The sequence below is a fragment of the Miscanthus floridulus genome, chromosome 16 (genome assembly GCF_019320115.1).
Source record: "Miscanthus floridulus cultivar M001 chromosome 16, ASM1932011v1, whole genome shotgun sequence".
NCBI classification, from domain to species: domain Eukaryota; kingdom Viridiplantae; phylum Streptophyta; class Magnoliopsida; order Poales; family Poaceae; genus Miscanthus; species Miscanthus floridulus.
In genome coordinates this window covers 36,139,351-36,211,439 of record NC_089595.1, presented here as the reverse complement: position 1 = coordinate 36,211,439, position 72,089 = coordinate 36,139,351, and the positions used below count along the sequence as shown (strand labels likewise).

The 72,089-nt window shown below is 45.2% G+C and overlaps 2 protein-coding genes across 2 annotated transcripts; one reads left to right on the top strand and one right to left on the bottom strand.

Annotated features, from left to right (window-relative positions):
• Window positions 1-28,166: 28,166 nt before the first annotated feature.
• LOC136510580 (uncharacterized) lies at window positions 28,167-30,361 on the bottom strand. The gene is made up of 4 exons (XM_066504983.1): window positions 30,348-30,361; window positions 29,308-29,583; window positions 29,136-29,223; window positions 28,167-29,039 (listed from the first exon to the last, which is right to left on the bottom strand). The coding sequence occupies exons 1-4, from the start codon at window positions 30,359-30,361 to the stop codon at window positions 28,278-28,280; spliced, it is 1,140 nt and encodes a 379-aa protein (XP_066361080.1). The 3' UTR covers window positions 28,167-28,277.
• Window positions 30,362-53,903: 23,542 nt separating this feature from the next.
• On the top strand, window positions 53,904-54,644 carry LOC136510579 (uncharacterized). The gene is made up of 2 exons (XM_066504982.1): window positions 53,904-53,997; window positions 54,103-54,644. Exons 1-2 carry the CDS (start codon window positions 53,904-53,906, stop codon window positions 54,642-54,644), a joined length of 636 nt encoding a protein of 211 aa, XP_066361079.1.
• The last annotated feature ends 17,445 nt before the right edge of the window (window positions 54,645-72,089 follow it).

The window sequence follows — 72,089 nt, the reverse complement described above, 5'->3', positions numbered from 1 at the left end:
GCATATTGGGGTAATCGACTCCTAGAACTAAGTGTTGAGGCGTGCGAAATATGGAACAAAGTAATTTTATGGTGGCACCCACACACTAGCACCCTCTCCAGCTATAGTTACAACTGGTGGTGGAGGAACCTCAGCCGGAGGTGAGTCCTCTTGTTCCAAGGCCTCCCTCTTGTTCTTGAATGGACAGAAAGCCTTGTGCACCACATCATCAACATCTAAGACAGTCATCTTGTGGTTGACCAATGCCATGATGTACGGTTGGAAGACCAAGGCACCTCTCCTATCCAGTCTGCACTCTATCATCCTAGCAGCCATCCACTCAACCATGTTCAGTTTGCCCCTGGACAGAATAGCTCGGATCGCCTCATAGTAGGGAAAGCGAAAAGCATCAGAGTTTCCCACCTTAGGCATGATGGTATGCCTCAGCATACTGAAGATCAAGGAAGGATACCTCTTCAAATGCTTGTTAGCACCATGCTGATGTTTCCTAGTTAGATAAAAGACATAGGTCTCCTACTCTTGCATTGCTGTCACTCACAGATTTCCTAGTTTTCATTTCTGCATAATCAAGACCAATGAGAGAAGCAAAGTCCTAGAACGAAGCAACAAAGCTTTTCTTGCTAGTCATCCACATCAAACACTCATCCTCCATGTCAACTTCAAGAGTGGCGTAGAACTGATGAACAACAGACTCATTCCAATTGTGCTTGAACTCCATCACCTTGCGTAGACCCATGCCCTAGAAATGTTGGACCAAGTCCTTGATGCGTGGGAATTCTTCCAGATAGGCCTAGTTGATCCATCGGCTCTTTTGCATAGACCTGTTGATGAATTCACCCCAAAAGAATTTGTACTGCACGGACGAATGGAAGTAGGCAGAAAAGGTGTCGCTCTCCCCATGGTAGCACTTCTTGCTACAATCCTCCCAGCACTTGATGGTGCTCTTCTAGGAATAGTCAATCTTGGGTCAATTTCCCAAATGAACGGGATGAACCCCATCTTCCTCGTGCTCGTCATCACTGAAGTCGACCTCAACCTCATCAAAAGGAGAAGCCTCTTGCTCAGATCTTTTTGCTGGACCCTTGCCATGCCTGAGAGTTTGCTCATCCTCCTCCTGCTCGAGCATGGCCCACTCCTCATCATTAATGACACCAGGCAAAGTGGCCCTTTTGGATCTCCTCATGTGCGGTGTCTTTCTCTTCTTAGGTGGCACCACGCACTCATGAGATGCCTAACGGTTGCTTTGCTCCTTGACACGTGGTTTCTTTTGGCTAGAACCCCCACTGGATAGGCGATGACTAGAAATGGACCTGTGGATGCAAACACAGAGTGAGATCACAATTCAACTGGCTCAAAAAAGGAAAGGTTTAAAGAGGGAAAACAAAAACAGAAGGCAATAGCATGTTTGCTAGCTCGAAATATTAATGGTACAACACTACAGTCATGTACAATGTTCCCTACGAACCTAAGCATAAGATGGACAACGAGAATGTCATTTAGAAATGGATTGGTAATTGACTAGGGAGCAGCGGAGTATCCATGAAGATGGTGGACTATCCGTTGAAGCTATTATCCTAGTACTTGAACCTAGATGGTACCTACTGAAGTCTCCAATGTAAGTTATGGAGCATCCGTTAGTCGTTCGGCAACATGCAGAAAGGAATTTAACTTACAAACTAAACATGATAGAGAGTCCATAGTGACCTTGGACCGTCCACCAGGGTCAACATGGAAACGACCAACTGATCTAGAGTTTTTCTTAACCTCCTAAGGTTTTGATGGAACATTCCGCCAGGACCAACGGAGAGTCCGTGAAACTTCGATCCAGCGTAGTTTGAGCAACCATAATACCTAGCAACCCCCAAGATCTACTACATCGAGCAATTTCCAACAACCCAAGAGCCATCAACTAAACAAATTAAGTATGCTCTACCTTTTCACCAAGTGGGATTTCAACAAAACCAACCCTATCCATAGATCAAGCAAATTCTAGCTGGTTTACCATGGAAGAAATAGAGGAGAACGACCAAACAAAGAAGGATGCTTATCTTCCCATCTCGAGAAGATTGGAACCATGGAGGGCAACCCGAATCAACATAAAAGACGACCTAAGCGCAAGCGGTGGCTGGCTTAGAGGAAAGGACTAGTGGAAAAATGAGGGTGAAACCCTAACCGTTTGGTTGTAACCCCTTATATAGCCATGAGACACCAGATCATCCATCAGCAGCAACGGAGTATCTGATAAGTTGAGAATCTGATAGTTAAGTTTCAAGGCAGTTACAAAACCAATAGAGCATTCGACGGATCTATTGGACCATCCGATAATAAGTAAGAGAATGTTCTCTATCTCTTTGGTGACCCTCGAGAGAGAGAGAAATTGTGAAGGAAAAGAAAAAGGCAATAGATAGACCAAAGGGAGAACTTTCAGAACCTGCCTAGCTGCAAAATTTTCCCAATGGAACCTCAGGAAAGCTCGAGGATGCGCTTTTTCTAAGGCGGGGAGAGTTGTAACAATCCAAATTTGCTACAACCACCCAGGCTCTCAATTTTGGATAATTGGAGAAGTTTCTGCATAAATCCCTACGGGCATTTGGATACCATGGAACTCATGGATATACTGCTTTTCTATTTCACCAGATGACCCGCAAGTCAGAAGCACATAAAGTTAACAATACTCAACACAATCACTAAGGAGCACATCATCTCAACCTAGGATGTCACTAGTCAGGTTATTTACCCTTGGAACAAGTGAGTTGGCCCCACTGCCAAATCTCAAGTGTTTGGATGATCCGCTAGTAACTGAACTACATGCAGTGAGTGGGGAATGAGCTATCCTCCACTCAAACCTTGGCCCCACTTGTCATATGATCAAAATGGATACACCAAACCTCAGCAGAAGCAGCACCAACCCATTTCACTCACCCATTTCTCACCCTCTCCCTCTCTCTCTAAAGGAACAAGAGTTAGGAAGAACTAGAGAGAGAAGATGACGGTTAGAAATGGAGATGAAGGTGGAAGATGAAGTGAAGGGATGCAATCCAGGATCATCATCTCATCAAGGTCAAGCCATCCATATCTCATGATCATGGTTAGCTCATGAGCCCTCATCTCTTTAGTTGAAGATTTCTCTCAAACCCTAATCTCAACCTCTCATGCATGTATGGATCATGGAGTGTGGTGACCTCTCATTCATCACAAAGGCAAGGTTTGTTCAATCTCTCATCATGAAGTCTAGCATCTCATGATCCCTAGTCTTGGAGTTGAGCCCTCTTGCTCAATCTCATGTATTTATCACAAGTAGTTCATGGGAAGAGACTTAGCCAAATCACTAGATGCACTAGATAGCCAAAGCCAAAGACTCAGCTAACCTTACCCTAGCATATCCCCAAGATCATCCTAGAAGTCTAGTACACATGCATGGATGTTCACCACTCCAAAGTAGCAACTAACCAACCCTAAGAACATAGACCATAGGTTCTGTCGCCCGGTTGGCAGAGTGTCCGCCGATGCGGCGGAGTGTCCAATAAACCTCCTTAATTTAGTAAACCTCCCAGCAGAGGCACCTAGACCTTTATGAGTGTGAACAATGGAGTGCCCGACTATCGATCAGAGTATCCACTGAATTATAAAGAGTCACATCCAGAAGAACCCGAGAGCACTTAGTTCCTACCAGATCGCCCGTCACTCACTTTAGAGCATCTGATAAATTATATATAGAGTAACCCAGTCACTCGAGAGTGCCCAAAACCTATTGGGGCATCCGTGAATACCATGGAGCATCCGCTAGAGCCTAAACAGAGTCAACCAGAGACGAGTCACCCTAGCACCCAGCACAATAGAGTGTCCATCAGTTTAACAGAGTGTCCGTCAGTCATAGAGAGTGTGCATTTAATTAACAAGCTTACCCGGACATGTCAATAATACTAGTTAGTATCCCATGCCAGCAACATAATGGTAGACCAACCATTAGATGTCACTTCCTAGGAACCAACTGTGATCTATCCACATTCCTTATCATCATTCCAAATCATCGGTGAATCTCTCTAATCGGATCTCTCTCGCTCATTTCAGGAATCGTCACGATTAGAAGTGCATATAGGATGTCGTTGTCAGCTTCTAGATGTCTAAATGACAACACCATCAGGTAGGCACACCAATATTATGAACCCTACTTTGGATACCTATCAAGTCACATTATGAGTTATGCATTGCATGTAGAGTTGGATAATGATCTCTCTTACATAACACTTATAGTTATTCTTTAATTTGTTAGAACCCTCTCATCTTAACAATGGGAATGGGAACACTTAATGCTTATTGCTTAGTTGCTTGGGCAATGGTGGAAGTCGAGCATGAGAAGGGAACTCATACTCGCTCGTGTAGGATGCTACACCTGGATAATTAACTACTAAAACCAATAAGGGTACATCTTGACCTATCTAACCAACCTAGTTAAGGAATGTTATCCCTAATGTGATAATCTTGATGATAACATGGATATCTTGCTCATGCAAGGGGTAGGTCATCATGAGTGTGTGATCTCAGACGACATAGCTCATGGAGTAGTAAGGACCATGTATTGGGATACGTAAGTCCAAGTAACCACCCGTACAGACCACATGTTGTGGATGGGGTCGACAGCCAAGTAACTAGTTATGACCTGTTTATCCATAAAACTGGCAAGGGGGGTGGCATTGGTCGGAAATGTCTAGGACATTGATCGGGAACCCAGTCGAACCTTTCATGTCACACTCAGGCCGGATTAGGGAAAGGTTGAATAACGTGAGGCAACCCTTACTACCGGACCCGGTGCATGGTGGTTAGTCCCGTTTTCCATGTGGGTATAGTTGTACAACTCTATAGAGTCTTGGAAGCCTAGAGTCCTTCGAGATAGAACTATTCGGTTGTTCTTTCATTTTATACCCATGGTAGAATGAATGATGGACTATGAGCATTTTTGCTATAATGATAAATACTGTAATTCTATTGTTGAGCATAGCATGTTATACTCTTAACGAATATCATTGCTTTCTATAACCATACAAATGCCTGATAATTACCCTATGCATCCACCAAATCTTATATGTTGGAATTAAGTCCTGCGAGTACGCAATGTACTTACGGTGCAGCTGTTAAGTTGTTTTGCAGGTAATCAGGGCATCTCGCTAAGACTAGCTCCAGTGAATGCAAAGGTTAGCAGACATTGGAGCAGGCATTCTCCAAGATGAGCTGTGTGTAACTCAACAAGTAGATGAATGACAAGTGTGGCAACCCAGTGCAGGGATAGAGTTGATTAGAGCATTAGACTTAGTAGTAACCCTACTCTCTTAAATCCTATTTTGTTATCAATAATGTATTAGGAACAAGCGTGAGACTAGAGCATGTATGTGATTGAGTTGCCTGGTATGCATTGTATTGGGTATGTGTGTGTAACTCAGGGCAAAGATCCTGAAGAGGAGTTGCTATGTGCGCTACTAGGGGCCTCGTGATGTTATGTTGCTTAAATTGAGCTGGTCAAGAGGATGGCACTCAATTTAGGTGAATTAACATGATGGGTGCCCCCACACTACTACTACATTGGCAATGATAAGATTATTTGTTACATAGCTTTGATCATCTTATGTCACTATCATGAACTTGTCGCACAGGGCCTATGAGAAGTTGAAGTCAAAGTCCAAGAAACATCGTGAGCTTGGTAGATCTAGGTTTCAAGTAGTATCGACCAGTTCGATCCCAATGCAACATGTGGGCAATGATCTCTATGGGTTCTATGTCATGCATTACATGCGCAGCCTCATCAATGCTCTCTCCGGCTCATAGGTTTGGCCCCTTGGCCCCTTGAGTAAATTTGGATGACCTCACAACATACTTAGAGTGTGTAGCAAAGCTTTTCTTAATTGTGTTTCACCCTTTTCTTGTGTTCTAGACTAAAGTGTCATCTACACCAGAGCTGACCAATTTGGATATATCTAGGTTCCAAGAAGATCTTTTCGGTTTCATTATGGACCAAGTCGTGAACACCAAGGGAGTCCATCAATTTCTCTAATAAAGGTACTAGTGTTCTGAAAACTATATATTCGCTGTTGTTGGATGCCAAACGTTATGCCATTGTGGTTGAAAACTATGTTTGTCGCTATCATTTTGTATGGACATTTGTGTCTCGGTGGTGATGTATGTTTGGATACAATACATTGTATCTGTCTATATATGTTGCTGGCGATGTGTAAGCCATGAAATTTATGTATTATTGTTGGTGTTATAATGTATTATGAACAATAATGATGCACAGTAGTAACACCGGCGGTAATGGACAAAACAATACAGCCGGAACAAACACAACGGCGGTGGTGACGCTGCCCCTCATTACCGCTGGAGGGAACACCGACCGCGTGCCCTGACACCTACATCACCGCCGAATATTATGCTGGTCCGGCGTTGATGTTCTCATCATCACAGCCGGATGGTATGCTGGTCCGGCGTTGATGCTCCCATCATCACAGCCGGATGGTACGCTGATCTGGCATTGATGCTCCCGTCATCGCAGCCGGATGGTATGCCGGACCGGTGTTGATGTTCTCATCATCATAGACGGATGGTACGCTAGTCTAGATAGGTCCATCATCAGTGCCGGTAGGTACACTAGCCTAGCGATGATAGGTACACCATCACCGCCGGATGGTACACCGGTCTAGCATCAATGGAGGCATCATCACCGCTAGATAGTACGCCGAGTCGGTGTCGTTTAATGCATCACCACCGCCAGATGGAATGCTAGGCTGGTGTCAATGAATGCATCATCACCCCCAGACAGTACGCTGGGCCGGCGTTGATGTATGCATCATCACCGCCGGACGGTACGCTGGGCCGCCCTCGATGTACGCATCATCACCGCCGGATGGTACGTTGGACTAGCATTGATGTAGGCATCATCACTGCCGCATGGTACGCTTGACTGGTGTCAAAAGACACATTATCACTACCGGATGGTATGGTAGGCCGGCTGTGGTAAGATGTTGTCACTGCCGTATGGTACACTGGACCGACGGCGGTAAAATACTTTCACCACCGATGCACAACCAGCGGAGATAAAGGTCACCGATCACCACCGACTACACCAACGGGGCCCAAAACCATCGGTAATGGGTTCTAGAGCAGGCGGTGATTAGCTTTCTGTAGTAGTGCAAAGTGCATAATGGACTCCTCCATCATATTTCTATCAAGACGGCCAGAAAGTATACTTGTGTCAGGGACCAATACTAGGGTACCTGAAGAGGAGGAGCTAATGACCATCAACATCGATTCATCCGAGCAGTCAAGACCACGACTATAGCTCTAACCTACCGCTAGGTACACGGGATCCGCCTCGCCTGACCTCTAGGGGCGGGCTCCACCTCGCTCGACCCCGAGGCCGCGGGCTTCGCCTTGCCCAACCTCTGGGGGCAGGCTCTGCCTTGCTTGACCCTGAGGCCATAGGCTCTGCCTCGCTCGACCTCTAGGGATGGGCTCTACCTCACCCATCCCCGAGGCCATGCGCTCCGCTTCACCCGACCTTTGGGGGAGGGCTCTGCCTCGCCTGACCCTGAGGCCGCGGGATCTGTCTAGCCCGACGGGGTCCCATACCACCACCAACCACTCTAGGTCTAGGCGTATGGGCCTAGGTCAAAACTCTGACACCAAGGAAGAGATCGGCACACCCCAATGTAATCCATGGCTATGATGGGCCATACCTGAGGGTTCACATGAAGAACAGCATCAGGCGTGCCAATGCTGTTCTGCCTAACCATCATACGAATGCTGATCGGTGAGTCAGTTCATCACGACGTCTACTGGATGGAATGGAACGCCATGACTAGCAGATGATGCATGCATGTGGCACCAGTGATAGATAGGGCCATGATGTGGAGCTACCCTTGTTGACATCTATAGGGTCGGCAGGACCTACATGAAGGAGAAGGACCCAGCGATCCTAAAGGACTTCTTCTCCCTCTCATTCTTCTCTTTTCCTCCGCTATAACATGTGCTTTCCCTTGGCCTATAAAAGGGAAAGCAAGATGTCCCATGGAGGGGATCGACCCATCGAGGACCGATTGAATCACCCTGAACTGATCAGAACACGAGATAAACACATAAGAACACGACATGAACACATGGCTGAGCAGCGATCGAGCTCTTAGCACCCGTTCACTCTTTCCACCAGAGACTTGGAATCCTTTCCCTCTCTCGCCTGTTTGTACCCCCTACTACAAACTTGTGGTGCTAGTGACATGAGCAGCAGCAACGAATTGGACGTAGGGACTTTCTGCCCAAACCAGTATCAACCTCGTGTCCACTAAGCTCACTATCCAAGCCAGACATGCAATATAAGAAATTTACTCGTCAGTGGTAACTCGAAACACTGACAGTTGGAGCACCAGGTAGGGGTCTTTTGCATGTATCGACGTCCACTTCAGGTCTCAGATGGCCAGTCATGGCATCAGCAGGTTCCCGAGCGCGCACATGCGCTTTGGGTACCTAGACTTCATCATCACAATGGAGGGAGAGTTGACGCAGGTTCCCACTGCCGTCCAACCTCTCCACTCCACTGGCCTCAATGCGATCACCGAGGCACATGAGGAGTTGCAGTTGCACGCACCGGAGGCCCGCACACCTAGGAGCGACTAGCTCCTTAGCTTCGACTATGGGAGGTTAGAGCGGCAGCTCGGTGCCTTCCTAGGACCCCGACCGTCTTGGGAGGACCTGTGCCACCTCACCTTCTCATTTGCCAACATCATGGCGCAGCTTGCCGGAGGAGAGCTGTAACACCCTAGGTGTTTGCCTTCCACATTTGCACTTGCATTTCATGAACATGAGCATCATTCATCCATTCATAAGCTTGTGTTGCCTGAAACATGTTTTTGAAACATTGCAACGTATCATTATATTTCATGTGTGTTGTTTCCATTATGAAATGAAAAGTGTGCAACACTTAAGTGCAACATGTGCAACTCACTTTAGTGAAACAAAGTTAGTTAATACTATGCAACAAGATCATGAAACATGTGAAACATGACTATGAAACATTTGTAACATTTCATGTGTTTTTCATTGTTTCAATACATACAATGCTTGATTCTTGTGTGACCAAGGTGTGGTGTGGCTAATAATTCTTTTAAACAACTTAGTGACACCTAAAATGTCATTTGGAACATTGTTCATATTGATCATGTTGCCTAAATAGGATTTCAAAAAGTGGTTTGACTTGTTTTGACCCCTAAACCCTTTTGTTTGACTGTTTAAAAAGTGTAGCTTAGGATGTTTGTATGTCTGAGCAACCTAAAACAAAGTTGTAGCAAATTTGATAAGGAACAAACTTTGTTTAGAAGCCAAGTCATGAAAATGTGCACAACATGTTCAAAAAGGACCCACCAGTCAGAAGTGAAAGCTGATTCAACACTTGAAAATATTTCTAAGTCCTAAATGCCATTTCAGTTTGATTGGGCCAACTTTGGCTTGATACAACTCTTGATCCTCTATGATTTAGCTGTTGATTTCTAAAGCAAAGTTGTAGACCTAGCTTAACTCTACAACTTTCATGTACATTGCTTCCACTAATTCGTCTCGGTTTAAGAGATCAAACACTGTCAACTTCGCCTATCAGTCGGTACTGTTGAAATCTGAAACGCAAAGTTTAGACCAGCATAGGGCCGACCGGCAATAGAGACTGGCCGCCACGTGGCCGCCACATGCCGTGGCTGGCCTACCATCGCTGCCCGGTGTCCTCTGCCTTGAAGCCGCGTCCGCCTGCCTGTCTACTCACTCTTCCTCATCCTCCTTCACTTCTTCCACTCACCAGAAGCGCCAAAGCGGAGCCACCGCCCCGCCATTGTCCCACCGAGCTTGTGCACGCTCGCCATCGCCTTCTACCTCGCTCCAGCTAGCCGAAAGCTTCGTCTTGCCTAGCTTCACCATCTCCGCTAGCTTGCTGCATCGAATCATCCTTAGGTGAGGGCCTCCGGCCATTTCCACCACCGCCCGCCATGACAGAGCTTCGTCGGAGTTGGCGCTCACCATGGCCAGCGCATCACCGCATCGCTCCTCCATCCCTAGCCTTCGTCTCGTCTTCTCCATCTTATGTAGTTGCTCTTGTGAAGACGCTACCGACCACGCCGGTCCGGCCATGCCGGAACACGGCCGCGCACCGCCGTGCGCCATGGCCGAGCCGCCGTGCGCCATGGCCGACGTGCTTAGGGGCCGCTAGGGTCTAGGCTTAGGGGGTCAATCGACGCGGGAGACTTTGGGGAACATGCTGGTACCACTGCCGTCGCCGGAGGCGTCACCATCGGCGAGCTTCGCCGTGATCAGCGCCGTCGAAGCCGCCTCCCCTATTCTAACTCACTGACAAGCGGGTCCGGCTGACAACCGGGTCCCACACGTCAGTGACTGCTTGTTCCATAGGATAGTTCAAATTTCAGTTTTGAATGCTGTTTTGTAAATTTGGTAACTCCAAATATGTAGATCCAAATGGTGTGATTCAAATTTTGTTAGACTCACAGTGAGGTCTAGTATTTAAGAAAAATATGTCTTGAGCACATGATGTAGAAATTTTGGATGAATTAAATAGGAACTTGAAAGGTGTTTTTGAATGCATGCAAATTTGTTTAAATCATATCTTGAGTTTCTTTAATCCAAAAATTATGAAATTTTGTGGGTAAGCTAGTCTTGCTTAGTAGAAGCTCTGGTTAAAATTTGAGAGTCATTGCATGTATAGTTTTTGAGTTATAGATTTTCCTTTTATCATTGATGGATACTTGTATGATTTTTTGTAAATTATCTAGGAATCCTATGACCATGAAAATTGGTGGATAGTATCTTAGTACCTTAAAGATGAAAGGAAAAATATGAAATCTGTTGCTTGACACTTTTCACTAAGGTTTCCTAATTATGCCATTTTAAGCCATTATGCCTTATCATTTTTGTGTAGGCTGTTATACTTACTCAAATGGTGTGAAAGTTTTATGGTAGTGTACTTAGAGCATGTAGTATCTACTGTAATTTTTGTAGATTTAATGGTGTAGTTTTCATATATGTTTACCATTTCCTCTAATTAATTAAATAAATTAAGAAAGGTATTAAAAGAAATGTTTTGGTGATGAACACCCTACTTTCTGGTGTTCTTGTGATATGAGTGATATGTGAGTAGAGTTAGTTTTGTCCAATTATGTGTTTACATCATAAGTTATTAATTATTTCGTTTGCATTATGTCCCTCTGGACAGATCTGGGAACTTTAGAAAGTTCTCCATGATATTTTGGTTTTCTGTGAATGTGATGAATACAAGAGTTGTAAATAATTTATGTATCTAGCTCCTGTCAAAATTTGAGGGCCTTTGGCCCAGTAGTTTAGAAACTACAGCTGTTTAAAGTTAGGTTCCAGTTTTGCTTACTCTCTGCCTTGTGAGGACAGAGTTCTGTTGATCAAAGAATTCGACTTGGTAAAGTGTTGAATCATGCTTTGAGGTCTGAAAATGGATTGTAGACAATTTCATAAGCTTTCCAGATTGTCTTGTTGCATGTCATTTGGAATTATAAATATCCAGTTATTGCTAGTTTGCTGTACCGCTACATAGTCTTCATTTTTCTGAAATACAAATGCTTGAGTGTATGCTTGATGCAATGTTCTCGTTGATTGTTTAGGGGTTAGCCTAACTTGAGAATATGCTTAGGTGCAGGTGCTAGGTCATTAACTGAAGATGAGCAATTACACATTAGGTTGTATAAACTTGGTAAGTGAAAGTGATTTGAATAGGGCTTAAGTTGAAATATGCAAACTACAGCGAACATGTGCATTCCCCGAGCATCCCGGACATTCATTCATGTGCATCAATGATATTTATCTTGCGCATTCATGCAATAGGTGTGCCGGAGGGAGTGACGTTGCTGGAGTTCGAGGGAGCCAACTAGGAGGAGGAGCCCGAGGTGCAGGAAGCCGACGAAGCAGCCGCCGCGGAGGAGTTGCCCGAGTGCCCTGACCACCAGCCTTCCTCGTTCCTAAAGGCAAGCCCCAGAGAATATTAAGCCTCCCATGTTTTCACAAATACATTGAGTATCTTTTATTCGTTGATGATGCATTAAGTATAGGAATTGGTTGGAACCAATTGCTGCATTATATATCCTTCCTTGTCCAGATATCGCACTGGAATCCTATTTAAGTTCAGGATGGGTTAAATGCTTAGCCATGCTTAGTGCGGTAGAAGTCAGGTGATTTTCTGTCACCTGCGAGCTTTAGGATGAGGTGGATCACGGTTGGCTATATTTGCTATCGTGGAAAAGAACCATGTTAATAATGAATTAAGACCGGGCGGAGTCTTGTGTAGGTTTGGACATAGTGACTCCGTCTGAGTCATCTAAGGACCGATACGATGTACGTCCTTATCTCATGTTGAACGCAGCCTAACACTTAGCTGGCCAGATAAGTCATTCCGACCGTGAAGCCTAGTAGCTCGATTCAGGCCGGGGACGCGAGCAGTGGCGTGCATTCTGGAGGTAGTAAGGATGTGCGGAGAGCCATTGGCATAAGTCCAAGGCGGGTTAGAGTCCCGAACAACCTTGGCAGAGTGGTTCTCTGAGAATGTCGATCTGTTCGAACTCGCGACTCCTGAATCGTACCAAAGGTGACTCGTTTGCGACCCTAACGGGGGAAGCAGGATTTGTGTTTAGGAATACCCCTCCAGCTGGATAGGAATCGATTCGAATCGCTGTCTCTCCCGGATAGTGAGAACTTGACTGAGCAGCGGCAATGTAGATTCAATTAATTTAACGATATGGTTAAATGGATGATGATGATAAGGTTGCCACAATGAATACCTGATATGGTTATTAATGTTTGCACCCTAATAAAATGATTGCTTAGTACAGGTGCTAATATAGTTGATAGGTTAATGGCTAAAAGTCACTGCTAGTTCAGGTTAAGAGTTGATCATTATTACTTATGTTTTTCTGCAAAAAGAAAGTGTCAGCCAGATCCACTACATTAAGCTATGCATAATCCTTGGTGTCATTTGTTTTGGTTTTCAACGGGTAAGTCTAGCTGAGTACATTCCCATACTCAGGGTTTATTCCCTCTTGTTGCAGATGACCTTCTATATTAGGGATTCTGTAAGTATTATCTCCACCCGGCGGGTGATGAAGACTAGATCATGGGCATGATCTCTGTTCTCTTATCTGAATGCTTTTGCGGGTTGTGATCAGCGAACCAGTATGTGTATTTGAACTCGGGTGTGTAAGTTAAACTATTTGCTTCCGCATGTTTTACAAGACTTGTTTTGTAATAACGATGACTCTGTGATGATGTAATCTATTTGTGAATGTCTGTGAAATGTTGTAACGTACGATATGTTATGTTGAATTACTGTGATCTTGGTTGTATGCAAGTTGGTTTGAAATCCTTCGAGATTTTGGTTGACTACAGGGTTTATATGGGCTCAAGTTCAAGAATTTGATCGTTTCGGCGATTGTTTTTGTACTTGTGCTCTTATAAATTGGTCGGTTCTGTGACAGCTGGCATCAGAGCTAGATTCAACATTAAACATGTCTTATGGCTATTTGTTGTAAAAATGGTTTTCCAACTTATAGTTATATATAAGTGCGTTCAAAAATCAAATTTTTTATGGTATACTGGTGATCACATCCCTTATAGCCCACTTAAGGACTTCTAGGTGGCTTATATATAATGACTAACTTGGGGGAATTGATTGTTTCTATTTCATCATCCATGCGGCATGATATTGCATGGGTGCCATTCGTTTGAATGGTAATGTATGGATCAATTGCCTCTACACTAAGGTAAGTGTGAGTTGCAAGAGCATGACCATCCAATCGGCGGTCTAGGGGAGAGCTAGTTGTGGTTACTGGAGTATTTACATGTTGCATACATGTATATATGAAGGTACTTAATTGTGGGTACAATTGTCGGGTAGTTTGGATATCGAAGCATATATATCGGGGGATGTATATATGGAGAGTATCTTAGTTACTACTTGTGTAATTAGCATTATATCTTATTGGGTTGGGCTGCAATGAAGTTTTCTGCAGGCACGCTAACAACGCACCGTGTAGATCGACTAGTTACCGCTAATTGAGAGAACGTATGTATGCCACCGTATATCCCGCTAAAGCTTAAATTTTCATAGGTTTGTGAGGACGTACGGAACGCGCATGCATCATATTCACTCATGTCATTCATATTGCATTACTCCCTCCCTTATAATTGCTTATCCCAAATGTAAAGTGCAATCTCTCAGCAAAATGACCCTCTCACGTGAATTGCATCCCTTTTTGATACAGATGGCCACGCCCGTGTTTCCTACTGGTAGCAACACCTTTTTGGATCAGTTCGGTACTCCCACCTTGCTCTAGAGGGTGCTCAGTTCAGTTGGGTATCCGGAGGCACCCAGCTACACGTGGAGGCAGGCGATACCATTGGGAGATGTACCATGGTACGTCGTGACCTTTATTGTGCCACAAAACCCCACAAGACCGTTGTGGCATGGGTGGAGCATTGAGACTGATGGACATAGTCCATGGGAAGCCGCTCAGGTTGCTGCCCTTGATGTGCTGATGGATATAGCACAAAGCTTCGGGGATGAGTTAGTGGGTGGACCAGCTTCCTCCATTCCCTGAGTGTCTCCTACTGAGGCGGAGTGGACTCAAAACGTTGGTCAGGCCTTGGTTTGAGGCCGTGGCGAACGTGTGCAGAGTGACAACGCTGGAATGAGTGCTATGATGGTAGTCTTGAAGCTTTGTCGAGTCAGGCAAAACACCCTCTCTAGTGCGCTAGATGAAGCTGGCAAGGCAATGGCAGCCCAGCACAAGTTCAGGTTGCGTGCCCGCACGTATCGCCGTAGGGCGGATGCATGTGGGAGAGCTCAGCAAGAAGTTGAGATTCGTGGTATTGCAAATTATCGTCTGCAACAGTGGAGTCAAACAGCACACGAGAGAGACGAGCTTCATAACCAGCTGATGAACCTCACTATTGAGAGAGATGAGGCTGCATAATAATTGGATCGTGTGACCCATCACAGGGATGCAGCTTTAGAGTTAGCAGAAGAAAGACGTCGGGGTTGGATTTTGGCTAACCACAATGCCTTTCAAAGGGAGCAAGCACTACAAGAATAGCTTGAAGAGCTTCAGGTTGAGCACCATCAACTGCACAACCGTCTGTTTCCTATTCCTCGCCCCACACCAAGGTATCCAAATGTGGGTGGACCTCAAGTGATTGAGGCCGATGACGAAGAAGAGGACGTGCAGATGGATGACAATGCAGCTGAGCCTGCAGATGATGAAGAAGAGGAAGACCCAGAAGAAGTCCAAGGTGTCTCCGATGTGGACAGCAATCACTTCGATGAGTAGTTAGTTAGCAAGTCTCACTAGTTAAGCTTTTGCAGTCATTGATGTAATGAACTTAAGTACGAAGACTGATGTTGGATGTACCCAGTTAAATTCGAACTCGGCATGTAATGTACTTTAATTCGCTCCCTTCGGGATGCGTATCGTAATAGTTAAATTTAAAACTTGTCATGTTGGAATGCACTGCGTATGGCGCTAGTAATCTACTTGATGATATGGTGATTGGAGAATGAATTATTGCCTCTGGTTATTGTATTAGGGCTGCCAGTGGTATTATCCCAACCAAGCTGGTAGTTGGGGACGTACAATTTGAGATAGAGGGGCAAAGTTATCAGGTTGATCTGATAGTTTTACCGGGGCTAGGTATCGATGTGATATTGGGAATGAACTGGATGAGCCAACATGGAGTGCTTATTGATACATCAACTAGGGTAGTCATGCTCAGAGATCCTGGTAATCAGGAGGGTTTTCTAGTATAGTTACCCCGAGACATCAATCTTTCTTGCATGACCAATGCGGTGCAAGCAAAGTCTCTGGCAGATATCCCTGTTGTGTGTGACTTTCTGGATGTTTTTCCCGATGATTTGCCTGGATTGCCCCCGGATCGGGAAGAGGAGTTCAAGATAGAGTTGCTTCCTGGCACAGCTCCCATCTCTAGAAGGCCATATAGAATGCCTCCCAATGAACTAGCCAAACTTAAGACCCAGTTGAATGAACTTCTAAAGAAAGGCCTTATCCATCCTAGTTCATCTCCGTGGGGGTGCCCAGCTATCTTTGTGAAGAAGAAGGATCAATCTCTACGCATGTGTGTAGATTATAGACCCTTGAATGCAGTTACAATCAAGAATAAGTACCCTCTGCCACGCATAGATATCTTATTTGATCAGTTGTCTAAAGCAAAAGTCTTTTCCAAGATTGATTTGAGATCTGGGTATCATCAAATCAAAATTCGGTCTGAGGATGTCCCAAAAACCACATTCTCTACAAGATATGGTCTATATGAGTACCTGGTTATGTCTTTTGGATTGACCAATGCCCCCGCACATTTTATGTATCTGATGAATTCAGTGTTTATGCCCGAGTTGGACAAATTTGTGGTGGTATTTATAGATGATATCCTGGTCTATTCTGAGAATGAAGAAGATCATGCTGAACATTTGCGGGTGGTTCTCACTAGATTGCGGGAACACCAGTTGTATGCAAAGTTCAGCAAATGTGAATTTTGGCTTCGTGAGGTACCTTTTCTTGGACACGTGTTGTCTAATGGTGGAATTATGGTTGATCCCACCAAGGTGCAAGAAGTGTTGAACTAGAAGGCTCCAATCTTGGTGCACGAGGTCTGGAGTTTTCTAGGGTTGGCTGGCTATTATCGTTGCTTCATCCTGGATTTCTCTAAAATAGCCAAGCCTATGACTCGGTTGTTGCAAAAAGACATGAAGTTTGTCTGGACTTCTGAGTGTGATGCGGCTTTCCACACCCTATGAACTCTTCTAACGTCGGCTCCGGTTTTGGCACAACCGGATATCGAGAAACCTTTTGATGTGTTCTATGATGCATCAGGTATTGGGTTAGGAGGTGTTCTTATGCAAGAGGGTAGAGTCATTGCTTATACCTCTCGCCAACTTTGGAAGCATGAAGTGAATTATCCCACTCATGACTTGGAACTCGCTGCTATTGTTCATGCTTTGAAGGCCTGGAGACATTATTTACTTGGCAATGTGTGCAACATCTACACTGATCATAAAAGTCTCAAGTACATCTTCACTCAACCAGAGTTGAATATGCATCAGAGAAGATGGCTCGAGTTGATCAAGGATTATAACCTCCAAGTGCACTATCGCCCGGGCAAGGCAAACATCATAGCCGATGCCTTAAGCAGGAAGTCTCATTACCACTCATTGATTGAGAGTGATGTCCATTTGTCAAAGCTCCTTCATCCTGCAGTCCTTCACAACATCACTGTCAGTTGTACTCTACAGAGTCAAATTATCGAGCTACAGAAGACAGATGCCGGTGTGTTTCACATCAAGCGCAAGATGAAAGAGCAAGAAACCAAACATTTTCGAGTAGATGAGGAAGGCGTGTTATGGTTCAAGGATAGGTTGGTAGTTTCGAAGGATAGAGAAATCATATCCGAAGCCCATTCCTCTAAATTATCTATTCATCCTAGTAGTAGCAAAATGTATCATGATTTGAAGCCTTGATTTTGGTGGACCAAAATGAAGAAAGAGATAGCCGCTTATGTGGCTAGGTGTGACACTTGTTGTCGGGTTAAGGCTGTGCACATGAAAGTTGGATTACTTCAGCCACTGTCTATTCCAGGTTGGAAATGGGAGGAGATAAGTATGGATTTTATTGTTGGACTCCCTACTACGTAAAGGAATTTTAACTCAATTTGGGTGATTGTAGACCGTCTGACCAAGTCTGCACACTTCATTCCTGTCCGCATAGACTTTCGTCCAACCGACTACGCGGAGTTGTACTTTAATCAGATAGTTCGACTTCATGGGATCCCTCGTACTATTGTCTCGGATAGAGGACCACAGTTCACTGCTCACTTTTGGGAGCACTTACACAGATTGTTAGGAACTAAGCTAGTAAGAAGTTCTGCCTATCATCCGCAAACCAATGGGCAAACTGAATGAGTGAATCAAATCTTAGAAGATATGTTGAGAGCATGTGTCATCTCGGCTAAGGGCTCATGGGAAAAATGGTTGCCCCTAGCTGAATTCTCGTACAATAATAGTTATCAAGAGAGTATCAAGATGGCACTGTTTGAAGCTTTGTATGGCCAAAAGTGTAGAACCCCGTTGAACTGGGTAGAAGCCAGGGAAAGGAGATATTATGGAATTGATTTTGTTCAAGAAGCCAAAGAACAAGTCCATACTATCCAAACCCACATGGCCGCAGCTCAAGCTAGGCAGAAAAGTTATGCTGATCGACGTAGAAAACCTATTGAGTTCGAAGTTGGAGACTTCGTTTATCTGAAAGTCTCACCTATGAAGAGTGTCCAACGTTTTGGTGTAAAGCGAAAGCTTGCGCCGAGGTATGTTGGTCCATTTGAAATCATTGGACAAAGTGGTAAGGTGGCGTACAAGATTCAATTACCTCCTGAGATGAGTGCTATCTTCAATGTCTTTCATGTATCCCAATTGAAGAAATGTCTTCGCATCCCTGAAGAGAGAGTTCCATTGGGGGATATCGAGTTAAAATCGGATTTGACCTTTGAAGAAAAGCCGGTCCGAGTGATTGACACTCATGAGCGAGTGACTCGGAGTCAGGTGGTCAAGTTTTACAAAGTCATGTGGAGTAATCAGGGTAGTGAACGCGATGCAACGTGGGAAAGGGAAGATTATTTGAGGGATGGTTATAAGGAATTCTATCAACAATGGTATGCTTTTCAAATCTTGGGATGAGATTTTTATATGGGGGGAGGGCTGTAACACCCCAGGTGTTTGCCTTCCACATTTGCACTTGCATTTCATGAACATGAGCATCATTCATCCATTCATAAGCTTGTGTTGCCTGAAACATGTTTTTGAAACATTGCAACGTATCGTTATATTTCATGTCTGTTGTTTCCATTATGAAATGTAAAGTGTGCAACACTTAAGTGCAACATGTGCAACTCACTTTAGTGAAACAAAGTTAGTTAATACTATGCAACAAGATCATAAAACATGTGAAACATGACTATGAAACATTTGTAACATTTCATGTGTTTTTCATTGTTTCAATACATACAATGCTTGATTCTTGTGTGACCAAGGTGTGGTGTGGCTAATAATTCTTTTAAACAACTTAGTGACACCTAGAATGTCATTTGGAACATTGTTCATATTGATCATGTTACCTAAATAGGATTTCAAAAAGTGGTTTGACTTGTTTTGACCCCTAAACCCTTTTGTTTGACTATTTAAAAAGTGTAGATTAGGATGTTTGCATGTCTAAGCAACCTAAACCAAAGTTGTACAACTTTGATAAGGAACAAACTTTGTTTAGAAGCCAAGTCATGAAAATGTGCACAACATGTTCAAAAAGGACCCACCAGTCAGAAGTGAAAGCTGATTCAACACTTGAAAATATTTCTAAGTCCTAAATGCCATTTTAGTTTGATTGGGCCAAATTTGGCTTGATACAACTCTTGACCCTCTATGATTTAGCTATTGATTTCTAAAGCAAAGTTGTAGACCTTGCTTAACTCTACAACTTTCATGTACATTGCTTCCACTAATTTGTCTCGGCTTAAGAGATCAAACGCTATCAACTTTGCCTGTCAGTCGATACTATTGAAATCTGAAACGCAAACTTCAGACCGGCATAGGGCCGACCGGCAATAGAGACCAGCCGCCGCGTGGCCACCACGTGCCGTGGCTAGCCTGCCGTCGCTGCCCGATGTCCTTCGCCTTGAAGCCGTGTCCGCCTGCCTGTCTGCTCACTTTTCCTCATCCTCCTTCACTTCTTCCACTCACCAGAAGCGCCGAAGCGGAGCCACCGCCCCACCATTGTCCCGCCGAGCTTGCGCGTGCTCGCCATCGCCTTCTACCTTGCTCTAGCTAGCCAGAAGCTTCGTCTTGCCTAGCTTCACCATCTCCGCTAGCTTGCTGCATCGAATCGTCCTTAGGTGAGGGCCTCCGGCCATTTCCACCACCGCCCACCATGACAGAGCTTCGTCGGAGTTGGCGCTCACCGTGGCCAGCGCATCACTGCATCGCTCCTCCATCCCTAGCCTTCGTCTCTTCTTCTCCATCTTGTGTAGTTGCTCTTGTGAAGACGCTACCGACCACGCCGGTCCGGCCATGCCGGAACACGGCCATGCACCGCCGTGCGCCATGGCCGAGCCGCCGTGCGCCATGGCCGACGTGCTTAGGGGCCACTAGGGTCTAGGCTTAGGGGGTCAATCGATGCGGGAGACTTTGGGGAACACGCTGGTACCACTGCCGTCGCCGGAGGCATCGCCGTCGGCGAGCTTCGCCGTGATCAGCGCCGTCGAAGCCACCTCCCCTGTTCTGTCTCACTAACAAGCGGGTCCGGCTAACAACCGGGTCCCACACGTCAGTGACTGCTTGTTCCATAGGATAGTTCAAATTTCAGTTTTGAATGCTATTTTGTAAATTTGGTAACTCCAAATATGTAGATCCAAATGGTGTGATTCAAATTTTGTTAGACTCACAGTGAGGTCTAGTATTTAAGAAAATATGTCTTGAGCACATGATGTAGAAATTTTGGATAAATTAAATAGGAACTTGAAAGGTGTTTTTGAATGCATGCAAATTTGTTTAAATCATATCTTGTGTTTCTTTAATCCAAAAATTATGAAATTTTGTGGGTAAGCTAGTCTTGCTTAGTAGAAGCTCTGGTTAAAATTTGAGAGTCATTGCATGTATAGTTTTTGAGTTATAGATTTTCCTTTTATCATTGATGGATACTTGTATGAATTTTTGTAAATTATCTAGGAATCCTATGACCATGAAACTTGGTGGATAGTATCTTAGTACCTTAAAGATGAAAGGAAAAATATGAAATTTGTTGCTTGACACTTTTCACTAAGGTTTCCTAATTATGCCATTTTAAGCCATTATGCCTTATCATTTTTGTGTAGGCTGTTATACTTACTCAAATGGTGTGAAAGTTTTATGGTAGTGTACTTAGACCATGTAGTATCTACTATAATTTTTGTAGATTTAATGGTGTAGTTTTCATATATGTTTACCATTTCCTCTAATTAATTAAATAAATTAAGAAAGGTATTAAAAGAAATGTTTTGGTGATGAACACCCTACTTTCTGGTGTTCTTGTGATATGAGTGATATGTGAGTAGAGTTAGTTTTGTCCAATTATGTGTTTACATCATAAGTTATTAATTATTTCGTTTGCATTATGTCCCTCTGGACAGATCTGGGAACTTTAGAAAGTTCTCCATGATATTTTGGTTTTCTGTGAATGTGATGAATACAAGAGTTGTAAATAATTTATGTATCTAGCTCCTGTCAAAATTTGAGGGCATTTGGCCCAGTAGTTTAGAAACTACAGCTGTTTAAAGTTAGGTTCCAGTTTTGCTTACTCTCTGCCTTGTGAGGACAGAGTTCTGTTGATCAAATAATTCGACTTGGTAAAGTGTTGAATCATGCTTTGAGGTCTGAAAATGGATTGTAGACAATTTCATAAGCTTTCCAGATTGTCTTGTTGCATGTCATTTGGATTTATAAATCTCCAGTTATTGCTAGTTTGCTGTACCGCTACATAGTCTTCATTTTTCTGAAATACAAATGCTTGAGTGTATGCTTGATGCAATGTTCTCGTTGATTGTTTAGGGGTTAGCCTAACTTGAGAATATGCTTAGGTGCAGGTGCTAGGTCATTAACTGAAGATGAGCAATTACACATTAGGTTGTATAAACTTGGTAAGTGAAAGTGATTTGAATAGGGCTTAAGTTGAAATATGCAAACTACAGCGAACATGTGCATTCCCCGAGCATCCCGGACATTCATTCATGTGCATAAATGATATTTATCTTGCGCATTCATGCAATAGGTGTGCCAAAGGGAGTGACGTTGCTGGAGTTTGAGGGAGCCAACCAGGAGGAGGAGCCCGAGGTGCAGGAAGCCGATGAAGCAGCCGCTGCGGAGGAGTTGCCCGAGTGCCCTGACCACCAGCCTTCCTCGTTCCTGAAAGGCAAGCCCCGGAGCATATTAAGCCTCCCATGTTTTCACAAATACATTGAGTATCTTTTATTCGTTGATGATGCATTAAGTATAGGAATTGGTTGGAACCAATTGTTGCATTATATATCCTTCCTTGTCTAGATATCGCACTGGAATCCTATTTAAGTTCAGGACGGGTTAAATGCTTAGCCATGCTTAGTGCGGTAGAAGTCAGTTGATTTCCTGTCAGCTGCGAGCTTTAGGATGAGGTGGATCACAGTTGGCTATATTTCCTATCGTGGAAAAGAACCATGTTAATAATGAATTAAGACCGGGCGGAGTCTTGTGTAGGTTTGGACATAGTGACTCCGTCTGAGTCGTTTAAGGACCGATACACTGTATGTCCTTATGTCATGTTGAACGCAGCCTAACACTTAGCTGGCCGGATAAATCGTTCCGACCGCGAAGCCTAGTAGCTCGACTCAGGCCGGGGACGCGAGCAGTGGCGTGCATTCTGGAGGTAGTAAGGATGTGCGGAGAGCCATTGGCATAAGTCCAAGGCGGGTTAGAGTCCCGAACAACCTTGGCAGAGTGGTTCTCTGAGAATGTCGATCTATTCGGACTCGTGACTCCTGAATCATACCAAAGGTGACTCATTTGCAACCCTGACGGGGGAAGCAGGGTTTGTGTTTAGGAATACCCCTCCAGCTAGATAGGAATCGATTCGAATCACCGTCTCTCCCTGATAGTGAGAACTTGACTGAGCAGCGGCAATGTAGATTCAATTAATTTAACGACATGGTTAAATGGATGATGATGATAAGGTTGCCACAATGAATACCTGATATGGTTATTAATGTTTGCACCCTAATAAAATGATTGCTTAGTACAGGTGCTAATATAGTTGACAGGTTAATGGCTAAAAGTCCCTGCTAGTTCAGGTTAAGAGTTGATCATTATTACTTATGTTTTTCTGCAAAAAGAAAGTATCGGCCAGATCCACTATATTAAGCTATGCATAATCCTTGGTGTCATTTGTTTTGGTTTTCGACGGGTAAGTCTAGCTGAGTACATTCCGTACTCAAGGTTTATTCCCTCTTGTTGCAGATGACCTTCTATATCAGGGATTCTGTAAGTATTGTCTCCACCCAGCGGGTGATGAAGACTATATCATGGGCATGATCTCTGTTCTCTTATCTGAATGCTTTTGCGGGTTGTGATCAGCGAACCAGTATGTGTATTTGAACTCGGGTGTGTAAGTTAAACTATTTGCTTCCGCATGTTTTACAAGACTTGTTTTGTAATAACGATGACTCTGTGATGATGTAATCTATTTGCGAACATCTACAAAATGTTGTAACATACGATATGTTATGTTGAATTACTGTGATCTTGGTTGTATACAAGTTGGTTTGAAATCCTTTGAGATTTCGGTTGACTACCGGGTTTATATGGGCTCAAGTTCGAGAATTTGATCATTTCGGCGATGGTTTTTGTACTTGTGCTCTTATAAATTGGTCGGTTCTGTGACAAGAGCCACTCTCTCTGGAATACCTGATCTAGAGCTGTCGCACCCAATTTTGCATAGCAAAATCAAGTACTCATATATGTGCGCACAGGATGTCCAAACACACATATACCATCAAATTGTAGTAATATCAAAGTAAAGTACTTTATTACAACACATATCTCATCATAATGTTATCACAAAGTTTTGCTCATTGGCAATATTATTACACAAAGCAAAAAACTAGCCCCAACTGCCACAGGGACTCCAACTGGTGAACATCATCCAAGTAGTCCTGGACATCCTCCGGAAACTCTTCATATGTATTATCTGTGACCCATCCGGGATTTTCATTGAATGTAAAGCAAGTGTAAGCTCACCATGCTTAGCAAGTATATCAAAGGGATCTATGAGGCTCAAAGGCTTGACACAGTTTGACCGTGGTTCGCAATTTTAGTTGTTCAAGTTTTAGCATCCCGAATCACTACTTTAGTGAATAATCCCAACCCAAGTGGTAATGGTGAATAATCAAGATTATATCAATTTTCCAACCATCCATAGTAACCACTAATCATGAAGGATCTAGATTGCTTGTATCCATGAGCATGGTTGTTATAACAGGTCAAATATTTCTACAGAAATTGTACAACTTTACCCACCGAGCCGTGATTCCCAATGTCAGGGTTTGCAAAGCCCACAACCCCTCTACCTAGGAAGTGTGGTAGGGTTTCACTACGTAACCCTTTGCTAGTTGCACTAACAAGTCGTAGCTGCTAACATTTCAGTCATCTAGCTGTATGTGGCCCTCCTCTAGGAGTGGCACGCGTGGTCGCGGCATGGTACACACCCTAGTAGGAAAGGAAACATACCAACTAGTGCCCCCCTATTGCCCTTATGGAAAGCTACAGATGATCTAGTATAATCTAGTTAACTGGTTAAAGTTAGAGCCATGTGACACTCGGGGGTGTACGAAACCTCCTGGGTGGCCACTTCAGGATTAAGTCCTTATGGAGAGGCACTAGAGCACTCAACCCCGTACTCTAGCCCCCTAATTGTTGCTAAAAACTCTATTTTAACATATTGCATAATACCTTTAATCATGTTTAACAATTATTTATGTTGAGCGCTGTAGCATCTATCCAAAATGCATCCCGAACCATACGTAACAAGGATATGTGGTACAAGTAATAATCTAGGTAAAGTCCTTAAAGGTAATTCAAATTTAGACACATGCATGAATATGAATTGTAAAATTCATAGGTACAAGGGGCCTTTGCTACACTTGCCTTCCTCAAAGTTATCCTCTAGGTACTGCTAGTCACCCTGCTGAGCCTCAGTCACCTCGAGTTGATCACCCTCTAAACGTGTTCCAATTCACCAATCAAGCATCCAATCCAATCATTACATACATACAAATAGACTTCTATTAGAACAGTACACCAAACAGTAAAAACATAGATTGAAAAGCTTATAAATCTATTCTATGTACTACTACGAACACGTGAGTGAAAGAATCACTCAAATCAGACTTAAAACGCAAAAGTTATGCTTGAAATAAGGTTCCAATGGCATTTCTGTAAATAAACCAAACTTATTTTTGAATTAAAACAATTAAAATCTGAATTTAAATGTATTATGGATGGCGCGCACTATTTTTGAAAACTACAGGTGCTAAAATGAATAAAAACAGGACTAAAAAGTAACTCTTTTGAACTGAACTGGACCGTAGGTTGATTCGCTGAAAACCGAGGGGCTAATCTACAAAATAACCCGGCGGGTCTCAGTTGACTGCATCGCCAGCTGACTGGGTGGCCATGTGGCTGTGCGTGCGTGGTGCGGTGCACCACGTGTGCGTGGGCGCGCGCTGACGTAGCGCTGTGGGCCGAGTCCATAGCCCAACGGTGGACCGGTTACACATTTAGAACCGGTATGTGATCTTGGCCGCTGATCAAAGAATGGATGGCGAGGAATGAACGGGAGATTCCCCCACCACTGCATTGTGTCTCTAGCGAGCCCGCCATGGTTAGCGGTGAGTTGAGCGCCATGGTGAATGCCGATACGGCATTCTGGACCACCCTAGATCAAACCAAACACACGGGAATGAAGTACATGCTCTCGCGATCTCGCTCGGGTACCGAAATAGGGACGGGGAGCTCATTGAGGCGATGGTCCCCATGGCAGCGCCATGACCAGCATGACTGGAGCTCACCGATACGACGCTCTAGGGCATCATTCAAAGGAATAGGGGCATGGGAAGATGGAGCAGCTCACCGCGAGTCCGATGGAGGTGGTCGCGGCGTCCGGGAGAGCTCCAAAGGGCTGGGTCGACGACAGCGGTGAACTAGAGAGAGAAGATGGGCGTGGGTGAGGGTGAATCCAAGTGAAGGGTTACCAAAATGAAGAGGTGAGGGTACCTACGGCTCCGGTGGAGTACGGCGGAGCTCACGGGCACGTCAGCATCGTCGATTGGGGCGCTGGAATGGTGGATTGCGGGGCGGCGGTGAGAACTTGAACACAGATGGGAAAAGGAGAGAAGGAGGGGTTTCGCTCAGTGTTTTGTAGGTGGGCGGCGTGCGGTAGATGGATGGGAGCATGATGAGGGTGAATTTGTACGCCTTCCAATCCTGGCCCGGTGGCCCGGCAGATGCGGCTACCTCCGATGGCAAGCACGCCATCACCAGCGAGGCGGGGAAGGAAAGGAGGGAGGCATTTCTAATAGGTGGGTCCCGCATGTAGTGAAGGGAAGAGAAGAAGCGGCGTGCGGGCGTGGGTGCTGCGGCGCTGAGCTGGGCCACGCGGTCAGCCAGTAGGCGCACGCGCGGAGGAAGGGCGCGGAGCGACGGCGCTGAGCGGGTCACCGAGCAGGCCGAAGGAGGGAAGGAGGGGAGGCGCGAGCTGGTCCGCCAGCAGGCCAAGCGCAAAAAGGGAAAGGAAGAAAGGGCTGGGCCGGCCTAGGGTTGGGCTGGAAAAGAGGTAGAAGAGATTTTTTTCAAAAATAAATCCTTTTCCATTTCTAGTTTTCAAATCCAAGCCAAATTCAAATGAAATTTGAATTCAACTTCAAACAACCTAGCCCTAGACTCAACCAAAAATAGTATACTTTGGCATGAATGCAACAAACATGTTTTTAATCCTTATAGTTAATTTTAGTTAACCAAAAATTATTATTTGGCCAAGGTTAAAATGCATAGAAAATCAAATAAATGCTCAAATTTAATTACTAATTTGCAAATAAAATTTTAGGGTGTTACAAACCTACCCCCTTAAGATGAATCTCGTCCTCGAGATTTGGGTGATTCAAAAAGATTAGGATAGTTAGATTTTAGATCATTTTCTCTTTCCCAGGTTGCCTCATCCATAGAGTGAACCTTACACATTCTTATAATCCTGCTCCTTGTGATTCTCTCTGTTGTTTTCAAAATTCTCACTAGATATTCTTTGTATGATAGATCCTCTTGGATATCCAGTTCTTCTAAAGGTAATTGTTCCTCAAGTACTCTCAAACATTTCTTAAGCTGCGATACATGGAAGACATCATGAACACCCACTACAAGATTTTTGGTCTACTGCAACGCCGAAGAATTGCAACGTAGAAAAATTGGTTGCCAGAGATTGTTGTATTACAACCATTCTAAAAAATGGTAGCGATACATGCCTTTAATACAACGGTTTTCAAGATGTTGCAAAGCTCTGTTGCATTTGGTGGACGATATTGCAATGGTGAAAAATGGTTGCAATAGACTTGATTTTGGTTGCAATTGTGTGGTAGTACTGCAACTACATTTACGTTAGTTGCATTTGGTTTTGACTATTGCTACGGTTTTTTTGTGTTGCATAAAATTTGACAAGCGTTGCAAATGCTAGATACTTAATGCAACGAGAACTCTTGGAGGCGAAGCAAAAGTGGGGGTCAATTGCAACCTTTTTTGGCAGTTGCAATATACTTTGATATTGTTGCAAGTGCTAAATTTTATTGCAACGAAATCTATGGGGTCGAAGCGAAAATTGTGTTCAAGTGCAACGCTTATTTTTGGTTGCAATATACTTTGATAATTGCAACGAATTTAAAACTTAAAAAAAGTATGGAAAGAAAAGAATTGGGGACGCATATATTAAAATTAAAAAGTGCTCCCCACAGGATTCGAACCATGGAGCTCTGGTTCAGATAAAACCTTCTACACCACTGCGCTATGTAGGTGTGTTCGTTGTAACTCAGGTTTTAATTTATTTGATATGATTGAAGACCTTATGAGTTATAAAACGCCCCAACCCTGGCCCCATCTCGGCATCTCCGTCCTTATGCCTGGTGTCTGAAACTTTCTGTTAAGTAGTAGTTGCTGTTAAGTACTTGATGTTAAGTATGCGTGGATGTTAATTAGTACTTGAAGTTGTACCGGGGTGGTTGGTCACTTTGTTAGCGATAGTAAATGCCTGACCGTGCACCATCAGTCACATGGTGACCACACTAATGAACCTTTCCTTGTCCAAACATTTGCCGACCGGTGATTACTCTTGGGCAATCGTGATTTTTATTTCAAAACTTTCCACTTACCTCTTTATTTCAAATACTTAAAACATTTATCTCAAGAGGTATTCATTAGCATAACGAACATTAAGGTTCCATGCAACGGTTCAAACTTAACCATGTCATCAGTTCAAAAGAAAAAAATAATAAAGTGCGACATATGCATATGAAGGACAATTGACCCTTCCCACCAAACAGTGCAACAAAAAAAATTGTCTTCAAGCAAAGAAATCATCTTCTATATTTTCTTCCATGACTGGTGCAATAACCCCATCATCAATGTAGGTGTCATCGTCGTCAGAATCATCATCACCAATATAGTCATCAACAGGTTCGGGAATTGCTTCGCTACGCACTTGATTAATAATGGCGGCAGAACCAGTTGTGCCTGCCCTATCTTGTCTTGACCAGTTTAAGAATTCCTGACCTTGGCCTGATTCATTCATTTCTTGGATTCCCACATCAAGTGCATCGGCGTCATTTCCTGTGTCTGGCATGGAAAACAAATTTCTTGGTCTCACCAAAACAACAGTAGACCATCTCGGCTTGTTCACGATAGGGACATAAAACACCGGTTCAGCGTTTGAAGCAAGAATGTAAGGTTCATCTGAATATCTAAACATGGAAGTAGCAATGTCGATAATACCAAATTTGTCCCTAGTGTACCCTCTGCTTCTGCTGGTACTGGTAGCCGGCACATCATACCAATCACACTGAAATAATATAACTTCTTTTTCTTGTGGGAATTCCAGTGAGATTATATTTCTAATGACTCCATACCAGGTCATGTTGCCTATACTATCGTCACCCTTCACAAGGACACCAGAATTTTGTGTCACGAGACTTTTCTCTATGGCAGCTGTCCGAAATAGCCAATTATTGATGTGCACTCTATTCAACACACGAGCTCGAGGGTCAGGTCCTTGAGAAAGGGCATGCATCAGTTTACTTGCTTCCCCTTTGTCATATAGTTTTGCTATCTGTAATTTAAAAATCAAGTTAGACATCTACCGGTTAATTACTACGTTGGTCTGACCATAAAGTTGAATTTAAAAATATAAATTAATACTACATACCTCGATTTCAAACCATCTTACAAAATGCTCCTTGTGTCGTTTTTTAATGTTAATTGAACTATCCCTTGTTAGTTGTGTCTTATGCTCCCTACATCAGAGTGCACCAAATTATTAGTTGATGCCACAAACAAGCAGATAAAAGATAAATTTAGTGGTAAAAATTGCGACTTACTCTACCCATTTCCTGGCTTCATCACAATTAGTAATTATGTAGTGCCTCATCTTTTGAAGTTCAACTTTCTCCAAATTCTTAAGCTTATTTCCTCTCCTCTTGTAATCAATTTCACTAAATATGCTTAGACCACTTGGAGGCTCATTCACAACTGTATTTTCATGACGATGAGCTCGACTCAGCTTGGTGTCGACGTCGAAGAATCGAGAGCAAAATGTAAGACACTCCTCAGCTATGTATGCCTCGGCTATTGATCCTTCTGGTTGTGCCTTGTTCCTGACATATCCAATTTAGCCAGCGTATTTACATACATAATTGAACTATATATGTGCAGCCCATAGTGATCTCGTACCTTTCGCCGCGAGGACGGCTTGTCTGATTGATCGATCGACGTGGAAATTAGGGCAGAAATCAGCTATACTCTACCTAAATTAATCACATTACAGCACAATTAGCGAGCTATATGGTAATACAAATTAGACATCGGAGGCTAGGAGCTTTTGATTCTCATACCTTCAAAACTGATTCTGTGATCCACGGGTTGCACCTCTATGGAGGTCCGAAGGGCAGTGGAGCGGAGGTCGGAGGAGTCCAGATGCCGAGCAGTGGCGGCGGTCGCCCTCACCCCCGTGTGCAGCGCCCCCTGAGGATCGCGACTCCACCCTCGTTCGCAGCGCCCCCTGAATCACCCTCGTGCGCAGCGCCCCCTGAGGATCCCCTGAAGAAGCGAGTCAGGCAGGGACGGACGGGGTGGGCTGTGGGCAAGCGGCCATGCCCTGCGTCCGAGCCGCACGTATACCTGAAGTATTCTCCTATGTACTGCGGACCGTCCGTGGAGTTCAGAGGACCGTCCGCTACAAGTGGTGGACCGTCCAGATCATTTGGCGGACCATCCGGTGGGTTGGTAGGCAGCGCATCAGAAAATTTTGGCTAAGTCCACCACACGCATCACGATTCATGAGATCGGAGAAGCATGCATGCAGCTCGATCGGCATAAGATGGATATATATATAAAATTTTGGCTAAGTCCCTAAATTTACCATGAGATGGACATGCTGAAATTTTTACCATGACTTGGACATTGTCAAATTTGATTTTTACCGTGGGACAGACATATGCAAAAATGGCTAAGTCTGAATTTTTGCTATGACTTAGAGACTAGAATTTTACCATGACTTGGGCATTGACAAATTTAAAATTTTACCATGACTTGGATATTGAGAAATGTGGCTAACTCTAGAGTTTTACACTGACTTGATATGTGTTTGGGCTTGACCAACTCCTATGAGGTCTCTTAAAAGTAAATAAACTAGTGGGATAAGATGGATAAGTACTCTGAAAGTTGGCCCTAGTAAAAAAAACTAGTAGTATTAGAGGAGAAAGTACTCTGTACTCTACATGTAACTCTTAGATGACTAGGAAAAACTACACATGATGGGTTATGGTGGCCTGGTGGGACATGTCTAAGAGTTAGATGTAGAGTACAGAGTACTTTCTCCTCTAATACTACTAGTTTTTTTTACTAGGGCCAACTTTCAGAGTACTTATCCAACTTATCCCACTAGTTTATTTACTTTTAAGAGACCTCATAGGGGTTGGTCAAGCCCAAACCTATGAAAAGATAGCAACAACCAACTAGCACCCACTCAGACATGTCCCACCAGGCCACCATAACCCATCATGTGTAGTTTTTCCTAGTCATCTAAGAGTTACATGTAGAGTACAGAGTACTTTCTCCTCTAATACTACTAGTTTTTTTTACTAGGGCCAACTTTCAGAGTACTTATCCATCTTATCCCACTAGTTTATTTACTTTTAAGAGACCTCATAGGAGTTGGTCAAGCCCAAACACATATCAAGTCAGTGTAAAACTCTAGAGTTAGCCACATTTCTCAATATCCAAGTCATGGTAAAATTTTAAATTTGTCAATGCCCAAGTCATGGTAAAATTCTAGTCTCTAAGTCATAGCAAAAATTCAGACTTAGCCATTTTTGCATATGTCTGTCCCACGGTAAAAATCAAATTTGACAATGTCCAAGTCATGGTAAAAATTTCAGCATGTCCATCTCATGGTAAATTTAGGGACTTAGCCAAAATTTTATATATATATCCATCTCACGGTAAATTTTTATATATGCTATCACTTATTTGTAATGAAGTCAAATGTGGGTGCAACTTAACTTCATCATGCCACTCAATATGCTACACTTTATGGGTTTATCTACCAATTTATCAATGCATATCGTTTATACTCAATTCCATGCCCTACATATATACCATTCACGTGGTTCACTTATGCAGAAATCCTTCCCACACTTGGCATGAGTGAGAATTAGGGAGAACAAAAGAAACTTATATTACTTTGGAAGTTTGAGTCATCTGGGACTGAGTGGCACCAAGAAAGCAATGTTGGCTTCATCGAAATATGTATCCAGATGCAAAAGCAAAATTTGATTGAGTCCAGCAGTGTTTCATAGAAGTTTGGGTGTCTACTCTTGGCGGACGGTCCGTGACGAAAAACTCTCGCGCCCTTTTATTTCGCGACTTCCTCATCTACCACGTCGCCGCCTTTTATTTCGCGACTTCCCGTTTCCTCCCCCCACGCCGCCCCCTTTTATTTCGTGACTTCCTCATCTACCACGTCGCCGCCTCCACACGGTTAGGGTTTTTGGATTCCACCAAAGAGAAGTCGAACATGACGACAACTCCAACGAGTGGAACACCTCCGTCCTCGACGTCGATGCGCACACCTGCAGGAGCGGGGATGCCAACAACTCCAGCGGCGGCGGCGGCGGCGGCGACGCCGACAAGTTCATCCAGACCCAACGCCACCATGTCCCTTTTTGGGGCAACACGTTCGTCCGGGATGCCAACAACTCCGGCAGCGGCGCCGGCAAGTTCATACAGACCCAACGCCACCATGTCCCTTTTTGGGGCAACACGTTCATCCAGGTCGATAGCAGCACTTGGTGATCAACAAGAGAGCTCCCTACCAATCAATGAGACCAATGATAGGTAACACATATTTTTGGATTCAACATCTCGGGTTTAGAGTTTTAGATATATAATCTTGAAAATGTTCTGGGAAAAATGTAGCCTAAGAGCATCGACGCTGCAGGGACATGCAGGAAGCAGTGCGCCATGGGGATAATGTAGATCGAATGCCTGGGATTAATGATATGTAGGGATTAATGAGTTTGGTCTCTGTCCATACACATAGTATACATATTTCTAATTTAGAATGGGACTGTAGGCATTTCCTATCAATTAAGCTAAGAAGAACAAGTGTGCAATATTTAGTGTTTCCTAGTATAAATATTTTTTTGGTTTACTTTAATTTCAGTCATGGGGGTGCACATATAGTTCAAATAAGTGGCACTAAGTTTTAATTACTTTCTCTGTCTGTACACATACTATATGTACACTGGTTTCCTTTTAAGTATATTGTTGTATCATCACTAGTGCTTAAGTTTGATACTATTGTAATATTTGGCAGCTCGGATCAAACATGGACTCTCTATTTCACTTGCGAGGGATTGCCGGGGGGGCAAGAGTCTTCTACTATTAGAATCACTAGGGCTGATCTCACCCTGAGTAACTTGCTTGCAATGAAATTACAATTGGGGTATAGGGTAAGGGACTATTTGTACTACAAGAGGAGATGTGGTAATGCAGCAACATTACACGAAATCGAAGAAGAAGTCAATGCAGATGCTATGATAGCATGTAATGAGGAGGAAAGACAGGTCAGACTATTGCTGTCCAAGGAACAAAAAATAGACCAGAATGTGAACATAACACCCTTGAAAGTACTTGGAAGGAGACCCATTAGGGAAGAGAATATAGATGAAGATGAGGAGTCAATTGATGCTTACAAGGAATGGTTGCACGTCATGCATAAGGAAAACCGATTCATGGGTAAGTGTTATGTTGGACTCCTATATATTTCAAAATTGTTGTATTATTTTATATTGGAGAAGCCTTTGTACTAATATTAGCTTGGCTGACCCAGATTTGAAAGATATCGACAGGGATGACACCACCAAAACTTACAAAGAATGGTTAAGGGTGCAAGGACAACTGAATGATATTAGTAATATAACATCTGTCCCTACATGTCTATTGTTAATATTCCTTCACAAACATATCATATCTTACACAAGTGACCAATATTTTCTGCAGTGGCATATGTGGACAGTAATCATCATACAGATGTAGTACTTTCAAGTGAAGATAGCAACCCCACACCGCCAGTAAATAGACCATCTCATGCTCGGCGTTTCATTCCACAGGGAGAGGGAACTAGTAAGTAATGAATATTTTCAATTTATTGTGAGGTTCAGTTAATTTTAAACTATGTCAATAGTTTTTTAAGTGTTTTGCTTTGTATATAATTGTTTTTCATGGACAAGACTCCAAAAAGAGGAAGCCAAGAGGTAACTTGAAAGGATGGACAGCAACAAACAAGAGAACTAGGGAGGCGTCTCAGAAGCTTAGCATCCAGTTCTCTAGGCTTGGAGGACCTGTAGGTTCAAACAAATGAATATTTGTTGATGAAATAACACTGTTCACGAGGAAAAGAGCACCTCTCATCGGAGTAAGAACATGGAGAGATATCCATGTGGATGTCAAAATTGCAATAGCAAACGATGTGCTGGTAAGCTTCTGTTATCCATGTGGATGTCAAAATTTCAATACCAAATTATTGTTTAAGAAGTAATTTATTTAGGCTTTACCTTGAGCAGGCTAAGTGGGACCTTGAGGATAACGAGGCGAACAGAATCAAGATATGGACGGTGGCTAATTACCGTTACAAAGGATGGCGATCTACATTTAGTGCTACCTACAAGGCGTACACCACCTATGAAGAGAGAATGAGACATAGGCCAGAAGAATTAGACATTGTTGAGTGGCACTATCTGGTGTCGTATTTTGGCACCGAAGAATTCCAGGTTTGTTCCCAATTTTTAAAAAAACTTGCCAATTCCACTTCTGACGTCAAGGTTTATGTTTTGCACACTGCTGATTTTATAAAAATCAAATCATTGCTGGTTCTGTGCAGAGGATTAGCAATAAGAATTCTCAGAATCGGCACAATCGACAGATACACCATGTTACAGGATCAAAGGGTTTTTCTCAATTGAGCTATGAGAAGGTAAAAAATTCTGTCACAAGGTTTTCCTTCAGGCATTTTTTTATGGTTTGTGCTTGTGCCCCCGAATGACAATGACATGATATTGTTATAACCTATATAGTCTTTGTATTTGATAGAGATATTTAGCCCACTGCCCACTACAAAAAAATATATTTTGCATCCTTGTATACAGAAAGCTGAAAAGTACTAAAACTAATGTGTGCCAACAAAAAGAAGAACTTGGATTCCTGTTCTTTTTCAATAGCAATAAATATTTCTGTTATCTTCTGTTTTTAAATTCGTGGTGGATATCTTCCTGATCTTTACAGTTTATAAAAGCTTCTACATTTCACTAGATTATGAAATATGGCTAATTTTTTTACATTCTTGCCTAATTAGAGGGACCAACTAACTGGTGAAGAGCCAAATGATATGGAGCTTTTTATGATGACCCACCAACAAAATGGACAATGGACAAGCGAGGAATCTAGGGAAGTCTATGTGAGTATTAAACAGTTTTTACAACCCTTATTAAGTGATGCAACTGTCCTCGCTTAGAATTAAAGTTTTAATTAACTAAATGTCTTTGCTTTGTTAGGACAATGCAACCAGGAAGATTATGGAGCTGGAGTCAAGGCCTGACGCAAATGTCGTCTCAGACTTGGAGCAGAACCAGATTTTCCAATCAACCTACAAGGAAACGAGAAAAATCAAATCAAACAAGATGCATGCTAATGGTTACCTTGCAAGGTACCCAACTAGAAAGGAGCTACTATCGGAGGACTACCAGCGCAAACTACAACAGGAGGAAGCCCTCATTGAATCGTTTGGACGGCTGCAAGATAGACTAGAAGCTCAAGAAGTTGAAAGGGAAGCCGAGAGGCAAGAACATAGGCGTCAGCTTGAACAGATGAACAAGGAAAGGGAGGCTGATAGAGAAGCACTTAGGCAAGCTATGTTAATGTTGCAAGCAGCCCAACAGCAAGCTTCAGTACAAAAGGTAATATTAACAACATCTATGTTCTCATAGTTTATTGAACTGAAAATCATGATCTTGAACCCAATTCAAAATGCAGGCTAGCACAATTGTGGAGCCAACTGAAAATGTTGCTGCTGCTGCAACAATTGAGGGGACACAAAATGTAACAACTACAATGGGAGAACACATGATGCATAGTCAGCAGGTAGTTTGATGATAATTGAAGAATGTTTAATTGTAACATGCATGTCATATTCTTGTCAAGGGGTGTAATTTTTACCACCAACCATTTATTTTCAGGTTACCCAAGAAACCAGCCAGCCAGAACAACAACCCCCTTCTTCCGCAGCTGAAGAACGTCTCACTAGAGGGCGCATGACTAGAAGTAATTTGGCAGCGAATTCGGGTGCTGTTTATACTACAGCAAAGCAACTGAAGGAAACTGCGGCTAGGAAAAGATCTGCATTGTCCAAAAAGAATACACAGGTACTATGTGAAACCTTTTATCTCTCTTTGCATTAAAAAGGAACATATAGTCCTTTTGGAGAAGTACATAGCTATTCTTTTGTTCTGCTCCTAAATATGGTCCAGGCTTAGTTTCCTCTTGCTGATTAGAAATATATATGGATGTGTTTGTGCTCATAAAATGTCTTGGGAGGCAGCTGCATGTATGTTTATATTTGCTTTACGCTTCAAAGTTCATGGTTGATAGTACTGCAGCTCACAGAACTCTAGTACTGCAGCTCGTGTTTTGCTTCAGTGTTCAATTAGCTTTGCCACCACTAGTCTCAGTTTAACTAATGCATGTCAATGATTTTTTCAGGAGGAATCTTGAGTTTGAGAAGGAGCATGCGAATGGTGGGACGATGGCCAACATACATATCAAGGGAACCTTCGCTGCTACAGTAGACATTAGTCTTTTGATTCGAATGAGTTCAAACAGTTGTCTGTGCTTAACACATTATTATGTGTTAAGCTATCTACTTGTGTTCTCATTTAGTTTGACACTCGGTGTGTTTTGTTAAAGATTTTGTATGAACAAATTATATTTCGTTTTAATGGATGTCGATGCTTCCTTCATTATGTATTTGTCGTTTTGCGATTATTAATTTAAGCTACCAAACAAAGTGTCGCAACATGAATTATTAATATATTAATCTGGCGTTGCAATATATGATGGCACATATAACAATCACATTTAGTCGTGGCAATAGGTACGATAATCGTGGCAATAGAGAAACTATCTCTTGCAACTACAAAAAGATGACGGTGGCAATAGAGGAATCTACCTATAGCAACCAGATAGTTAGTAACGTGGCAATAGATGACCTGTCTGTAGCAACCAACCTAAGTAACGTGGCAATAGCCTATGCCATCTATAGCAACCATTCAGAAACGTGGCAATATATGACCTCTCTGTAGCAACCAACCTGAAGAGATGTTGCAATAACCTAAGCCACCTATAGCAACCATTTAGGCGACGTGGCAATAGAGAACCTCTATTGCAATGCTTTCTCTGCGTAGCAACAACCACGATTGCAACACCTGTGTTGCGTTGCGCTTGCATTGTGTTGCTACACGACCAGCGTGTCGCAATACGTATCGCTAGCAACGCCTAGTTCGTTGCAATTGATACTATTACCACACCCATAGTGGTTGCAATTGCTTTTGTTACAACACTCACCAGGTGTTGCAAAAGCGTCAAAAGTGTTGCAATAGAGGGGCTGTGTGTCGCAACTAAAATGTAACCCATTGCATTATGCTATTGCTACCCTTACAAGTGCAACGACATTTAACCAAAAAAAATTGGTAGCAAAATTACTATGGCTACCATTTTTGGGTCTTTTGCTACACTTTTTTGGTGTTGCAGTAGACCGAAAATCTTGTAGTGACCTGAGAGCTATTCCAGTAATTCTAGCTGGTAAGCAACTTCTCCTCTCCTGTTGATGATCTTGAAGGGTCCCACATACCTGGGTGACAACTTCCCCTTGGTATGAAACCTCTTAACTCCTCTCATAGGTGAAACTTTGAGATAAACAAAATCACCAATCTCAAATACCAAATCCCTTCTTCTCGTGTTAGCATAGCTTTTCTGTCGAGACTATGCAACCTTCAAGTTTTGCTTTATTATTTGTACCTGTTTCTCCGCCAGTTGCAAAACTTTTGGTGCAAAGACTTGACTTTGCCCTGTTTGATTCCAAAACAGTGGTGTCCTACACTTTCTGCCATATAACTCTTCAAATGGTGCCATCTTGAGACTTTTCTGGTAGCTATTATTATAAGAAAATTCAGCATAGGGAAAACTCTTATCCCAACTTGTCCTGTACTATAGAGCACAAGCTCTCAACATATCCTCTAAAATCATATTTGTTCTCTCGGTCTACCCATCTATCTGAGGGTGACAAGCTGAACTAAAATTCAACTTTGTGTCCAAGGACTCATGCAGCTTCTGCCAAAAATGGGATGTGAACTGTGTACCCCTATCTAAAACAATCTTCTTTTGTACTCCATGTAAACATACAATCCTTTCCATGTATAGATCTGCCAACTTTGCACTAGAATAAGTTGTCTTGGTAGGAATGACATGTGCTACTTTTGTTAGATGGTCTACAATTACCCAAATAGAGTCATATCCCCTCTGTGTATGGGGTAATCCAACTATGAAATCCATTCCAACTTCCTCCCATTTCCACTCGAGTATCTTCATAGGTTGTAGTAAACCTGCTGGCCTCTGATGCTCTGCCTTTACTCTTTGGCACATATCACATATGGCCACATGTTCAGCTACATCTCTTTTTAGTCCATACCACCAATATCTCTCTTTAAGATCAAGATACATTTTAGTACTCCCCGGGTGTATTAAATAGGCCGAGTCATGAGCTTCCGTCAAAATAGACTCTCTAATAGACTTCACTTCTGGCACAAAAATCCTTTTACCAAACCATACTGTTCCTTGATCATCCATGTGGAATCCTAGGGCTTTACCAATCACTATACGTTCAACAATATCTTTGATCCTCTCATCATTCAACTGTCCGTTATGAATCTCTCGTTCTAAAGTAGGTTCCACCTCTAACTCCATAGTGTTAGCCACAATACCCAAATTTAGGTATTCGAACTCCTCACACAACTCTTTAGGTAATTGAGTTGTGTAGGCCATGTTCACATAACTCTTCCTACTCAAGGCATCTACTACAACGTTAGCTTTTCCCGGATGGTAGTGTATTTCCAAATCATAGTCCTTGATTAACTCTAGCCATCTACGCTGCCTCAAATTTAGATCTGACTAAGTGAATATATACTTCAAACTCTTATGATCCATATAAATCTCACACTTATGACCAATCAGGTAATGCCTCCACAGTCACTAACTCCAGATCATGAGTCGGATAATTTAACTCATGTTTTCTCAGCTATCTGGATGCGTAGGCAACAACTCTACCCTCTTGCATAAGAACACAGCCTAGACCTTGCCGTGAGGCATCACAATAGATAGAGAAGCTTTTGGTAAGATTAGGTAAGATAAGTACTAGGGCAGAAGTCAGTCTCTTCTTCAACTCCTCAAAACTATCCTGACATTGCTTAGACCATACAAATTTGGCATTCTTCTCTAACAGAGCAGTCATAGGTTTGGCTGACTTAGAGAATCCCTTGATGAATCTCCTATAGTACCCAACCATACCAAGGAAACTTTGAATCTCACTAACATCCTGAGGTGGCTTCCAACTCAACACATCTCTAACCTTCTTGGGATCTACTGCTACTCCTCCATTAGAGATTATGTGGCCAAGGAAAGATATTTCTTTTAGCTAGAACTCACATTTGCTAAACTTAGCATAGAGTTGATGTTCTCTAAGCTTCTGCAATACTAACATCAAATGTCCCTCATGTTCTTCTTCATTCTTAGAGTAGACTAATATATCATCAATGAACACAACGACAAACTTGTCAAGGTACTCCATGAATACTTTGTTCATCAAATACATGAAGTAAGCAGGTGCATTTGTTAGACCAAAAGACATGACGGTGAACTCATATAATCCATATTGGGTCACAAAAGTGGTTTTGGGAATGTCTAAACACCTTATTCTCAACTGATGGTATCCAGAATGGAGGTCCATCTTGGAAAATACACAATCTCCCTTCAACTGGTCAAATAGGTCATCGATTCTAGGTAGTGGATACTTGTTCTTAATTGTGACCTCATTAAGTGATCTATAATCTATGCACATTCTTTGTGTACCATCTTTCTTCTCTACAAACAATATTGGTGCACCCCAAGGTGAAGAACTAGGTTGGACATAACCCTTATCTAGCAATTCCCTTATTTATTTCTTAAGTTCTGCTAATTCATTCACTCTCATTCTATAAGGTCTCTTAGCTATGGGTGCAGTTCCAAGTAAAAGTTCAATTATAAACTCAATATCTCATTCAGATGGCATATTTGGTAACTCCTCAGGGAAGACATCTGGATACCCGTTTACTATCCGTATATCCTCTATGGTTGTGCCCTCCAATTGATTAACCTGATAGATTTCCGCTGCTGACTGTGTTGCCACATACTTAACTTTCTCTCTAGATGGAGTGGTTAGATTCATGGAACTATTCCCATAGTTTATAATTGCCTTTCGAGACCTCGACCAATCCATACCCAAGATAACATCAATTCCAGATGAGTCTATGACTACAAGGTTGGCTTGAAATTCTACCCCCTTATGATGAGACTAGCGGCTAAGCATATCCAATTTCCTTTTATTTCCCCTCCAGGTGAGTTTACTAACATGGGTTTCTTCATAATACATACAGGAATACCATGCTTCTGTATGAAAGTATATGCTATGAAGGAATGCGAAGCACCAGAATTGAAAAAACTGTAGCTGAGTTTGAGTTGACCGAAAATGTACCGATCACCACATCAGGTGCCTCCTGAGCTATTTCTGTAGTTCCATGATTGACTTTTCCCTGGACATAGTTCTGCTGCATGTTAGCGTCCTCTTGGGGCATCTGTTGGAGTAATGTCCTGGTTCTCCACAATTGAAGCATCTGTTATCATTAACTACATTTGGTGCCTTTGGTGCGCCATTCTTCTGTGGAGCATTGGGGACATTATTCTTCATAGGAACATTGCTGGCTTGCTACTGGCACTGGACTGGTGCCTTATACTGTTGCTGCTGCTGCTATGCACGCTGTGGTTGCTGGTTGTGGTTGACCAGATTGGACTAACCTTGATAATGCTGCTGTGGTTGAGTCTATTGAGAATTGGTATGGAAGCGAGAGTTGCTCCCGGATTGCTGTCCCTGGAACTTCCTCTTCTTGTCCTCCATTTGACGGCGCTCGTTCTCTATAACCAAGGCCTTGTCCACTAACTGCTGGAAACTGGCAAAGGTATGGGACAGCAGTTGGTACTGGAGACCATCATTCCGACCTTCCATAAATAGCTCCTACCTCTTCTCATCGTCTTCCACCTCCGTAGGTGCATACCATGACAATTGTATGAACTTGTCACGATACTCTACAATAGTCATGCTCCCCTACTTGAGAGCCAAGAATTCCTTCTTCTTCAACTTCATCAACCCAACGGGCACATGATGAGAGCAGAAGGCACTGCGAAACTCTGGCCACGTGATGGGGTTAGCTTTAGTACAGCCAAAGCAGAAAGAGTCCCACCAATCAAGTGCAGCTCCATGCAGTTGTCCAGAAGCATACAAGACCTTCTCTTTATCATCACACTGTGCAATCTCAAGTTGTCTCTCAATTGCACGCAGCTAGTCATCGGCTTGGAGTGGGTCAGATGAATGCTTGAAGATAGGCGGATGTCCCTTTAGAAACTCTCCCCTCTTGTCTCTCACTTGAGGGGGTGCATTCCCATTCCCATTCCCCATATTCTGCATGCTCTAAGCCATCTGCTGAAGCAATTGGGTTTGCATCATCATCAGTTGCTCCATGGTGACAGGGGGTGGCGGCGGCAAGTCCTCGCCTCCCTAGTTGTTCCTCCTGGTGTTCACCATCTATAGATACATCATATAAGTCTCATATATCCAAAATATATAACCTTTAAGAGATAATGGTCTAATAAGAATAGGTACCACAAGATCAAGACAAGAGATATATTTTGGGTATACAAGAAGATAATTGTTCCTAACTTTCCGGCGAGTTGGACAAATAGCAGTGCAGTAAAATGAGCATATCTCACGCTCTATTTATCATCTGAATGCTAATTTTACCTTTCTGGAAATCTTATGAAATTCTCTACAACTTTCATTTAGAACACATTTTCAGATTCTAACGTTAGTCAGGCAAAAACAGACGACAAGAAGTACTGTTCTAGATTTCTGACAGCACCAAACATCAACTTACAACAGCTATATCTCACAATTCATAATAGGTATTGAGGTGACTCTAGAGCCAAAAGAAAGATGTAGAAGTCTACTTATCTCCATAAAATTTTCATGACCATTGGACCTCTAGAACATGAGATGTGAACTAATAAAGGTGAACTGCTCATAATAATACAGAATGGACAACAAGATATAAAGAAACCCAACTATTTATTCATATCATCCTTAAGCCTTAATCTTAACTAAATGACTGTGGACATGTCCACAATCATCACAATCAAGACAAAAATCCAAATCAAACATTGTTCATCATGACAACCATCCAACCATTCAAATAACAATTGTTCAACCATTAAAAGGAAAAGAAACTAAACACTCTCTCGCACATCAATGCGTGTTTATTACATATTTTGGGAAATCTTCCTATGGGTCGATGTTGGTGCTGGTGTTGGGGTCTCCAAAGTCTCCTCTGTTGCTTGGGGCGATTGAGTAGGAATCCCTGGCACTTCCACATCAGGACCTCCTTGATGTTGCTTCAATGTAGCATTCTCACGGGCAAGCTGTAGGTATGCCTTCCCCATGACATCTAGCTCATCCAAGGCTTGATCCAAGTCAGTGTTGGTCTAGGCCAAGCTCATCAAGGTAGGCCTAAGCCTATGGTTCGCCTCCCCAAGTGGTGAGGCAATGTTGCAGGTAGACTGGCCGCTCCGATGGCGGGGAAGATAACGATCCTCCTCCCATGCAATGTCGTCGAAGTGGCGGTCACGGTTGACCTCCAACGCTTGTCAAGCAACATCCCAGATGGTGTCTGCACGTGTGAGCCATGCAGTAATAGCATAGTGGATGTAGCACACTCGAGTCCCTTCATAGATGTACACTTCTATCTCCCAGAAGCCGGTGTAGTCGGGGTGGGTCCAATGCTCCGTCCTGTACTGCACAGTGCACCTGGTGTGGTAGCGGCGTACGAGTGAGAGAAGCTTGGGGTGGCAGTAGTCATCTCCTTGCAGATCATAGTGGATCTTCGCGGTCCACCCTTGAGCCAGCAGTGCATCATGGTCATCAACACCATCATTTCCACCGCCTCCTTCATCTCCATCACCATCACCACCATCATTACCCCCGTCATCTGAATCAGAATTGTCTGAATCATCACCAACATTAGGGTCACCAGCTCCATCCTGACCACCCTTTCCATTTTCTTCCATGGGCTCCTCCCCAGATGTTTCTATCTCTATGGGCTCCTCAAACATGGGCCCCTCTTTAGTCTCTTCATCCATCAGTTCATCCTCCATCCGGTCCTCTAGAGGTTCCTCCATGGGCACCTCCATAGGTGGTTCCTCCTCCATGCACCTCAGAGCCTCGACCAGATGTGTAGGAACGCGCTTGCCAAACGTGAACCTTGTCCTCCTTGTTGGCATCACAATGGTGCGCTTGCGGGGTGTCAGCTTGGTGCGGGCCATCTATAAGATTGAAAAGGTTGAGTATTAGAATAAAATAATTTTTGCAACAGATAAAGGATAGAATATAAGCAAAAATTTAATAGTAAATTAAAGGTAGCAAAATAAAGATAATGTGATCCTAAAAATATACATTTCTAACTAGGTTGATCATCCTATAGTCAGTTATAGCTCTGATACCAATTTATTGCACCCAATTTTGCATAGCAAAATCAAGTACTCATATATGTGCGCCCAGGATGTCCAAACACACATATACCATCAAATTGTAGTAATATCAAAGTAAAGTACTTTATTACAACGGATATCTCATCATAATGTTATCACATAGTTTTGCTCATTGGCAACATTATTACACAAAGCGGAAAACTAGCCCAAACTACCACAGGGACTCCAACTGGTGAACATCATTCTAGTAGTCCTGGACATCCTCCGGAAACTCTTCATATGTATTATATGTTACCCATCCTGGATTTTCATTGAATGTAAAGCAAGTGTAAGCTTACCATGCTTAGCAAGTATATCAAAGGGATCTATGAGGCTCAAAGGCCAGACACAGTTTGACTATGGTTCGCAATTTTAGTTGTTCAAGTTTTAGCATCCTGAATCACTACTTTAGTGAATAATCCCAACCCAAGTGGTAATGGTGAATAATCAAGATTATATAAATTTCCCAACCATCCATAGTAACCACTAATCATGAAGGATCCAGATCGCTCATATCCGTGAGCACGCCTGTTATAACAGGTCAAATATTTTTGCAGAAATTGTACAACTTTACCCATCGAGCCGTGATTCCCAATGCCAGGGTTTGTAAAGCCCACAACACCTCTACCTATGAAATGTGGTAGGGTTTCACTACGTAACCCTTTGCTAGTTGCACTAACAAGTCATAGCTGCTAAGGTTTCAGTCGTCTAGCCATATGTGACCCTCCTCTAGGTTTGGCACGCATGGTCGTGGCACGGTACACGCCCTAGCAGGAAAGGAAACATACCAACTAGTGCCCCCCTCTTGCCCTTATGGAAAGCTATAGACGAGCTAGTACAATCTAGTTAATAGGTTAAAGTCAGAGCCATATGACACTCGAGGTTGTACAAAACCTCCTGGGTGGCTGCTTTAGGATTAAGTCCTTATGGAGAGGCACTAGAGCACTCAACCCCGTACTCTAGCCCCCTAATTGTTGCTAAAACTCCATTTTAACATATTGCATAATACCTTTAATCATGTTTAACAATTATTTATGTTGAGCGCTGCAGCATCTATCCAAAATGCATCCCAAACCATAGGTAACAAGGATATGTGGTACAAGTAATAATCTAGGTAAAGTCCTTAAAGGTAATTCATAGGTACAAGGGGCCTTTGCTACACTTGCCTTCCTCAAAGTTATCCTCTGGGTACTACTGGTCACCCTGTTGATCCTCAGTCACCTCAAATTGATCACACTCTAAACGTGTTCCAATTCACCAATGAAGCATCCAATCCAATCATTACATGCATACAAATAGACATCTATTAGAATAGTACACCAAACAGTAAAAACATAGATTGAAAAGCTTATAAATCTATTCTATGTACTGCTAGGAACACGTGAGCGAAAGAATCACTCAAATCGGACTTAAAACGAAAAAGTTATGCATGAAATAAGGTTCCAATGGCAATTCTGTAAATAAACCAGATTATTTTTGAATTAAAGCAATTAAAATCTGAATTTAAACGGATTATGGATGGCGCGCACAATTTTCAAAAACTATAGGGGCTAAAATGAATAAAAATAGGACTAAAAAGTAACTCTTTTGAACTGAACTGGACCGCGGGTTGATTCGCTGAAAACTAAGGGGCTAATTCCGCAAAATAACCCGGCGGGTCGTAGTTGACCGCATCGCCGGCTGACTAGGTGGCCACGTGGCTGCACGTGAGTGGTGCGGTGCACCATGTGTGTGTGCGCACACGCTGACGTGGCGCTGTGGGCCGAGTCCATAGCCTGACGGTGGACCGGTTACACATTCCGAACCGGTATGTGATCTTGGCCGCTGATCAAAGAACAGATGGCGAGGAATGAACGGGAGATTCCCTCGCCGCTGCACTGTGTCTCCGGTGAGCCCGCCATTGTGGGTGGCAAGCCGAGCGCCATGGCAAACACCGATATGGCATTCCGAACCACCCTAGATCAAACCAAACACACGGGAATGAAGTACATGCTCTCGCGATCTCGCTCGAGTACCGAAACAGGGATGGGGTGTTCATCGAGGCGGCGGTCCCCATGATGGTGCCATGATCGACGTGACTGGAGCTCGCTGATATAGTGCTCTAGGGCATCATTGAAAGGAATGGGGGCATGGGAAGATGGAGCAGCTCAACGCGAGTCCGACGGAGGTGTTCGCGGCTTCTGGGAGAGCGCCGAAGGGCCAGGTCGACGGCGACAGCGAACTAGAGAGAGAAGATGGGTGCGGGTGATGGTGAATCGGAGCGACGGGTTACCAAAATGAAGACGTGAGGGTACCTATGGCTCTGGTGGAGTACGGCAGAGCTCACGGGCGCGTCGGTGTTGTCGATTGGGGTGCTGGAAGGGCGGATTGTGGGGCGGCGGTGAGAACTCGAACGCGGATGGGAAAAGGAGAGAAGGAGGGGTTTGGCTTGGGGTTTTGTAGCCAGGTGGTGTGCGGTAGATGGAAGGGAGCGTGACGAGGGTGAATTTGGACGCCTTCCAATCCTGGCCCGGTGGCCCGATTGGTGCGGCTGCCTCGGATGGCAAGCACGCCATCACAAGTGCATCATGGTCATCAACACCATCATTTCCACCGTCTCCTCCATCTCCCTCACCATCACCACCATCACCATCACCACCATCATTACCCCCATCATCTGAATCAGAATTGTCCAAATCATCACTATCATCAGGGTCACCAGCTCCATCCTGACCACCCTTTCCATTTTCTTCCATGGGCTCCTCCCTAGATTTTTCTATCTCTATGGGCTACTCAAACATGGGCCCCTCTTCAGTCTCTTCATCCATGAGTTCATCCTCCATCTGGTCCTCCAGAGGTTCCTCCATGGGCACCTCCATAGGCGGTTCCTCCTCCATGCTCCTCAAAGCCTCGACCAGATGTGCTGGAACACGCTTGCCAAACATGAACCTTGTCCTCCTTGTTGGCATCACAATGGTGCGCTTGTGGGGTGTTAGCTTGGTGCGAGCCATCTATAAGATTGAAAAGGTTGAGTATTAGAATAAAATAATTTTTGCAACAGATAAAGGACATAATATATGCAAAAAAATTTATAGTAAATTATAGGTAGCAAAATAAAGATAATGTGATCCTAAAAATATCCATTTCTAACTAGGTTGATCGTCCTACAGTCAGTAATAGCTCTGATACCAATTTGTTGCACACAATTTTGCATAGCAAAATCAAGTACTCATATATGTGCGCCCAGGATGTCCAAACACACATATACCATCAAATTGTAGTAATATCAAAGTAAAGTACTTTATTAAAATGCATATCACATCATAATGTTATCACATAGTTTTGCTCATTGGCGACATTATTACACAAAGCGGAAAACTAGCCCAAACTTCCACTGGGACTCCAACTGGTGAACATCATCCTAGTAGTCCTGGACATCCTCCGAAAATTCTTCATATGTATTATCTGTTACGCATCTAGGATTTTCATTGAATGTAAAGCAAGTATAAGCTCACCATGCTTAGCAAGTATATCAAAGGGATCTATGAGGCTCAAAGGCTAGACACGGTTTGACCGTGGTTCGCAATTTTAGTTGTTCAAGTTTTAGCATCCTGAATCACTACTTTAGTGAATAATCCCAACCCAAGTGGTAATGGTGAATAATCAAGATTATATCAATTTCCCAACCATCCATAGTAACCACTAATCATGAAGGATCTAGATCGCTTGTATCCATGAGCACAACTGTTATAACAAGTCAAATATTTCTATAGAAACTGCACAATTTTACCCACCGAGCCGTGATTCCCAATGTCAGGGTTTGCAAAGCCCACAACACCTCTACCTAGGAAGTGTGGCAGCGTTTCACTATGTAACCCTTCGCTAGTTGCACTAACAAGTCGTAGCTGCTAAGGTCTTAGTCATCTAGCCATATGTGGCCCTCCTCTAGGAGTGGCATGCCTGGTCGCGGCACGGTACACACCCTAGCAGGAAAGGAAACATACCAACTAGTGCCCCCTCTTGCCATTACGGAAAGCTATAGATGAGCTAGTACAATCTAGTTAATAGGTTAAAGTCAGAGCCATATGACACTCGGGGTTGTACAAAACCTCCTAGGTGGCCACTTCAGGATTAAGTCCTTATGGAGAGGCACTAGAGCACTCAACCCCGTACTCTAGCCCCCTAATTGTTGCTGAAAAGCTCCATTTTAACATATTGCATAATACCTTTAATCATGTTTAACAATTTTTTATGTTGAGCGCTGCAACATCTATCCAAAATGCATCCCAAACCATAGGTAACAAGGATATGTGGTACAAGTAATAATCTAGGTAAAGTCCTTAAAGGTAATTCAAATTTAGACACATGCATGAATATGAATTGTAAAATTCATAGGTACTAGGGGCCTTTGCTACACTTGCCTTCCTCAAAGTTATCCTCTGGGTACTGTTGGTCACCCTGCTGATCCTCAGTCACCTCGAATTGATCACCCTCTAAACGTGTTCCAATTCACCAATCAAGCATCGAATCCAATCATTACATGCATACAAATAGACTTCTATTAGAACAGTACACCAAACAGTAAAAACATAGATTGAAAAGCTTATAAATCTATTCTATGTACTGCTACGAACACGTGAGCGAAAGAATCACTCAAATCGGACTTAAAACGCAAAAGTTATGCATGAAATAAAGTTCCAATGGCATTTCTGTAAATAAACCGGACTTATTTTTGAATTAAAACAATTAAAATCTGAATTTAAATGGATTGTGGATGGTGTGCACAATTTTCAAAAACTACAGGGGCTAAAACGAATAAAAATAGGACTAAAAAGTAACTCTTTTGAACTGAACTAGACTGCGGGTTGATTCGCTGAGAACCGAGGGGCTAATCTGCAAAATAACCCAGCGGGTCGTAGTTGACCGCGTCGTCGGCTGACTAGGCAACCACGTGGCTGCACGTGAGTGGTGCGGTGCACCATGTGTGTGTGGGCACGCACTAACACGGCGCTGTGGGCCGAGTCCATAGCCCGACGATGGATCGGTTACACATTCCAAACTGGTATGTGATCTTGGACGCTGTTCAAAGAACGGATGGTGAGGAATGAATGGGAGATTCCCTCGCTGTTGCACTGTGTCTCCGATGAGGCCGCTATTGTCGGTGGTGAGCCGAGCGCCATGGCGAACATCGGTACGGCAATCTGGACCACCCCAGATCAAACCAAACACACGGGAATGAAGTACAAGCTCTCGCGATCTCGCTCGGGTACTGAAACAGGGACGGGGAGCTCATCGAGGCGATGGTCCCCACAGTGGCGCCATGATCGACGTGACTGGAGCTCACTGATACAGCACTCTAGGGCATCATTCAAAGGAATGGGGGGCATGGGAAGATGGAGCAGCTCAACGCGATTCCGACAGAGGTGGTCGCGGCGTCCGAGAGAGCACCGAAGGGCCGGGTCGACGACGACGGTGAACTAGAGAGCGAAGATGGGCGCGGGTGCTGGTGAATTTGAGCGACGGGTTACCAAAATGAAGAGGTGAGGGTACCTACGGCTCTGGTGGAGTATGGTAGAGCTCACGGGCGCGTCGGCATCGTCGATTGGGGTGCTGGAACAGTGGATTGTGGGGCGGCTGTGAGAACTCAAACGCAGATGGGAAAAGGAGAGAAGGAGGGGTTTGGCTTGGGGTTTTATAGCCAGGCGGCGTGCGGTAGATGGAAGGGAGCGTGATGAGGGCAAATTTGGATGCCTTCCAATCCTAGCCCGGTGGCCCGATGGATGCGGCTGCCTTCGATGGCAAGCACACCATCATTGATGAGGCATGGAAGGAAAGGAGGGAGGCGCGTCCGACAGGTGGGTCCCATGTGTAGTGAGGACAATAGAGGAAGCAGCGTGCGGGCATGGGTGCTATAGTGAAGGCCGAAGCTGGGCTACAGTGCTGAGCTGGGCCACGCGGTCAGCCAGCAGGCGCGCGCGGAGGAAGGGCGTGGAGCGACGGCGCTGAGCCGGCCACCGAGCAAGCCAAAGGAGGGAAGGAGGGGAGGCGCGAGCTGGGCCGCCAGCAGGCCAAGCATAGGAAGGGAAAGGAAGAAAGGGCTGGGCTAGCCTAGGGTTGGGCTAGAAAAGAGGAAGAAGAGAATTTTTTCAAAAGTAAATCCTTTTCCATTTCTAGTTTTCAAATCCAAGCCAAATTCAAATGAAATTTGAATTCAACTTCAAACAACCTAGCCCTACACTCAACCAAAAATAGTATACTTTGGCATGAATGAAACAAACATGTTTTTAATCCTTATAGTTAATTTTAGTTAACCAAATTTTATTATTTGGCCTAGGTTAAAATGCATAGAAAATCAAATAAATGCTCAAATTTAATTACTAATTTGCAAATGAAATTTTAGCGTGTTACAGGAGCGCCCCGACCGTGCTCCCGTTCGGTCTCCGCAATGCCGTAGAGACCATTGGCCACCTTGTGGCACAACACACTCCTCCATCCCCCATGAACGACGAGTTCATGGGGATGACTGAATATGTTGTGGAATCTTTCCATGACCTCCACATAGGAGAATCGAAGTCGCCCTCTAGCTCTAACTCCAGCAGGGGGAGCCATCATCCCTCTCATGAATGTTTCATGGTAGGTACCCCCGAGGGACATGTTGAAAGCATCCATAAGGGAGAGGCTACCCCAATGAATGACTTCGATGATGAGGTCGACAGGGATACTAGGGCCCCACCTCGCCTATGGGTAGAGCAGCTGAAGGCCCAACACCAAGAGCTCGAGGAAGCACGACTTTAGCTCGAGCAGGAATGCACAGAGCTCGAGCGAGAGATTGAGCGCCATGGAGATAGTGGGCGTGCGCGTGCCATGGCCCACATGTGAACCGAAGGATCATCGAGGACGATAAAGCCCTCCCACACTTCACTCGGGCGAGACAGAACATCGCTGCTGCGGCAGCCTTGCTTCGGGGGCTTCTGGGGCCCATGACGCCCGAGGATCATCAAGCCCATCATGAGATTCGCACGCTACTCGAGCATGCGGCAGTGCAGCAGGCCAAGAGCTCGCTGTCTCAATGACATGAGCTCGACGCTAGCTAGTGCACGCCCTCAGAACGACACAACAAGGACACATCAATCCACCAAGCCCTGCAAGGCGGTAGGCCAAGCACCGTGGTCCTGGTGCATGAGCGTCTCGGCCGCCACCGTGATGCACATGATACCCTCGATGCCTGCAGGCATGCCTGTGGAGATGCGAGGAAGGGGGCTAGCCGTGGCTACCACCCACATCATGGCAGACGCTATGACAGCAGCAAGGTTCGAAGCCCCAACCCTGACTTGCCGGTACCTCAGGCCTTCGGCCGACACATCCTCAATGCCGTCTTCCCACCATGGTTCTGACCAACATCCTAAAATACTCTAGGGAAATGAACCCTAGACTATGGCTCGAGGATTATCGGCTTGCTTGCTAAGCCGGTGGAGCAGATAATGACAATTTCATTTTCCATAACCTTCCATTGTTCCTAGCCGATTCGGCACGAACGTGGTTGGAACACCATTCACCCAACAGAATCCAAAGTTGGGTGGACCTAAAAGAGATCTTTGTGGGAAACTTCTAGGGCACATATGCGCATCCTAGGAACCCATGGGATCTCAAAAACTACCGACAGAAGACCAGATAAACCCTTCATGGGTACATCCGGCGCTTCTCCTGACAGTGCAACAAGCTGCCCAACGTCGTCGACGCCGATGTCATAGGAGCACCTACAAGTCATTGGTCCATAAGCTAAGACATAAGGGCCCACAAACCACCAAGGAGCTCCTCGACATCGCCACCAGCCATGCCTCGAGCGAGGAGGCGGTTGGAGCAATCTTCGATCACCTCAAGGGCAAGGTGAAGTGGGATGACAATGCCAGTGAAGGTGCCTCCAACTGTCCCAGCAAGAAGAAGAACCAGCAGGGACGACCGCCTCGAGGGCTCGCTCATGGCCACCGCCGACCATAAGGGGGGTCGGAAGCCCACTGAGGGTACCCCGAACCATTTTGAGAAGCTACTCGAAGGGCCATTCCTAAACCATGCCTTCCTCATCAAGCATCTATACAAGGATTGTGGCCTCATGAAGCTCCAACAAGGGGGAGCATAGGGGGGACCCCAAGCCAGCCATAGACAACACCAAAGGGAAGGACGGTGGCTTTCCGACACTAGATGGATGCCTCATGATCTTCAGAGGGTCGGCAGCCTATGACTCCAAGCACCACCAGAAGCTTGCATGGTGCGAGGTCTATACAGCCAAGCCAGCCACGCCTTCCTTCCTCCGATGGTTGAAGTCCGCCATAACCTTTGATTAGACCGACCACCCGGAAAGCATCCCATAGCCGAGATGATATCCGCTCATGGTCTACCCGATCATCGGCACAAAGCGGCTCACCAAGGTACTGATGGATCGAGGCAGCAGCCTCAACATCATGTATGCTGAAGTGCTCGATGCCATGGGAATCGATCGAGCGCGCACCTGGCTGATCGGGGCACCTTTCCACAGCATCGTGCCTAGAAAGCAGGCCATGCCACTCGGGTAGATCAATCTTCCCATCACCTTCGGGGATCCATCCAATTATAGGACGAAGACCCTTACCTTCGAGGTGGTCGGGTTCCATGGAACCTACCATGCCATCCTAGGACATCCATGCTACATGAAGTTCATAGCCATCCCCAACAACACCTATCTAAAGCTGAAGATGCTGGGGTCATGCGGGGTCATCACCATCAGCACCTCCTTCTAGCTTGCCTACGAGTGCGAGGTCGAGTGCTACGAGCATGCCGCGGCAATTGTCGCCTCCAAGGATCTCACAGCCATCAGGAAGGATGTCGCCAAAGAAGCACTCGACCCCAAGTGGTCAGTCGAGTCTTTTGAACCTATAGAGGGTGCCAAGGAGGTCCTCATAGACCCTAGCGGCTCTAAGGGCAAAGTGGTACGCCTTGGCACCATGCTTTCCTCCAAATTGGAAATCACGCTCGTCGACTTCCTCTGCGCCAACAGAGACATCTTTGGGTGGAAGCCCTCGGATATGCTAGGCATTCCGAGAGAAGTCATCGAGCATGCCTTGAAGATTAGGCCAGGCTCCAAGCCGATGAAGCAGCGCCTGTGTCGATTCGACGAGGAGAAACGCAGGGTGATCGGCGAGGAGATTGCGAAGCTTTTGGTGGTCGGCTTCATCAAGGAAGTATACCACCCTGAGTGGTTAGCCAATGCCATTCTTGTACAAAAAAGAGTGGGAAATATAGAATGTGTCTTGACTACATGGGTCTCAACAAACCGTGTCAAAAGGATCTGTTTCCTTTGCCATGCATAGACTAAGTAGTCGACTCAACCTCAGGGTGCGAAACCCTTTGCTTCCTTGATGCGTACTCCGGGTACCATCAAATCATGATGAAAGAGTCCGACTAGCTCACGACATCTTTCATCACCCCATTCGGATCATTCTACTATGTCACAATGTCGTTCGGTCTAAAAAACATAGGGGCTAGTACCAGAGTTGCATGCTCAAGTGTTTTGGGGACCTCATCAAGTGAACCATTGAGGCCTATGTGGATGACATCGTGGTCCAATCCAAACTGGCTGACCAGGTCGTAGCCAACCTAGAACAGACCTTTGCGAAACTCTAAGCAAACGGCATCAAGCTCAACCCTAAGAAGTGTGTTTTTGGGGTCCCAAGGGGTATGCTGCTAGGTTTTATCATTTCTAAGCATGGCATCGAAGCCAACCCAGAGAAGATCTTGGGCATCATGTGGATGGGCCCGATTCAGAACATAAAGGGGGTACAGCGAGTTATAGGGTGCCTCACCGTGCTCAGCCGCTTTATCTCATGCCTCGGCGAATGAGGTCTCTCTCTCTATCGGCTCCTAAAGAAGGACGACCATTTTGAATGGATGCCCGAGGCCCAGGAGGCACTTGACACGCTCAAGCAGCTTCTAACGAAGGCCCTGATCCTAGTCCCCCCGACCGATGGGGAACTGCTTCTGCTCTACATCACGGCCACCATGAAAGTGGTCAGCGCTGCCTAGGTGGTAGAGCGAAAAGAAGAGGGACATGCCCTCAAAGTGTAGTGTCTCGTATACTACATTAGTGAGGTGTTGTCCGATTCCATGACCCGCTACCCCCAAATCTAGAAGCTCCTGTGTGCTATCCTCATCGCCAAAAGGAAGTTACTTCCAGTCGCATCCATTGACGGTCGTGATGTCCTTCCCTCTCTACGAGGTCATCCAAAACAGGGATGCCACGGGAAGAATCGCCAAGTGGGCACTCAAACTGATGGGTCAAGGCATTTCATATGCCCCTCGGACAGCCATCAAGTCCCAAGTGCTGACTAATTTTGTTGCAGAGTGGACCGAGGTCCAAATGCCACCAACAATCGTCAACTAGGAGTACTAGATGATGTACTTCGATGGACCGCTGATGAAGAAAGGCTTTGGCATGGGACTGGTCTTTGTTTTGCCCCTCGGGGTACACATGAGGTACATGGTTCGCATCCATTTCCCCTCCTCCAACAATGTGGCCAAATATGAGGCGCTCATCAACGGCCTACGCATCACCATCGAGTTGGGTATCCGATGTCTTGACATCTAGGGCGACTCGTAGCTGGTCATTGACCAAGTCATGAAGGAATCAAGCTGCCACAACGCCAAGATGGCTATGTATTGCTGAGAAGTCCACCAGCTGGAGGACAAGTTCAATGGTCTAGAGCTCAATCACATCCCGAGGTGGCTCAATGAGGTTGCTGATGCGCTGGTGAAAGCGGTGTCCGACCGAGAGCCAGTGCCAATAGGCATCTTTGCTAGTGATCAGTACAAACCCTCGGTCCACTATGAGGAGTCGGAACAAGCCGGTGATGGGTTGCCTACCCTAGGCTTGGGGGCAAACCAGCCATCGGCTCCATCTGACCCCAAAGTTATGGAGCTTGATGAGGATCCAGCGATAGAGCCTAACCCTCTGGCCAACTGGAGGGTGCCTTACCTCGACTACCTCCTCTACGAGGCACTACCAATGGACAAAATGGTGCCTCGGTGGCTCGCACGTCATGCCAAGTCCTTTGCCATTATTGATGGCGAGCTCTACAAGCGAAGCCACACCGGGGTCCTACAGCGCTGCATCGCCATCCAACAAGGGAAGCGGTTGCTGAGCGATATTCACAGTGGGGTCTGCGGTCACCATGCTACGCCAAGAACCCTGGTCAGAAACGTGTTCCGATAAGGTATCTACTGGCCAATCACGGTAGCCGACACTGAACATATTGTGCGCACCTGCGAACGGTGTCAATACTATGCTCCACAGACCCACCTACCGGCCCAAGCACTCCAGACGATCCCCATCATGTGGTCGTTCATGGTCTAGGGGCTCGATTTGGTCGGACCTCTCAAGAGGGCGCCCGGGGGCTATACTGTAACACCCTAAAATTAGCTACTTTCTAAAAAGAGTAAAATGATTTCTGTTAATTGTTTTGTGATCATAAAAACATAGGTACAAGGAAATTTTCTTTAAATTAAAATCCAACATAAGGGTAGCAACATGTTTGCGCATACATGCCGTTGCATTGGTACTTTTGTGATGAGTGGTTTGGAAAATAAATTCAAATCTCAATCTTCAAAATATTATTTTTTCAAGTAGTGGTTTAAAAAAAATTGAAAACTTGCAAAAACAAAAGTTAGATAAGATGCTTTGTTTTCAAAATCCAAAGGCTCGGAAAAGGTTTTAAGACGCGTTAGAGTGATGCCTCTCTTTCCAGAAATCTTTCTGATTTCTTGGAGCTTTGTCTTTGTCCTCGATCAGTCCAAAAGTATTTTCGGGAACTAAAACCACTTTGGTTGTGTTCCTTATCCTTCCATCTATCCCTAGGAATTTTTCTAGTATTTTTCGGAGCCTCAATAATAATTCCCGATTTTATGTAATTATTTTAATTCCGAAAATCAATAATTCCTAAAATATCTCTACTTTCCAAAATCTCCGAACCCTGCGTATATATATGCTGCCGTAGCCCTCGACGCGAGGATTTCGGAAGTATAGCCGGTTTTTCGAGCCACAACTCGTAGCCCCGCAGATCGGACGCCGAAGTTCACAAAAGCTACGTTTCCGGCGAACTATTCGGCGAGCTTTTCTGGCCAAACCGTCGCGTTCCGGCGTCAACCACCACCACCACAAGGTATATCTCATCGTTATCTACAACGTAGTGTATCCATTTTGTCGAATCCAACACCGTTTGACTGTTTCCCATTCATTTTTCATTCTCCGACTAGGTATCCGGCGAACTTCACCATGGACGCGGTCTTCTCCTTCGATTCCGGTCACCACAGGCCACGTCTTTGCTTCCTGACCGCAGCCTCGCGGCCGTCCTGTGCCCTGCGCTGCCACCCAGAGGGACCCACCCCACGCCCCCAGCCTCTCCGGTTGCATGCTCCCGTGTGTAGGGAACAGGCCGTGCCTGCAGTGGCCGGCTGCCATCGGCTAAGCCAGCCCCGGTCCAGCTCGCCTGGGCCCATGCGCCGTGCGGCCCTATGCCGTCGCTGTCTGGCTGGCCAGGCAAGGTCCTAGCCAAAGGGCCCTCTCTCTCCTACATGCGATCCGCGAGCAGCAGCAGGCCATCTCCATGGAGGATGCCCATGTTCCTGATGAAGATGAATGAAGCAAGATAGAAGATGCAACTATTTACGATTTTGCTATCCTGTTGTTAATCGCCACCGTTTAATCGTTTTAGCTCCGTTTTAGTTCGTTCCAGTTGCGTTAGTTTCATGTCATGGAGATCTATGCAGTAGCGCTATTAGTTTTCATGTCACATGTTTTTAGTATATAATTAAATAATTAATTTAATTAGTTTATACACAACTACTTTTATAATTAGAAAAAAATAATGTAAGTAAACTTTGGTCTTTCGTAAGCAAATGTTAATTGGATTAATGTTAACTTATATGTTTCAAATTGTCGGGTTCATAAACTCGGGGTCCCTCGCGGACCGGCTTCCTAGAACAAAGGTTCGGCCCAAGCAGACAACGCACAGCTCCTAGGCCAGCCCAAGTAACTAAACGATAGGCAAGAGGGGCGATCCAATCACCAACCGGAAGGCCTGGCCAAGGAGGAACGATGCCCGCTTTTGACTCTGGCCCGCCTCTCTAACCGGAGCGCTCAATTCGGTCTCCAGCCCACCTCCGGACGGCCTCTCTGATCGGAGGGCTTGGCCAAACACCGCTACCGACTCCAACCTGCGTCTCCGACGGGGGGTGCGCTAAACCCCTGCTCACTACTCTTCTCCGACTGGCATGATCAGAGCCGACTGGAACCAACCGACCGGGAATACCCACTCAGTAAGGACCAGGAAATGGACGGAGAAGGTAAGACAGGGCGCATAAGTCAAACCGCGATACCAGAGACCATACCCTATACACTTGCAGAAATAGTACTATGCAACCTCCCTGGCACAACTGAACCCAAGCAGTGTTGTAGGCGCCGACATTTTCCCCTACAGTATTGTGGGCGCCATTAACTCCCATACGGTAAGGCTCCCCCCACATGCCTCTGGGCATCAACAGTGTTGTGGGCACCGGTATTTACCGTATCGGACGAACATGGTAAAACCCCTTGAGTGCCTCCGGGAATCAACAGTGTGGCAGGCGCCGACGTCTGCCATACCCAAAGAAGACAATACGACCCCCCATGTGCATCTAACATTCAACAGCATTGTGGGAGCCTAAAATCATCCTGTACCCACCGGCGTGGGCAACAAGACTTAGCAGCGTATGAACTCTCTCCCTCTCACTTGTAAGGCCATCCCCTTCAACTATAAAAGGGGATGTGCTCTCTCCCAAAAGAAAAGGTTGATTCAGATTCATTCAGATTGATCAAGTTCACTAGTTCACAACCCAAAACCGCCAGGTTCGAACCACAAACACTTAGCTCATAGCAGGGCTCCCATCGCTTTCGGTCCCTCTAACCTGAGTCTGACCGGACCTCTTGTACCCCCATCTTTCTCCTTCTCATTTGTAATCCCACTACAAACTTCGAGCACCTAGGGTCGGGAATAAAGTCACCGACCGACTCAAACTGGACGTAGGGCACGTTGCCTGAACTAGTATAAACCCTATGTCATTGAGTGCTAGGCCACCTCTGATCACAATGTACGGCAAAACTACAAATATTTACTTGTTGGTCACTTTCTGCACCGACAGTTGGCGCTGTCCGTGGGGAAGACGTTGTACGTTCAACACTTTTTGGTCATCGGATGGCCCACTTTTCAGCCACCATCGCCATGGCGGGCACAAGCGATATGACTTGCTTCGTCTCACTAGAGTTTCCCGCACTCCCACCTATTATGATGTGGGTTCTGCCTGCTTTTGAGCCATCCCAGGCCTTCCTCTTTGGAAGCCTGGACTTTGTCGCCAACCAGCTCGGCGTACTACACCTCCACAAGGAGACACTCGTTCTAGCGCCCGTCGGAGGGGTGCCCTCCATCAGCTCTGGGGCACATGATGACTTCAACGATGAGACATCTGCGCTTCATTCCGAGCAAACTCTCTGCTCAAACCCCGCTGTGAGTAATGTACATACTATTATTTACTTGCTATTCTCTATCTTCAACTGATTATCCAGAGGGACCCCGTTGTCCCTACCGCGACCACCACACGACTGGTTCCCCTATGGCCTCGTGTCTCCTATGGACGCGTACGCCTGGGGCCTCCGAAGGATGCTGGTGCCATCCCCTCTCACGTCTGAATTTGTGGGGATGACAAGCTATGTCCCACCTATTTCCTCGACCTCATGGATGATGACGTTGAGAGTGATGGCACCAGCACCAGCGACGTGGCGCCTAGCCACCATCAGTCCTGAGAGTGCGCTATGGCGGATGCTTTGGGATAGCCACTGGTGGTAGCAGAGTCCTTGCAAACTCACACCCCTCTGGACCCTCGTGCGGAGACCCCCGCACTCACATGAGAGCATGGTGAGGAGCTACGACAACAACGGCTGAACCAGCCGCTGACTGTGCCAGCGCGCTTGGTGCCCCACGATGTGCTCTATGCACATAAACCAACGAGCGACACCCAGGGTCATGCCCGTTGGTTCCAGCACAACACCATGGACTGGGGGAATGATCCCCCATAGTTCGCTCGGGCCAATCAGAACATCGCCGCTGCGGCAACGCTTCTGCGCGGCCTTCCCGAGCCGAACGACCTCCGGGCACTAGTGGAGACCACCGACATTCAACAGGAGGAGAGCTCCACATCGCGACACTGACTCACAGCCTCTCTCCCCACCAGGGAGTGGGGACGCACCAAATGAATCGCTCCACCCACTCACCGCTACAGCCACCAAGCGCAGCATAGGAAGCTGCATCTCTGCCTCATCTTTGCTTGGTGACCGCTCCGCACTGACCGCCTATACATGAGCGGCTTGGGCCAAACCAAGACGCTCATAGCAACGACCGAAATCCTAGCCTGGATGGCCTAGGACCATGGGCCTTTGTCCGACGCATCTAGCGAGCGCTGCTCCCGCAGTGCTCCAATAGAGGCCAAGGCAAAGGCAAGGCCAAGCGCTAGGATTAGGATGAGGGCCCCTCCACACAGAAGGGGAAAATAATAGAAAAGATCGTCGTTGATCGGCCAACTCTGCGTTGGTCACCATGGCTGATCACACGGGCAAGCAGCCCCAGCAGGACCTTCTGGGTCACTTCAATGAGCTCATGGAAAGCCCATGCACCAACCATGCCTACCCTGTCAAACACCTCTACAAGGACTGTGAGCTCCTCAAGCGCCTTCTGCGATAGGCCGGTGGGCCAAAGGAAGAAAAAGGCGAAGAAGCAGCAGCCAAGAAAGGGGGCAAAGTGGGCAAGGATCCGGACGACTGAAGGTCAAGGTGATCTGACCAGACACCCACCGACTGAAGGACGACGACGATGACATTCTCACCAATGCTTGGAACAGCTACGTCATTTTTTCCCTAAAATTCAGTCTTACCATTGTTTACTTAACGTTTGCTCTAATAAAAGCACCCCGACCCAAACACTTTTTGGCCCGAGTTGCTTGGGGGGCTCCACGAGGGTGCACTACTACCTCTCTTTTTTGTTTACTATCATATGGTGAAACTCCTTCCAACCCGAACAAAAGGGTAGTTTGTTCCTTGAAATTGCCTTACGTAGCTTTGCTTTAAAATATTCTGACCGATCGCACCCCGCCTCCACCTATGATTACGAGTAGCTGAGCCTCGTGGGCCATGCTCGGGCTCCTAAGGTTGCAGCCTATGGGATGAACAGGCAAGTATGAATAAGAAAGAATAAAAAACAAAATTGTGCTAAGGTAAAACTAAGGAACGAAAGGGACAAGCTTCCCCAAATGGAGTGACTCCATCACAAAAAATGAAACCGATTGTAGTCATTGAATACACAAGAACGTTTACACAGGGGCTCCCCCATGAACTTAAACTTTTTGCATCTAGTAAACTACTTATACTTTACAAGCTATTGGGGTGGCTCGGCGGCATCTGCTGTCGGTGCGACCGGTGAAGGTGCAGGCTGCTCACTCCGCGGCGAGACCACATTAGGCTCAGTTGAAGGCAGGACGACGTCCACTTCTAACCCAAGCTCCGTGCCATCCGTAAGCTGGGCGACGTCCCCCCGACGCATGCTTCAGGTCATGTCTTCATGGTGGACATCCATCACCCACTGCGCAGAGACTTGCTCTACCACCAACCTTGAGTGCGGCAGCAAGCTCTCCCCGAGCGATTGGATGCCCTCCGTGCTCAAGCCGTCAGCATACCCGCTGCAGATAGTGGTGAAGTCCAGGTTTAGGTGGTATGTCACCACCAAAGTCAACACCCCCGACGCTCCATAGAACAACCCGCTTGTGATAAGGGCCCAAACCTCATCCGGAACCTCCATCGGCTGCATGGTGGGCGCGCTAGTACTTGGCGTTGACCCGAAGACCTCCGAGACGGCAAGCTAGGCAACATTGTGGATCTGGTCAAGTTCCCCTTCGAAAGCACATCGCTCTTCAAGAGACTTGGCCAATGCCTCTACATTCTGGCTAAAAGTCACCTTGACCATCTCTAGGTCCTGCTCCAATGACTTCACCTTTCCACCCAGATCTAGAAGAAGGGCGACAAGCTCAGAAACAGACTGAAGGAAGAAACCAACACGACGAAAAACAAAAAAGGTATGTACCAAGCCAGAAGTTCTCAAAGGTGGAGAATTCCTCCGCCTGCCGAGCCACCTGCTCGTGCAGCCAGGTGCTCACCTCCTCCCTCCCCATCACCCGGCCCTGAAGTGCGAGCACTCCTGGTCTGCCTCCAACTAGGCCTTTTGCTCTATCTCTAGGGCCTTTAGCGCTGACTCTAGGGTGTTCTGCTCCGACTCAAGGGTCTCCAGGGATTTTTGGAGTGCCGCCTCAGTGTCTGCCAGGGATTTCTATAGCCCCACCTCAGTCTCTGCCTGGCGGGCCTTCGCTGCCTCAAGCCCCTGCTCGGCGGCGGTCACCCACTCCGCTGCACGCTGCTCCTCCACCCACACCATGGTCACCTCGGCCGCCCGATCCTAGGACTCGCGGTGGGTGTACTCAAGCTGACGCTCAAGCTTAGCCATCCGGGCATGCTCCATCTGGAGGAAGCGGGACTTGCGGGATGACATCTCCTTCAGACCCTACGAAAACGGAAAGCAAGCATGCTGAGGCAACCAACAAGAGACTTAGTGGTCAAGGACAAATACGGGAAACTCACCTCCACGGTGAGCTACAGGTCGACCTTGACTAACTGCTGGGCGGACTTAACCTGCTCCTGGGCGTCCTCGAGCTTCACCGATAGTTTGGTGAGTTCGGACTCCATGGTGAGTCCTTTCCCCCCAAGGATGTCCTAGAGCTGACACTCCTGGGAATCCCAAAGGACAAACCACACCTTTGCCGGGTCCTCGGGGTAGGGCCACTCCAAGTCACCCTCCGGCAGCCCACCGGAGGGCCCAGCCTTCGACCGAACCACCGCCAGCTCCCACGACGACACCGGCAGCTCCACCACATCATCTGCCTTGTCGTCGGAGGGGATCTCCACCACCTCGGTTGCGTGGGCACCGACAGGCGTTTCGACTCTGTCCCGGCCACGTCTTCCCCTAGCGCCTTTAGCTCTGACTGCGAGGGTGAGCCATGTAGCCCTCCACCTGGTGAGGCAAGGAGCTCAGTCTCCCTCTCCACTTCCACTGCAACTGGTGGAGGAGGGGCCACAAGGGACACCACTGGCGAAGCCTCCGCCGTCACCACCGAGATCACCTCCAGCACCATCATCGTCGCTACTGCTGTGCTAGCAACTGACCCACGGAGCACCACCCTCGGAAGGGAAGGGTTCACCGCCACCACCCTGTTCCCCCTGCCGCTCGCCATGGCGCGCTACAGGGTGGGCCTCCAAACCTCCTACATGGGAGTTGGGGTGATACTCAACCCCGTCATCGCTCAGCCACTAACAAAAAGTATAGGTCAGTCATACTCCAAAAAAAACTCAAAGACAAGATCAAAAAGAAATAAAGAAAAACATACCGGGAGGTAAGCGGCACGACTCTGAAACCAAAACCCGACATCGATGGGCCCATAGGGCAAGGACCGCTCCTAGACTGAGACCCACACCCCCTCACTTTAGCCGGGGGTGGAGTCATCCCAACCGGCTCCTGCCCGGCCTACGGGTCACCGTGACCTTCGGCTCGAGATGCCCCAACTGGAGCAGCAGGTGGGGCATCCTCCGGCTATGAGTCGCGCGCTAACACCAGTCCTGGCGACGCATGGGTGCAAGCCCGCTCCTCTGACCGCCTGGCCTACTCGGTTGCATCCACGGCAAGCGAGGATGAGACCGGCAATGCCACCGAAGGGAGTGGTGACCGTGTCCGCTTTGCCTCCCGTTCGCCGACGGCGTCCGCGCTCGTAGCACGCTTCCTCGGCATGGGAACCTCGGTGCGCCTCTCCGCCTCCTGCTTATCGCCAGCAGACATCGCCGCAGGGTCGCGACGCTCCGCTGAGGTCACAACGACCTCCCGACTTTCCTCCCCCTTGGAGAAAATCATGGCATCCACCTCTATGGGATCCTCAGACTCGAGCTCTAACTCGACGTTGCTCCTTCTTTCCCTGGCCTTCACGCGCCGAGCGACCTCCTTCTCCTTCTCATGCTTCCGCCGAGCCTCCTCGGCTTTCTTCTTCTTCCTAGCATCTGCCGCCTCCTTCTAGGTGGCCTGCCGAGCTGCGCCCTCCAGCCCCTTTGGGAGGTTTGGCCGGGACTTGTAAGCACCAAGTCCCTACAAAATAGGTGACTCAAAATCAAAAAGCAGGAAAGCAAAGGGGAAAAGAACACGGAGTAAGGAGAAGGGGCCATACTAGTCTAGACACCACCGAAGCATTGAAAGGTCTGGGCTTTCCATCGACCTTCTATTTGGGCTTTAGTTGCAGCACCCGGTCGAGGCAGCTCTAGACCTCGTCATCCGGTAGCTCCTCCAACGACACACGATCAGGGTCTGATGGGCCACCGTACCTCCACATCGGTTGCGCCCTCTCCGCCAACAGAGCAACCCGATGGTGGTAGAGGGTGTGGAACACCAGCACCCCGTCAAGGCCACGCCGCACAAGCTTCTGGAGCTCCTCCCCAATGATCTCCACCTTCTTCTTCTCCTGATAGGGAGGGCCCCACGACCAACTATCCCGCTTCTCCGGCCTCCCACCAGTGAACGCCGGGAATGCCGCCTCCACCAGGTTCCTAATATAAAACCACTCCCTGTGCCACCCCCAGTTGGAGTCATAGGGGATGTACGTAGGATACAAGCCCCCATGCTTGGTTTTCTCTATAGGGCAAAGCCCCCACCAACGTGACCTCGGGTGTATTCCCCACCGGCAAAGCTCACCTAGAGAACAGTCGCCGAAAGAAGTCCGCATGTGGCTCCATCCTAAGGAAGACCTCGCAGATAGCAATGAAGCCGACGATATGCAGCACCCTCATCGGATTGAGGTGTTGTAGCTGCAGACCCCACTCATTAAGGAGCCCACGTAGGAACCAGTGCACGGGGTATGCTAACCCGCGCTCATGGAAGGTGAGAAAGGAAACCACCTCGCCGGGCTGAGGTTGTGGGAACTCCTCCCTCCTGGAGCCCTCTAGTGTGCCACCTCCTTCGGCGGCAGAAACCCCTTCACGGTGAAGGACTTCAGCACCGATTCCCTCACAGTGGATGACCTCCAGTCTAACATTTTGCTCTAGGTTCATGAAAGGATTTGTGAGTTTTTCTTCTCCCTAGCTCTCTCCCTTTTCTTTCCTAGGAACCGCCATGGCTCTCAAGAATGCTCTCGGCAAGAAGGAAAGTGAGAGGAGGCAATAGATGAGGAATAGGTGAAGGAACAGGGCAAAAACCTTCTCCCTTCTCCTACTTAAGGAAAAGGGCACAGCAGTTGGGGAAGGCACGTCGATGGGGAAAGTCAAAATGATGGAGCGAAAAACCCTCTCCCTTTCCCATTTAATGCAGATGGGATACGATGGGACGTGCCCTGACCGATGAGATGTGCCCTACCAGACAGAACAGCGCCTGATCAGACGAGGCATGGCCTGGGCATGGCCCACCACTACCGCACTCCAGGCGCAAGAACCAAAGCGCCACCGCACATAGGCAGCTCTCTGCATCCCCAGGCGGGACATGGAAAACCCCAAAACGGGATCTCCGCCGGGAGAGACCATCGGGCTTCCTAAGTCGATCGAACGGCTCAGGATAAACACCGAGAGACAGGTAAGGAGCAAAGGGATGCCCCATGTAGGCCATGTTGACTCCATCACGAACGACAAGCATGGGTCCCAGTCGAACATTTCCGATTGGAGCTCTTCAAACCCCGTCACTCGAGTCATCAAGATAACACTACCGACCCTAGCTATTTCTTTATATAGTCATCCATACATTCATACACGCATTCATTCCATACGCCCATGCCCCTCGGACGATTCGGGCCCTGAATCGCCTGGGGGCTCAGGAACTAAAGCATCGCACATGCAGTGAAATGCATCACAACGCTCCGTGTTGCGTCACGAAGCGGTAGTTGCCTCATTAAACATGAGCAACAACCGACCGAGGTTCGAAGGCCAGCCCACAAAGGGCTTGAGGCTGCCTCACATCAAACAGAGCCAGGGGAGAAAAACGCAGATGAGCCCCGTGCGGCCCTCGCTCGGTCTGCCCCGAAGCAGATAGCGTCATCTCAACCTTCTCGTTCGATCCTAAACCTCTCGCTAAGCCCACAGAATCTCTATCTAGGGGAGGCTGTTAGGCCACCTGGGTCAGTCTCCAGAATGACCCAGGCATCTACCGGGTTGTAGGTAAAGGAGCAGTGGAATGCCACAAGAGGGCTATGCCGACCCTGTCACGAACGACGGACCCAGATTCCACTCGATCATACCCATTAATGAACTCACCGAGCGTGTCACTCGAGCCCGAGCGATCGAGGCAAGCGACAAAGCTCAGCCCCTTTGGTTGCGAGAAACCGAGATGGGGTAACGCACACAACTCAAACCGACCCCTACCAAGGCCCAACGGGGCTCGGGGGCTCAAGACACCAAATAGCCTGGGTCTATGACCCTGAACTCGCCCCATCCCTCGGCTACGCCTCGACTGCACACCAAAAATGTCTGGATCTACGACACCAAACTCACCCCATCAGGATCCGAGAGCTCCGGCTCACCCAATCCCTAAACTAACTAACTAAACCGCCTCGGCTACGTGGGTTGCACCATGGCCAGGATTAATGACTCCGAATCACCCAATCCCACAGCGCGCACCAACGCTAGAACCCACGAGCTCTGTCTCATTCGATCCCTAAAAACTAACTACCTCACCCGGTCCCACGGCGCGCACCGACGCCAGGACCCACGAGCTCTGTCTTGTCCAATCCCTAAACTAACTGCCTCGCTTGATCCCACGGCACGCACCGACGCCAGGATCCATGAGCTCTACTTCACCCGATCCCAAAACTAAAAAAATGCCTCGGCTACACAACGATGCCTTGGTTGACGACTCCGTCTCGACTAAAAAACACGCACACACCCGCTGAACAATCCCCCTAGACGATTCTGCCCGAATCGACTGGGGCTCAGGGTTCCCCCGCTGGCGTCACGAAAAACCCCCCAGACAATTCTACCTAAATTGCCCGGGGGCTCGGGGGCTACACCCGCGGGTGCGCTCGCGCGCACCCGCCGTCAAGACAAAAATCCCCTAGATGATTCAACCTGAATCATCTAGGGGCTCGGGGGCTCCTGTCGAGTTCATAAACCCAGGGTCCCTCACGGACCGGCTTCCCAGAACAAAGGTTCGGCCCAAGCAGACAATGCACAGCTCCTGGGCCAGCCTAAGTAACTAAATGACAGGCTAGAAGGGCGATCCAATCACCAACCGGAAGGCCTGGCCGAGGAGGAACGACGGCCGCGTCCAACTAGAGCGCTCGTTTTGGTCTCCAACCCACCTCCAGATAGCCTCTCTGACCGGAGGGCCTAGCCAAACACCACTACCGACTCCGACTGGGGTGCGCTAAACTGCTGCTTACTACTCTTCTCCGACTAGCGTGATCAGAGCCGACTAGAACCAACCGACCAGGGACGCCCGCTTGGTAAGGACCAGGAAACGGACAGAGAAGGTAAGACAGGGCGCACAAGTCAAACCATGATACTAGGGACCGTACCTTGTACACCTTCAGAAATAGTACTCTACAACCTCCCTGGCACAACAGAACCCAAGTAGTGTTGTAGGCACCGACATTTTCCCCTATAGTATTGTGGGCGCCATTAACTTCCATACGGTAAGGCTCCCCCCACATGCCTCTAGGCATCAACAGTGTTGTGGGCGCCGGTATTTACCATACCGGACGAACAAGGTAAAACCCCATGCGTGCCTCCAGGAATCAACCGTGTGGCAGGCGCTGACGTCTGCCATACTCGAAGAAGACAATACGATCCCCCATGTGCATCTGACATTCAACAATATTCTGGGTGCCTACCATCATCCTGTACCCACCGACGTGGGCAACAAGACTTAGCAGCATACATACTCTCTCCCTCTCACTTGTAAGGCCATCCCCTTCAACTATAAAAGGGGATGTGCTCTCTCCCAAAAGAAAAGGTTGATTCAGATTCATTCAGATCGATCAAGTTCACTAGTTCACAACCCAGAACCGACAGGTTCGAACCACGAGCACACGCTTGAACACTTAGCTCATAGCGGGGCTCCCGTCGCTTTTGGTCCCTCTGACCAGAGTCCGACCGGACCTCTTGTACACCCCATCTTTCTCCTTTTTGTTTGTAACCCCACTACAAACTTCGAGCACCTGGGCTCAGGAATAAAGTCACCGACCGACTCAAACTGGACGTAGGGCACGTTGCCTGAACCAGTATAAACCCTGTATCATTGAGTGCTAGGCCACCTCCGATCGCAACGTACAGCAAAACTACAAATATTTACTTGTTGGCCACTTTCTACACTGACACAAATTGTAATATACTTAAATTAAACATATTCCATGTACAAAATTCGTGTTAGAGGCTCACATGCTTTTCTCTTTTACGTTGTTAAAGTTTGAATGGATTAAATAATACACACATGTTTATAATTAAAATATGATTAGTTTAACTCATCTTTTAAAATTAGATATATAATTTGACTAATCTGAACTAGTAGTTTCAAATTATTTTGGTTACTTAAAATAATACGAGCATGCACAGCACCAGGGATGAGCACCGTGCTCCTACCTCGATCCTTGCTAGCTTGCTGACATCAGCATGACGTGTCTTAACTTTATGGCTGTTTTTTTAGAAAAATAAATCTAGAAATACACTCCAAATACACCTTTATTGACATGGTCCATGGTGGATCGCTCTCACAGCCCCTCCCTGGTCCACGGTTCAAGGACCGAGTTCACAGCATAGTGCACACGCATTTTGCATTCTAACCCCTATACTTTTTTGTAATCGATCCACTGTTATAATTCAATATTAATTTGATTAACATTTATTTAATAGTCTTTTAATTAAAATCAATCTAGTTTTAATTATGTTTCCGATCTACGCTCGCTTTGTAACGTTGTATGCTAGGTGATGACGATGTTATATACCATGTCCCGTGTTTATAGTTTCCAACACAAATATTAATTGGATTAATATTATTGCTCACACCATTTTCCGTACTAAAAGCAAATTAGGTTTTATTCTTTTTATATCGAGCCGTTCTTGTCACGTTACTTTTGTTCGGCGTGTTCTACGTAGTGGCGTTAGTGGTTCTCATGTTACTCAAATGTGTTTTGGCAGTTAAAAAGTTAATTGTATTAATACTATCACTTGCATCGTTTTTGGAATATAAAGTCAATATAGGTTTTATACTATGCCCTTTCTTAAGCAATGAAACAAGTTGATTAATGAAAATATTTACATGTGTTTCTACAATTAAAATAAGTTATATGGATAGGTTTTATTTTCGTTGCACCAAAAATCCTTCAATGGTCGCTTTTTCGTTGAATCGCATATAACGTGTCTTTTGCGTTTGTGTGTTCATAGCGATATGCCATTTTGCTAATTTTATTGGTTGGTGTAATGTTCTCATATATTCTTGTTTGTGTGTCGTGTATGGATGTTTGTGTGGTGATATATGGTTCAGTCAATCAGTGAGGTTTACGTGGTGATTAAGAAGCTGTTCTCTGAAGACTAGAAGCTGAGAATTGGAAGCAGAAGATTGAAAGATGAATACTATAGGCTTTTGAGCATATTGCTTTAGGGGGAAAGCAAGTTAAGGCAAGTATAATATGAGGCTCCTTGTTACCTATTCACTTTAATGCAATCTTAATTCATATGCATATGTTAATGAACTGCCTTGAGTCTATTTACCTTGATATTGATTATCCTATCATTGATTTACCTATGGGTTTTGCATGTGGGTAGTATGCTCAGTTTGCTCCAACTAGTATTGACTAAGGAATACAATTAAAGATATATGCAACATGGTATTAAAAGATTCTTTTTAGCAACATGGACAGAAGAGGGCTAGAGCATTAGGCCCTTTTGGGTGCTCTAGTCTGCCCTCCATAAGGACTGAATTTTAAAATGGCAAACCAGGACTTACCGTACAGCCACGAGAACTACATGGCTCTGGTCTTAGCCTAGTATCTTGATCTGTTCTAGTTCGTCAGTAGCTTCCCGAAAGGGCAAGAGGGGGGCACTAGTTGGTATATTTCTTTTCCTACCAGGGTGTGTACTATGACATGACCATAAGTGCCACTCCTAGAGGAGGGCTGCATATGGCTAGACGACTGAAACCTTAGCGGCTGCTACTTCTTAGAACGACTGGTGAAAAGCTTCATAGTGATCCCTATCGACTTATCTTGGAAGTGAGTCAAGAGGCTGATCACCTTGGGCAAAGGGCAATCACGACTCGTGGTGAAAGAGTACAAACTCTGTAGAGTATAAAACTGATATATCAGCCATGCTCATGGACATGAGCGGCCTGGATCCTTTTTGAGATAGATGGTTCTATGGATGGTTTGGGATATGATCAACCTTGATGTTAAATATACTTTCACCTTGGGAGCTTAAGCATAACCTAGCAACACAGGTTTAACAAATAAAATATGACCAACTAAAAGTGCTTACAGCCATTCAACAATGTCTAGCCTTTTGAACCTTGCATCCCCTCATGTTATACTTGTTGAGTATGGTGCACTCACACTTGCTTTACAATCAACAAAAATCCTGGATGGGTACCAGATGGTGGATTCAAGTGATGAGTCATCCAAGATGAGTCCAAGAGTAATAGGAGAGTGCTTTCCTCAGTCAACCGTCCCTGTGGAGTATGGAGTCCCAAAGAGAAGATTCAGAATGGTTTCTGCTATGCTTCTGTCATAATTGTAAGTTCTGTTGTAATTATGTTCGATATATAATAAAGCATTGTTCTTGATATTCTCTATATTTGCCACTAATATGTGTCGTGTGGACATCCTAGGCACACATATAGTTAGCGCTTGGTATTCTTTGTAAAACCAGGTGCGACAGAATGGTATCAGAGCAGAGTTGACTATAGGACGTAAGCCTAGTTAGCATTGATCGTTTCTAAAAACCTATTTTACTATAAAACTATTTCTCCACCTCCTTGACTCATTGAATTGAATATTTCCAATCATTGTCCTATTGTCTCCTCTCCTTGATAGCTCCTTTTTAGCTATACTTTCTAATCTCCTTGAGTTGTTGTTCTTGATCTCTTGCAAAACTTTCTAGTCTCACCTCTATTCAAATTTCCAAAGCCATGTTAAGAAGTTTTCTCTTAAGAATGCCTACCAAGTAGCTAGAAGGAACGATTAGTAACGAGCTTGTATTCCGTGTTTGGATGGTTTGTTCTTATGTTATGGTTGAGTTGGATCTTCGTAATGAGTGCACTGAATTTGTGGGTTATGTTCACAATTTCATTTATATTAAAGGTTTAAAGTATAAGGGATAAGGAAATAAATAGTCTGGGTTCTCTTTCTCTTGTTTCTTGCTTTCTGTCATTTGGAGCAGTCTGTCTTCTATGGTCTATGTCCTCAACCTCTGGGCAACCAAAAATTCTAAGAAAATTCTGAGTGAATGTAGACTTCAAGATTTTTCTTTTCCCGTAAGATTCACCTTTATAGCTATTCTGGTTTGGGAGATATGAAAATCACAAGGCGATACATCTATGTTGTCTAGAATCTAGAACAGTTTCTGTTGAGAAGATTTTGACCAAGTTAACTATAGAATCTGAAGAAGTGATCTAAAAGAAAGTTGTGGGGAATTTTATAAGTTTTCCAATGGTTCAAGATGCAACTATATTGGATAAACGAACCTCAAGATATGGATGTTTTTCTACGCTGTTGTTTTCTATCTATAGGAAGGATCAATTTTTCTTATTCTTATCTATGTCCACAAGCTCTCTAGGATGTCAGGGGATGATAATACACCTTGAAGAAAGTTACATGTTCGATGTTGGTGCCCCTATCTCATCTCTTCTTAAGAGGGGTAGCCAAGCTAAGAGTGTTGCGAGATGGTGAACCACAAGGAGTTCGGATCTACGTTAGGACTGATCTTCGAGCTAGCTATGGTTGGGAGTTTGATCTTCACGTACCTAGGATATAGATGTATACAAAGAGTTGCAAGAATGCTCAAGACTAAGATTAACTCTTGAAAATAATTGGATTGGTTTTGATTTCTATTTAAAGCTCTTTCCTTGAAATGAAATCTTCAAAAGACGTTGGAAAATGAATTAACAACCTTTTGATTCAAGAACTTTGAAAAACTTCTTCAAAAGTTGATTTGAACTAAGTTCAAAAAGGGTTTAAGTTTGTTTTCTCATTTTCAAGTGTTGGTATTTGAAACTTAATTTCAAAAGTGTTTCGCCAAAGAATAAGAGTTGATTTGAAAAGAGTATTAAAGTTTAAAAGATTCAAAAAGAGTTGTTAAATACTATATTTGAGACATTTCAAAAGTTTTGATTTAAATTTTGAAAGACTCTTTTGCTCATTCAAAAGAAAAGAATTTGATTTGAACTGCTTCACTCAAGGTTTTAGTTTAAAAACATATATTCATAAAAAGTTTGAAAGTATCTTATTTCTAAAACTTCAAAAAGTTGGAAGCAAATTTGGATTTCAAAACCCAGTTTGCTTTGAACTAAATTTTGAAAAGAGTAAAATGTATTCGGTTACTCTTCAGAGTGTTATTCTAAAAACACTTTTGAACCATTTTATTCTAAAACACTTTGAAAACGACTCTAAAGTGTTTTTAAAATGGGTTGTATGGAAAAGACCGATTGAAAAAAAAATCGAGTTGTCTTATTTCAAATTTTATTTGAAAGGTGTTCAAAATGCTTTCAAGATATTTTACAAAAGTTTGAAAATTTTGGTTCAAAAGTTTGCAACAATTTGCATTTGGAAACGGAGCACTTTTGGCTTTGAATTAGAATTAAGTTTGATTTCAAAACAAAATTTGAAAAGAAAAGGTTTGAGTTGATTTCAAAAGTGTATTTCTAACAGAAGTCTTCCAAAATGGTTCGAAAGGGTTGAAAATTATTTGATTTGATTCAATTCCCCAAAAGTCTTATTCCAAAAAGAACTTGAACATGTGTATTAAGTCCTTTGTTTGACTTCAAAAGAAAATGGGAATTCAAAACTTACTCTCTTCATTTCTAAAGTAGTTTTGAAATTGATTTGGTTTGATTTTAGAAATCCCAAAAGAGTTCATTCAAAATGATTTGAAAATGAAGTTCGAATGTTTCATTTGTTTTCTAAAATCTTGAAAATCCCTTGTTTGAAATAGATTTCAAAAGAACATGAGTTGATTTGTCTGCTCTTTATCTGATATTTGATTATAAAGATGAGTTTTCAAAAGAGTTTGAAAAACAAAGCTTAGTATGTTTTCCTAAGTTTAGAATGATTTGAAAATGGTTGGGTTTATTTCAAAACCTTAAAAACATTGATTTAAAAGAATTTCAAAACATGGTTGAAATTTTTTCTTGAGTTCTAAACATAAAACATATTTTGAAAGCTATTTCAAAAGGAGTTGAAAAAGAAAATTTGTTCGGTTTTGATTTAAAGTCTTCCTTTTGAAAAGTAAAACATTTCAAAATGCATAAAAAATGAACCATAGAATTCAAAGTTCTAATTCAAGCTAAGCAAGATCTTTTGGAAG

Excerpts from the sequence above, each read along its gene's own strand:
- LOC136510580 (XM_066504983.1), bottom strand. Across the intron at positions 29,224-29,307 it reads GAAGCCAGGAAATGGGTAGA|GGAGCATAAGACACAACTAA; the intron begins GTAAGTCGCAAT and ends ACTCTGATGTAG. Across the intron at positions 29,040-29,135 it reads TAAGATGGTTTGAAATCGAG|ATAGCAAAACTATATGACAA; the intron begins GTATGTAGTATT and ends TTTAAATTACAG.
- LOC136510579 (XM_066504982.1), top strand. The coding sequence starts at position 53,904 with ATGAGGTACATGGTTCGCATCCATTTCCCCTCCTCCAACAATGTGGCC. Across the intron at positions 53,998-54,102 it reads ACGCATCACCATCGAGTTGG|TCCACCAGCTGGAGGACAAG; the intron begins GTATCCGATGTC and ends ATTGCTGAGAAG.